The sequence below is a fragment of the Schistocerca serialis genome, chromosome 2 (assembly GCF_023864345.2).
Source record: "Schistocerca serialis cubense isolate TAMUIC-IGC-003099 chromosome 2, iqSchSeri2.2, whole genome shotgun sequence".
NCBI classification, from domain to species: domain Eukaryota; kingdom Metazoa; phylum Arthropoda; class Insecta; order Orthoptera; family Acrididae; genus Schistocerca; species Schistocerca serialis.
In genome coordinates this window covers 909,309,119-909,381,207 of record NC_064639.1, presented here as the reverse complement: position 1 = coordinate 909,381,207, position 72,089 = coordinate 909,309,119, and the positions used below count along the sequence as shown (strand labels likewise).

The following is a 72,089-nucleotide window of genomic DNA, read 5'->3' as shown; positions in this document are numbered from 1 at the left end:
ATTAATTTCTCTTTCATGATTACTGTTGCGTTTAGTAAACTAATGGAAAATACAATTAAAATATTCACTGTGCTAATAAAAATTAAATTCAGCTTGCTACAGAAACATGGACAGTGTCTTGAAAGGAGGATATAAGATGAACATCAACAAAAGCAAAACAAGGATAATGGAATGTAGTCTAATTAAGTCGGGTGATGCTGAGGGAATTAGATTAGGAAATGAGGCACTTAAAGTAGTAAAGGAGTTTTGCTATTTGGGGAGCAAAATAACTGATGATGGTCGAAGTAGAGAGGATATAAAATGTAGGCTGGCAATGGCAAGGAAAGCGTTTCTGAAGAAGAGAAATTTGTTAACATCCAGTATAGATTTAAGTGTTAGGAAGTCATTTCTGAAAGTATTCGTATGGAGTGTAGCCATGTATGGAAGTGAAACATGGACGATAAATAGTTTGGACAAGAAGAGAATAGAAGCTTTCGAAATGTGGTGCTACAGAAGAATGTTGAAGATTAGATGGGTAGATCACGTAACTAATGAGGAAGTATTGAATAGGATTGGGGAGAAGAGAAGTTTGTGGCACAACTTGACCAGAAGAAGGGATCGGTTGATAGGACATGTTCTGAGGCATCAAGGGATCACCAATTTAGTATTGGAGGGCAGCGTGGAGGGTAAAAATCGTAGAGGGAGACCAAGAGATGAATACACTAAGCAGATTCAGAAGGATGTAGGTTGCAGTAGGTACTGGGAGATGAAAAAGCTTGCACAGGATAGAGTACCATGGAGAGCTGCATCAAACCAGTCTCAGGACTGAAGACCACAACAACAACAACAGAAACATCACGACGACAGTCTATCTTAATGAAGCATTAAGTGTCTGTAAGACGATTGAGCCTATTTTAACACGAATTAGTAGGATATTGCCGACTTTTGACTTCGAAAAGATCTGTTTTTACTTCATTTCCTGTATCATTCGCAAGTATTATGAAATTGTGGCATTTCATGGATAAAATTGTGTATTCACAACAACAAAAAATATGTCGGCAGAAAACAAAAGTGTCATTTTGAATTTGGCAGTACCGTAAGGTTTTCGCTCTGACACTAAGGGTTACTGAAAGTAGCAAGACGAATTTTGCTCGAGCGTTGTCTTACGATTCCCTTATTGAGTTTGTATCTGCCTGCTTGTAGCTCTGCTACAAAAGAATTAAAAATCTGGCTTTCAGCGAGTCTCGAAAGGCGAACGAAAGCAGCTTGCACCTGGTAGCCAAGCATGTTTGTTACCTGTGAACTGGTTATTTCCTAAAGTGGGAAGACATCCTTTTGTGGTTGAATTGTTGGCAAATGTCAGTCAGACGTATTCCGTTGGTCTAAGCGTTTGGGTGTGTTGAATTTGTTCCAAAGATTTTTCTACAGGCTTTTTCTGTCCCAAATAGAGAGCTGAAGTCTCCCATTAGTATTTTCATGTCATCTTGGTGAATTTTGCTCACAGTATTTTCGAGTGTGTTCCAGAATTTTTGAACATTTTCGGTGTTTTTCTTATTGACAATGCTGGTGGGAGCATGTGCATTGATGTGTGTATATTTTTTACTGGGGCTCTGGATGAGCATAGTCATAAGTCGATTGTTGATGGGCGTGATTTCTTTAACAGAGATGATGATAGACCTGTGTTCGAGAAATGCAGTGCTGAAGACTGGTACGCCTTTCGCTACCTTATGTAGTATTTTGCTCTTGAAGATGCAATCGTTTCCGTAATGCAAGGTTTCATTGCAATTAGTCATGATTCTTGAAGATCAAGGATGAGAAATTTTTGTCGGTCGATTTCTTTTGTGAGATTATTTAGTTTTCGTGTGTGGATCAATGTATCGATGTTTAGTTTTCAAATGCATGTTTTGTGCTTGTAGGGAAAGTTACCAGAGATCTTCGATATTCTCTGCCGTGCTAACCTGGACTCCCCAGAATCCGAAAATCCAGCTGCCGCCTGTCGACAGGCGGGTTGTGCACCACCTGGGGTAAAGTTGACTTCGCTTTCACAGTTCATGTTTGTTTGTGTTTCATTGGTTTGGCCAGGGTGATTCCAGGACCGGACAGGACCAGAGGGTGGTGAAGCCTTTGGAAGCCAATATTTTCATCCTAGCTCATTGAGCTAACAGACGGCGACCAGAGTAGCGGTGATTTTCACTCAGAAGTGTCTGGATTTTGGGTTCAGAGGATTGAGTAGCCGTTTAGGATTGTGTTAGTATTTGGTTCACCCCACGTATTTGATTTCCTCGGTACCACCCATATGGGGATGGGTTTCCCCTATCGGCCACACGTGATTTTTATTATTATTATTAATATTATTATTGTCATTATGTCACCAGCGAATCTGATATGGTGTATCTTCCCACCACTGAAATAGATGTGTATTGTTCGGTTCAGTATTTACATCACATAAGTACGGGTTATAATTACGTTACATTGCTGCTAGTAGACATATTTCTCACTGTTTCTCAGACAGTTGCTGCCTGTTACTCCATCATAGGAATTTATGTGCGCAGCATTGTTGCAATACTGACGTTCAAATTATCCGATTTCTGTAATTTCATTTCGATACCAGATCGTTATAATCGGATTCAGCCAGTCAGTCTTAATGTGGATATCCGACTACGACTCTCATCATATGATAGACTGGGTAAACCACATTCTTAATCGGACTGTTGAATCTAGGTCACTTATCTATGACAGGGCCTGAATTCTTAAACGCTGTGCAAAATAATAATCCAATGTGCTTATTACAAATACGTTATTTAAATATAAATATATGATCTAACGAGATAACAGTTTATTTACAAGAGCAGAGCCCCATCCACTATAGCAGAGCAGTGCGAGGTTGGTTTCAGGGCCAAGAGAGGATAAAGCTGTTGCCGTTTGTTCCACGATCACCGAACATCAACCAGACAGAGAATATGTGGGCAAAGGTAACAACGTCATTGCCATGTGGACCTACAAATGCAAGCGACCTTTGGACGAATATAGAAAACGTCTGGTGGGAAGTAAACCATCACGCTACACTATCGACGACTTAATAAAATCAGTGCCCCTACGCCTTCGAGAAATCTTACGTAATGATCGTGGGTGGGTTGGTTACTAAAAGTATACTCGTCCACAGAACCCATGTGGACAATTATCTGATATCGGTCAAGCTTTGCTTTTTCGCATCTCTTTAGCATACAAGTCCATTTACTTTCAGTCCCCTCCTTACAACTCTTGCAATGCAAGGTAATTGAAAAATCTCATCCACTCGACGCCAACTGAGGAACTGACTGGTGCATGTGTTGTTCAACACACAGTAATTGTCACAGTTGTCACCTTCACTGGAATCAATGACTGTGTGTGTGTGTTTGTGTGTGTGTGTGTGTGTTTTCGTGTTCACGCACAATCTGAATCAATACTGTTAACATTAGAGAGACAACCAACAATAAATATTGCATCAAATATGACTGTAAAGTATTTTAATGCGATGGGAAGTTACAAACTGACTTTTTACAAAACCCACGACCTGCATATTACGTTAAGTAAGATGCATTAGCTCCATAGTATCGTTAGCAGAGACAGTGCGTTCTTTTTGTCGAGGCTCGCGACAAGTGCAGCGATTAGCAGTGCCCAATGCCGCCGCGATTTGTTTATGTTGGCTGAGCGTGGACACTGCAGCAGACGCTTCGCCATAAACAGAAAGAAATCACCTTGACTCTGACTGCAGTTAGCGGATATCACTGCCTGCGTGTTCTTATAGTAACCAACGTGACACTCTACTCACAGGTGCCATGGAGCAATTGCAACGGGGATCATGTCATTAGTCATCAGAATATTAACCACTGATGAAATGTCCACTCTATTTGAATCCCAAGAAAATAGGAACCTTCTCACAATGGAATGTGAGGTGATATAAAAATTTATCCAACAAACAAAAATTAACTGCAGAGCTTTATGTGTGCAGTAGTAGCACACAAGGAAATATTATGTCTTGGAAGCGTATATTTCATTTCGTCTTCTCATATTAACGCCCTTGTTTTAGTATGAAGTGAGAAAATAAACAAGAAAAACAAAAGTTCCTGAGAAGCATATAAGTCATTTCCTCTTCTCATCTCATAACTTTTGTTTTAATATGAAGAAAAAAAATAAACAGTTTAGGGTTCTGAAGCATAATATGACATCAGATTCTTATCGTAAGCGCTATCGGAAACGCAAAAAGCAGAGAGCTGTCCATTCTTTTGTCCAACAGTCTGTTTCCTTTCATGCATTTAAGGACTTGTGGGCATCAAGTTGTTCAGCAGAACAAGCCTTATGTTATTGTGCTAATTGCGGTATGGAAAAAATTCAACAAAGACGAGTTCCCCCAGAGCAGTGGGGATATTTGCACCTGTCTGTATTCAGCCACCTTCAGAATTTGAAAGAGAGTATTCCAGTTAACGTTGTAAAAAGCTTTCTCTAAGTCTACAAATGCTAGGAACGTAGGTTTGCCTTTTCTTAATCTTTCTTCTGAGATAAGTCGTAAGGTTAGTATTGCCTCACGTGTTCCAACATTTCTACGGAATCCAAACACAGAAACCAGATGGCAGTTATAAGAGTCGAGGGGCATGAAAGGGAAGCAGTGGTTGGGAAAGGAGTGAGACAGGGTTGTAGCCTCTCCCCGATGTTATTCAATCTGTATATTGAGCAAGCAATAAAGGAAACAAATGAAAAATTCGGAGTAGGTATTAAAATTCATGGAGAAGTAGTAAAAACTTTGAGGTTCGCCGATGACATTGTAATTCTGTCAGAGACAGCAAAGGACTTGCAAGAGCAGTTGAACGGAATGGACAGTGTCTTGAAAGGAGGATATAAGATGAACATCAACAAAATCAAAACGAGGATAATGCAATGTAGTCAAATTAATTCAGGTGTTGCTGAGGAGATTAGATTAGGAAATGAGACACTTAAAGTAGTAAAGGAGTTTTGCTATTTAGGGAGTAAAATAACTGATGATGGTCGAAGTAGAGAGGATATAAAATGTAGACTGGCAATGGCAAGGAAATCGTTTCTGAAGAAGAGAAATTTGTTAACATCGAGTATAGATTTAAGTGTCAGGAAGTCGTTTCTGAAAGTATTTGTATGGAGTGTAGCCATGTATGGAAGTGAAACATGGACGATAACCAGTTTGGACAAGAAGAGAATAGAAGCTTTCGAAATGTGGTGCTACAGAAGAATGCTGAAGATAAGGTGGGTAGATCACGTAACTAATGAGGAGGTATTGAATAGGATTGGGGAGAAGAGAAGTTTGTGGCACAACTTGTCTAGAAGAAGGGATCGGTTGGTAGGACATGTTTTGAGGCATCAAGGGATCACAAATTTAGCATTGGAGGGCAGCGTGGAGGGTAAAAATCGTAGAGGGAGACCAAGAGATCAATACACTAAGCAGATTCAGATGGATGTAGGTTGCAGTAGGTACTGGGAGATGAAGAAGCTTGCACAGGATAGAGTATCATGGAGAGCTGCATCAAACCAGTCTCAGGACTGAAGACCACAACAACAACTGTATTCAGCAATGACTGCCAGCTGTCACAACACTTCACAGAATCCTTGCGGCAGGCAACACAACCGTGCGTGCAGTTCAGACTTCATTCAGTAAGACGTCAGGAAATGGATGGAAACGTCAAATTAACGTCGCTTTCCGAGTCGTATTTAATCCAGAATGAGGTGTTATTAAGGTAGTTGACCGTTCTAGCAATTACACTTTTATAATTCCCATATGAGTATTCCGATAGCCAAAAGAACCCGTTAGTGTGAAACCATCGGGAACTGCATTAATAGCAAACTGCAACAACTTGACACAATACGTGGACTCTTCTCTTCGCTGGGTGACCTATTACTGTTATCTAGGATTCTCTCCGTCCTAGTCGTAATGCAAATGGAACTTCAGAGGCGCTTTCCGCTATTCTTGACAAACATCAGCAACTTGCAATCACTGCGAGTCACAACTGGGTGATGATAATGGTTCAGGTTGTCAGTAGTTGTGGTGGCGTTATGCTGTCAAACTGCTTACAGTAACGTTAATGGTGGCGCACATAATTCAGCGCTGACTACCTACTTAAGAGTGTTGCGGCGTCGTCGCTTGTCTTTATTTGGCCTCATCTTGAGTAATCCAATTTAACGAACTTAGTACTCCATTCGCGGGCTGCTAATGCAACTGGAATCACTCAATAGAGGAAAGTCCAGTGGACCTGACGGGATACCAATTCGATTCTACACAGAGTACGCGAAAGAACTTGCCCCCCTTCTAACAGCCGTGTACCGCAAGTCTCTAGAGGAACGGAGGGTTCCAAATGATTGGAAAAGAGCACAGGTAGTCCCAGTCTTCAAGAAGGGTCGTCGAGCAGATGCGCAAAACTATAGACCTATATCTCTGACGTCGATCTGTTGTAGAATTTTAGAACATGTTTTTTGCTCGAGTATCATGTCGTTTTTGGAAACCCAGAATCTACTATGTAGGAATCAACATGGATTCCGGAAACAGCGATCGTGTGAGACCCAACTCGCTTTATTTGTTCATGAGACCCAGAAAATATTAGATACAGGCTCCCAGGTAGATGCCATTTTTCTTGACTTCCGGAAGGCGTTCGATACAGTTCCGCACTGTCGCCTGATAAACAAAGTAAGAGCCTACGGAATATCAGACCAGCTGTGTGGCTGGATTGAAGAATTTTTAGCAAACAGAACACAGCATGTTGTTATCAATGGAGAGACGTCTACAGACGTTAAAGTAACCTCTGGCGTGCCACAGGGGAGTGTTATGGGGCCATTGCTTTTCACAATATATATAAATGATCTAGTAGATAGTGTCGGAAGTTCCATGCGGCTTTTCGCGGATGATGCTGTAGTATACAGAGAAGTTGCAGCATTAGAAAATTGTAGCAAAATGCAGGAAGATCTGCAGCGGATAGGTACTTTGTGCAAGGAGTGGCAACTGACCCTTAACATAGACAAATGTAATGTATTGCGAATACATAGAAAGAAGGATCCTTTATTGTATGATTATATGATAGCGGAACAAACACTGGTAGCAGTTACTTCTGTAAAATATCTGGGAGTATGCGTACGGAACGATTTGAAGTGGAATGATCATATAAAATTAATTGTTGGTAAGGCGGGTACCAGGTTGAGATTCATTGGGAGAGTGCTTAGAAAATGTAGTCCATCAACAAAGGAGGTGGCTTACAAAACACTCGTTCGACCTATACTTGAGTATTGCTCATCAGTGTGGGATCGGTACCAGATCGGTCTGACCTAGGAGATAGAGAAGATCCAAAGAAGAGCGGCGCGTTTTGTCACAGGGTTATTCGGTAACCGTGATAGCGTTACGGAGATGTTTAATAAACTCAAGTGGCAGACTCTGCAAGAGAGGCGCTCTGCATCTCGGTGTAGCTTGCTCGCCAGGTTTCGAGAGGGTGCGTTTCTGGATGAGGTATCGAATGTATTGCTTCCCCCTACTTATACCTCCCGAGAAGATCACGAATGTAGAATTAGAGAGATTAGAACGCGCACGGAGGCTTTCAGACAGTCGTTCTTCCCGCGAACCATACGCGACTGGAACAGGAAAGGGAGGTAATGACAGTGGCACGTAAAGTTCCCTCCGCCACACACCGTTGGGTGGCTTGCGGAGTATAAATGTAGATGTAGATGTAGACTACAGAGATCATCGTGCGGGTATTACACTGAATTTCGACATTCCTCTTCATAGCAGAGGTCTTGAATATAGGCTGGACATTTCTTAACAATTATAACAATGAAGAACGTATATTTTATGAGTTGACGTCCATTGAATGTCAGTATTTCGGTTCTTATATTTCATTATTTCATTATTATAATATAATTATTTCATTATTCAATAATCTGAAATAAAACAAAAAAAAAAACAGAATACAGAACGTTGAAAGACTTTCTTTTATTCCCTATATCACACGAAACCATGATGGATTCGTTAAAAAATGAAAAAAGTGCTTTACTTCTTGCATCTATATTGGTATGCTCCTCGCAAGACAAATTCCACAAACATCTGCAGTCTTCAAATTTCTCCATAAACTCTGTCCTTGTCCTTGAGTTATCCGCCTCGCAGCCTGTTATGTACATTACAACAGCGTGAAATCCCACGCGCAGTGATAAAAGACGAACTCTTGCTTGGAGGGGGGGGGGGGGGGGGTGTTGGCACGACAGCGCTGCACACGGCACGATTTGACGATTTGTTGGGTGAAGTGTTGTGGGGGTCGGCTGTCAGGTGGTCCTACCCGCCCGACGTCACGATGAGGAACGTTCGTCGGTCGGTCGGCCGGTCGGTGTCGGTCGATCGGTCAAAACGCCTACACACCTCCAATTTGTCGGTCGGTCTGTTGGTGAAAACGCCTAACACGCGTATTTTGTCGGTCGGTCGGTTGGTGCGTGTGTTGAGCCCTTAAGGCAGTGCTGCAAGCCGCCAGATGGCGGAAAAGCACCGGTGCTGCTGTTGGACTGGGGTGTGTTGTACCTATTTGCAGTGCGTCGCTGCACCTTGCTTCCTGTTGACGAGTCTGGTGAGTTTAGATCAGCTCAGCTTAGTTTGGTTAAGCTGAGGATCCACTGCTAACGCTGTCTGCCATCACTAAGCCATGTCTTCACTCTGAAGACATTGCTGTTTTTCGTACTAGTTTTCCTGTCAGCCGACAGTACGTGCTGCGATATGTATTACCACACTGTGTCTTCTAAGACGTCTATGTCAAATAAACAATGTCAGGCGAAAGCAGGGATACTTGGACCCCGGAGCTAATGTTTACTGTGCAAAGTCACATGCTCTAAACAAAACCTTCTAAGTGCCACGTTTCAAGCACGTTTTTTGTTCGTTTCTGTTCGCCCACATGCAAGCTCTTTGGCACAAGCGATTTTAGCAATATTTATTTCCAACTATCTTAATATATATTTTCGTTAGAGGATTCAGCGTAACGTACAGGATTTTCTTTTAGAAGCTGAGAAAATTAATTTACCATTCTAAGATTAATAAAGAATTTAATAAATTTCATTAGGTATTAAGTTTTCAATTACACGTGTTAAAGGATTTTCTAAAAAAAAATAAAAAGTGGTGAGCGCGACAGACTGTAAATCCTAAGAGCCCGGGTTCGATTCCAGGCTAGGTCGGAGATTTTTCTCCGCTCAGGGACTGGGTGTTGTGTTGTCCTGATCATCATCATCATCATTTCATCCCCACCGACGCGCAAGTCGCCGAAGTGGCGTCAAATCGAAAGACTTGCACCAGGCGAGACGCCGTCGTCACACGACATAATTATTATGAGCTGGTTTACCGAGCCAGTCACTGGAGGTGCGGAAGAAGTTTTTCTCATATTAACCGTTCCCAAAGATAACAAAATGAATTAAAGTTAAAGTAAATCGGGAGATTCGGTCTAACAAATGTTTGCTGCAAATATACTTCGGTAATAGCCGATGAAACGGACTGATTTTGTGGGGTAAGACAGGGCAAAAGTCGTTCACAGCACTTTAAAAATCGAAGTAACAATTTACGGTAGAAATAGTATGGCTGTTTAGTTACCCTAGTTAATGTCACAGAAGAGAGATCTTAATCTGTTATGAAAGATTTTAAGAAAATATAGTATAGGTCTCACGGAACTATTGTCAAAAGCCACTAAAGTAGGCAGCCAGCAAAGATTATGAACAGATGAAGATTCATATCACAAAAGATAACTTTTATGACCTCAATAACAACCCCTTTACTAAAAAGTATTTGCGGGCGATGTAAGCCAGCACCACCACTGAAAAGACTGGAATCATGAAGAAAAAGTGAAGAGTATGGCTCTTCAGGTATCTAGACATTAACGGCTCAATACATAGTGTCACGCTATAGTTTAAACATTGAATGAATCACCATGTGTTATCGTATCCAATTCCGTATCTCTAATTAAAAAACTAGATTACGGCCACTTTTGACATATTGGCCGCATAACGGAAGTTTAAAGCTTAATTTCATGTGCTTTAGCAGGGTGCACTTCGCATTTAGTTTTTTTTCACATCTAGGAGACTTTGCTATAAATATTTCTCGTTCTTGAATACTCCTTTTCGTAATCTCGTTTTCGTGCTGCTCCATTTTCCCAGAATTACAAACCTTCGTTTTCTCTTTTCGTGCATTTTGACAAATATCTCATTGTCAAGCCTTTAGGCTAGAGTTGTTCAAATGTTATCTACAACGTCTATCGACATTAGTCTTATTTATTTTGCCTCATGTTTCCAATATTTTGACACATTGGTGGCATTGCTTTTTGCCATTTTGTTGTAATCGAATTTGTATGTAGCTGCCGAAAACGCACCCAATGCTTACGCGTTACTGTTAACATTATTTCTGCCAGTTTTGTTGAGCCATTGGTGCTCATAAAGTATACAAAACTCGCAAATACTACTAACGTGAACAGCTACCAACTTAAATTCAATTGCGTAAGTCTTCAAATTTTGGAATCTGGTTTCTCGTGCAAACTGTTTGGCAAATATGGTCACGAGGAATTTTGTGCAACCATGCCTCATCTGTAGGGTAAATTCGCGTGAGCGTTTAAACTGTAGTGGTGGCTACAGACTAAAATATGCGCTTGAGCAGCGTGGACGATCAGCCGTTTTGTGCAAGCACGGACGAATCGCCCTCGGCTCCTCAGACAAGTTTCCTTGTTAAAGTCTCTGTTCATAACTGAAATATTTAGAGTTCGGATGGCGATGATGTTGCACATTTGGCCAACTACGCTGTTCTTCGAAGACCAGGGTACGTGATATTTGTGGTAAAGACTTGTAAATAAAACGTGTTCTCACATTCACTGTCAGTGGCTAAGAATGCATCCGCATAGTGATTTTAAGATCGAACTTTAACATCTGACCACTTGTAACGCATTTGATTAAAAAGCATGATTTAAGAGAAACTGTAATACAACATTGAAAAGTGACAGTAATATAGAGGGGACCCGTGTGCCGAAGGTGCTTGAAGACTTGAAATACACACCTATGCACATTATTCTTCACCTGCCCATTCAGTCTACCCCGGAATAAAAAACATTCTTTTATTTTTCCATTTTGTATTTGAGTGCGGGAGAATTTAGATTTTAGTAAAATTGTTCGTAACACAGCGAAATGTTTTTGTTTAAAGTATAACGTTTAAAGTATAACGTTTAAAGTATAACGTTTAAAGTATAACGTTTAAAGTATAACGTTTAAAGTATAACGTTTAAAGTATAACGTTTAAAGTATAACGTTTAAAGTATAACGTTTAAAGTATAACGTTTAAAGTATAACGTTTAAAGTATAACGCATTCCTAGTTGCCTTAGTCACGGACTTTCTATTTAATGCTGCTGAAACAAGGCTAACTTTAATGCATTCCAATACTTTTCCAGCAATTCGCGACAGATTAGCTTGACGTCGCTCGACATAGTGCCGCTACGAAGGTTGTCTCGCAATTGACTTTTGCTTGTACATCTCTGCATTGTCAGGAACCCTGCTCGAGAACATATACCCTTTGTATCCTTGCACAAGCTTGCAAGATTGAAAACCGATAAAGCTTAAAGCAAAAATTTCGAACACGTGTGTGTGTGTGTGTGTGTGTGTGTGTGTGTGTGTGTGTGTGTGTGTGTGTGTGTGTGTGTGTGTGTGTGTGTACACAAAATATTGAGGGCTGTTCTAGCGAACGTAAGCACTGAGACAGTTTCTGTATCGGGCATCATTCCAAACGATGTGGAGAAAATACTTTAGTTGGGAGCGCTTATTCGATGACTGGAAACTCAGCGTTGCCTCTAGTTTTAAATACGAAACATGTCACGGTAACTCAGAGGAATGCTGCACACCATACTGGTTCAATGAAATATAAAGCAACAGACGCAATCGCAAAACAAAAATGTTGTAGGAAAGGCTAATTCCCCGAAGGCTATGAACACAAAGGAAAAGAAGAAAATGAAATCGCTATAAATACGATGGTGTCACAGATAGTTTCTTTTAGCAAATTCCAGCAACTAAGAAACTTAATGCCTGTAGAGATGAGTGTGTGAAGTACTCCTAAATCCTAAGTTGCGAGATACAGCAGTGTTTCACTGAATCTTTCATATGTTACAGATTCTATTAGTTTTGCAACCTGCTTGTGTTAGTTAAATGACAACGTTCAAGTAAGTTTCTTTGTTTATCTTGAGATAAATGTCACGTAAATGCATAAATTCAGTACGTTAACGCAGAAATGTCAATCATTACAAAAAGTTGCAGGTATGTGTGTAGCCCTATACGCCAAGCGAGACTAAAATATCCATATTGTGGGAAGTTTTCGTTCCTCGAGCCAATTTTTAAACCTCAGCTTTCTCCACATTTTTTCATCAAGAAACTCTGGGAGAGCGGGATCGCGTGATGAAGATAGCATGCAGCAGTTGTCAAAATTAAGTCCATAAACGTTCAATTTGTTCAACAGAGCCGGCGATATTAAATAACGTCGAAAAATTGTTTGCGCAGAAGCAGCATAACAAAACTCTCAAAAACTGAATACTGTCAGATTCGCGGCGTGTAAACCTCCTTAATAAATTAGTGGTCAAATGCACATTTAGCTGTTTAAAGTGGAGAAACGGTATGGCATTGCGTCGCACATATTCTGCGATCTATAGACGTCATTAGTCACAGTTAGACGATATTTATGGCAGCGAGAAAGACTATATACATTTCATAATATGAAAGCAAAATTTCCATGAGAGGATAATCAAAGTATGCGAACCGTGTTAAGTGGCTAGTAATTAAGCAAGGGTTAATTATTCATACAATATGAAATTGCCGCCCAAAAACGGGTATTTTTGCAGTTACGTCCGTTTTCAACGATTTCATTATGCAGAAACGCAAACGTTCTTAGGTTATTTTTTGCTGTTCCCTTTCAGTCGGTTCACATTTTAATGGTACTGCGATCTCCGGAAACTGGTCAGATGGGTGTAAACTTGGCCCCACATTTTTCTGGTGGTAATGCTGAAGCCAAGCAAAGTGCCTATCAGGTTCACTTGGATTGGAGAAGACTAGAAGAAATACTTCAAGATCGCATTACACGCCTCACTTATTCAATTTAGCTGCTTGTTTTAAGAGCCGTCCATAGTGATGTCATTAGACAGCGCACAAGCTCAGATAGGTCAGAAAACGAAATCAATCACGGCAGTTTTCAAGAAACCAACCTGACGTTCAATTAGACGCACAGAACCGAAGGAAAACCATAATTTGGATTACCAGACGGTAGTTGAATCCCGCTTCATCACAGTAAGAATCCATTATCATAACCTCTGCTCCTATTGCTCCGTTTACAACAGCTGAAGGAAGCGTTGACACAGCCAGCGATGTGATACTGGATATTGATGAATTATCATTCTGACTAGAAATAAAGTAACATTCTCTCCCGGTTTCGCCTTAAAATTCGCTTATAGAATGTTAGAGTAAAACTTCGTATATACCTTGTACTAAATCGTGTGCTGATTCAAATTCATATGAACAAATTCATTGTGAGAAAGACGCTTTTGCGCGTAGTTTAAAGCAGGTCAACGTGATAAGAAGCTGCATAAGATACCGAAAGTAGTGAATACGCTACAGTAGGCAAGACAGAATTCTAACACCCACCACAAGTTAGGTTATATGCCTACTAGCGCTGCAAACGATATAAATAAGGTATGAAGAGATAAACGAAATTATTGAAATAGTTAAGGGGGAGACGAAAATCTAATTATGATAGAGGGCTGTTATTACATAGTAAGGAAAGGAAGAGATGGAAAAATAAAACATTTCGGGAAAGAATTTTAAGCAGAGAACAATTAAAATACTAATGGTTTAAAAATCGTGAAAGAAGGTTGTGTACTAAGGGACCTGGAGATACCGGAGGTTTCAGATTGATTATACACTCCTGGAAATTGAAATAAGAACACCGTGAATTCATTGTCCCAGGAAGGGGAAACTTTATTGACACATTCCTGGGGTCAGATACATCACATGATCACACTGACAGAACCACAGGCACATAGACACAGGCAACAGAGCATGCACAATGTCGGCACTAGTACAGTGTATATCCACCTTTCGCAGCAATGCAGGCTGCTATTCTCCCATGGAGACGATCGTAGAGATGCTGGATGTAGTCCTGTGGAACGGCTTGCCATGCCATTTCCACCTGGCGCCTCAGTTGGACCAGCGTTCGTGCTGGACGTGCAGACCGCGTGAGACGACGCTTCATCCAGTCCCAAACATGCTCAATGGGGGACAGATCCGGAGATCTTGCTGGCCAGGGTAGTTGATTTACACCTTCTAGAGCACGTTGGGTGGCACGGGATACATTCGGGCGTGCATTGTCCTGTTGGAACAGCAAGTTCCCTTGCCGGTCTAGGAATGGTAGAACGATGGGTTCGATGACGGTTTGGATGTACCGTGCACTATTCAGTGTCCCCTCGACGATCACCAGTGGTGTACGGCCAGTGTAGGAGATCGCTCCCCACACCATGATGCCGGGTGTTGGCCCTGTGTGCCTCGGTCGTATGCAGTCCTGATTGTGGCGCTCACCTGCACGGCGCCAAACACGCATACGACCATCATTGGCACCAAGGCAGAAGCGACTCTCATCGCTGAAGACGACACGTCTCCATTCGTCCCTCCATTCACGCCTGTCACGACACCACTGGAGGCGGGCTGCACGATGTTGGGGCGTGAGCGGAAGACGGCCTAACGGTGTGCGGGACCGTAGCCCAGCTTCATGGAGACAGTCGCGAATGGTCCTCGCCGATACCCCAGGAGCAACAGTGTCCCTAATTTGCTGGGAAGTGGCGGTGCGGTCCCCTACGGCACTGCGTAGGATCCTACGGTCTTGGCGTGCATCCGTGCGTCGCTGCGGTCTGGTCCCAGGTCGACGGGCACGTGCACCTTCCGCCGACCACTGGCGACAACATCGATGTACTGTGGAGACCTCACGCCCCACGTGTTGAGCAATTCGGCGGTACGTCCACCCGGCCTCCCGCATGCCCACTATACGCCCTCGCTCAAAGTCCGTCAACTGCACATACGGTTCGCGTCCACGCTGTCGCGGCATGCTACCAGTGTTAAAGACTGCGATGGAGCTCCGTATGCCACGGCAAACTGGCTGACACTGACGGCGGCGGCGCACAAATGCTGCGCAGCTAGCGCCATTCGACGGCCAACACCGCGGTTCCTGGTGTGTCCGCTGTGCCGTGCGTGTGATCATTGCTTGTACAGCCCTCTCGCAGTGTCCGGAGCAAGTATGGTGGGTCTGACACACCGGTGTCAATGTGTTCTTTTTTCCATTCCAGGAGTGTATAATGGTAAGATTATGATACAGATTTTAAACTGCAAAACATTGCCATGGACAGATGTGGATTCTACGGTTTACTATTAAACTGTAGATTAAAACGGAAGAAACTGCAGAAAGATAACTGTAGAAAATTGACAATATGGGGGTTTCGATTAGATGAAACATCCAAAGGTTGTTGAGAGTTACAAAGGATGCACTAGGCAACGATTGACTGAAACAGCGGTAAGGAATGGGAAGAAGAATCCCGCTTTATGCAAGATACCTTTTTTCTGTTCTGTGTCACCCAGACATGTTTCAGGACATTTTGTGCTATCTTCAGTAGATTATTTTCTATTTACTAACTATAAAATTCTTGTTACATATTAACATTCAGCGAAACTTTTGGTACACAACATTTACAATTGTGAATAATTGTTGTCAAATATTGTACATCATTTGTTCAAAGTTCACAGTTGAAATATTTATTAACGACTCGATGCACTGTGTGTTTATAACATTGTCAAAGGAACACTACAGACGACGAATGGGTAGCCTTTAGAGATTGCGGCGGCGCGGTTCCTTCAGTCCCTTTACGACGAACCTGCACCTACCTGCGAACATTCTCAGCATATCACAGTAGGGAAGATGAGCGAAACCTACTGTACTTTGACGTGAACCAAGCTGCAATTAGTCACTAATCTAAGTTTCGGAAGAAAGTTGTCCCACGAAATGAAAGGTTGGAAATTTTGTCCTAAATTAATATATTCTGTAACTTAGGTGAACAAGTATCACTGCCAAGCCCGTGCTAGTCTTAACACAGTCACTCGCAATCCCTTTCACTCACGTTAGCAAGTTTATGGTGCTGCATTTAACGAAAACGTAATAGCTACAAAAATACTGATTGTTTTTGATTGAGAATGCTCGTCAAATATTAAGTCTGTCGGTACCAAATGCAGTCACAGTTTTTAGCCACCGACTTGCTCAATGCGCCACGCGGAATACATGTCTTTTCTAGTCTCAAAATTCACTTATAAATTCCGAAATTTCTACACGTCCATCGGAATAATTATGCCGTCACTTTACCACACTTTTGATGTATGAAACACTGCTAGTTACGGCAACTTATCGTTTCCATCGGAACTACTACTACACACGTCCGAACTGTTTCATGGCTAGGCTCCAACTCTTCTCTAGAATACGCTAAGTCTTTTCTACCAGCAGAGAAAGGCGCGCGAAAAATGTTGCTGTACCATTGATCAGTTTACTCAACAGCCAATAGCAAAACATTCTCCCGCGTCAATCCGCCCTTTCCATCAACAACCAATCGCAAAATAGTAAACCTAACGGTTGCACTTTTTACCGACGTAATTATCTAATACGCTGAAGTTTTGCTTATGCATAAAGTTATTTGCTATTGTTATTTGCACCTGAATTAACTTTCCCTTTACCATAAACTTACTTTACAAATCTATTCTAGAAAAATTCCCCGTGTCCACATCCATACTTCTTCGAAATGTTTCCACACTACATCCTACTACATAACTCGTTAAACAATTATCTTCATATTAACGTTAAACCACACTCACGCATCACTCATACTGCTAAAACACATTTATAACATTTTTCATACACAAAAAGACAAAACACTTTATGAAAATACTAGAACAGTTTATGAAAAATATTCTATTACTTTAGTGCACTTTAGTGCACAATCGAAACTAAAATCAGTCCCCCTATCCAACATTGTCCTCTATCGGCTGATACATAAACTACGTGTGCGTCCAGTCTCACATCACCATCTTCACTTTCCAGCTCTGAGACACATCTCCCACTTAACCGCCTCCAACGCAGGATCGTTATACGGCGCTACGCCTCAAGATGAAATGAGAAAACATAAAAATGCAGCAAATAAAGCAGGCCAAAGGCAAAACAGTCATCTTGGAGATCTAAAGAAATTGCAGACTAGCAAAGCAGGAATGGCTGGACGCGAGAATTGCAAGCGCACAGACGCTTGCGCTACTATGCTCTCCCCGACGTCGACCAATCTGCACACTGAGTAAGCAGCAAGGCAAACCAGGCAGAAATGTGAAACACAGGGAGGAGAAAAACAAAAATTTTGAGGTTGTCAGCCGATAAACGACCTGGAAGAGCAGTTGAGCGAAATCGGTGTCTTGAAAAGGTTATAAGGCGAAAATTAACAATGGCGAAACAAGATTAATGGAATGTAATCTACTAAAATCATGCTCTGGTGAGGGAGTTACATTAGGAAATGACACTAATAGTAGTACATTAGTTTTGCTATTAAGGCAGCAAAATAGCTGAAGACCTCCGAAGTAGAGACGGCATAAAATACTGACCGGAAACAGGCTTTTTAAATGTGACTCTACAGAAGAATGCATTGTACTGATAGTTCACCAGAGCTACTTTTCTACTATGTACTACCGACAGCACTAAAAAAAGATATAAAAAGCAGTCCCGGTAGACTAGCATTGCAATGTGTTTTACACAATTTGTAGCTACGGATCAGCATACAAAACTGCAGAAGAATGCTGAAAATTCGGTAGAGTAATCGAATAACTACTGAGGTACTCAGCCTCAGGAAAAGAGACATTTGTGACACAACCTGACTAAAAGAAATCCGCTGATACGACATATCCCGAAGCTTCAAGGATCGTAAATTTGGTAACAGAAGTAACAGTGGAGAGTATAAATCGTAGGAAGCAGAGATTTGAATACGGTGAGGAGCATGTAGGTTAGATCAGTAAAGAATAGATGAGTAGGTTTACACAGGTAGAATTACTGTCAGGAACTGCTTGAAAGCAGTCTTACTACTACTACTACTACTACTACTACTACATCATCTGGGTTAGTATAACAAATTCTTTACAGTTGTTAATATGGTGATACAATCTGACGTCGTTTGTAAGATACACTTTGCCAGAGCTTCCAGAGTACTGGAAGCCGTACTGCATCTCACGATACGGCACAGTGGTACGCTTCATAGGCGTTCAGACATACGTCCGGAAACCGAAAATGACGTACTCTATAGTTTAACTATATCACTTTTAATTGCATCCTAATGTGTTTCATAACAAACCACGGCATATTCCCAACTGTATTGTTGTTAACTCCGCTTACCTAATAACGCAGACTTCAGATTTTTAAATTATAACCTTCCCTGTGGTATTCGGTTCAGTAAGGTTTAAACTGCCTGCAGCTGCACAGTTTTTAGTAAGGAATTTTTGGAGAAAAGCTTAATACTCCTTCGCAGGCTCTTAGTAACTAACGTATAAACGACTTTTTTCTGGAAAATACCCTACCATGGAAATAAGTTTTCATCTTTCAAGTAGTGGTTCGTAATTGTCAAACAAGTTCTGTAAACTGTATGAAAAGGCGTGTGAATATTCGAAATATACTCTGATTCTGTCACTCTGACTACTGCATTGTTTTTATTACGTCATTTTCTCGGAAAAGGTACCTTCGGTTTGTTAAAACTAGAGATAAAGTAAAGATCGCGTTACGATGTGTGTAGTTTGTAACGCAATAAACACACTGACTTGTAATCAGCCAGGCGACAGTCGTGTATCTCATTTTTCATTAGCTGAGTTTCGTACATCGGAATAATTGAATAAAAACTACTAGACAGCTAACAGTATTTTTCGTAAACGGAAGAAACAGAGGATCGTAAAATACTGCAGGTAGAGCATCATACAGCATACATACTAACTAGAAGAAACATTGTTGTAAAATAATCGATACTATTATGAAAAATTAACTCGATCTATATAGCTCAACTCTAGTGCGCGATACACTGGTAAGATTATATGCATCAGGAGACACTTGAAGTAGTTAGTGCAAACAAAAATATAACTACATTTATCGTAATTAGACTGAAGAGCCAAAGCAACTGGTACACCTACCTAATAACATGTAGGGCCACCGCGAGCACGCAGAAGTACCGCAACACGATGTGGCATGGACTCGAATAATGTCTGAAGTAGTGCTGGAGGGAATTGACACCATGAACCCTGCAGGCTTGTCTATAAATCCGTAAGAGTACGAGGGGATAGACATGTCTTCTTAACAGCACGTTGCAAAGCATCCCAGATATGCTTAATAATGTTCGTGTCTGGGGAGCTTTGTGACCAGCGGAAGTGTTTACTCAGAGGACTGTTCCTGGAGCCACTCTTCAGCAATTCTGGACGTGTGGGCTGAAGCATTATCCTGCTGGAATTTCCCAAGTCCGTCGGAATGCACAGTGGACATTAATAGATGGAGGTGATCAGACAGGATGCTTTCGAACGTGTCACCTGTCAGTCGTATCTATACGTGTCAGGCGTCCCATATCACTCCTACCGCACACGCCCCACACCATTGCAGAGCCTCCACCAGCTTAAACAGTTCCCTGCTGACATGCAGGATGCATGGATTCATGAGGTTGTCTCCATACCCGTACACGTCCATCGACTCGATAAAATTTGAAACGAGACTCGTCCGACCAGGCAACACGTTTCCGGTCAACAGTCCAATGACTGTCGACGGGCCCAGGCGAGGCGTAAAACTTTGAGTCGTGCAATCATCAACGGTACACGAGTGGACCTTATCCTCCGAATGCCCATATCGATGTTTCGTTGAATGGTTCGCACGCTGACACTTGTTGATGTCTCAGCATTGAAATCTGCAGCAATTTGCAGACGGGTTGCACTTGTCACGCTGAACGATTATCGTCAATCGTCGTCTGTCCCGTTCTTGCAGAATCTTTTTGCGCCCACAGCGATATCGGAGATTTGTTTTACCGGAGTCCTGATATTCAAGGTGCACTCGTTAAATGGTCGTAGTTTCCCCACTCCATTGCTACCACGGAGATGCTGTGTCTCATCGCTCGTGCGCCGACTATAACACGTTTAAACTCACTTAAATCTTGATAACCTGCCATTGTAGCAGCACTAATCGATCTAACAACTGCGCCAGACACTTGTCTTACATAGACGTTGCCGACTACAGCGCCATATTCTGCCTATTTACATCAATCTGTATCTGAATACGCATGCTTATACCATTTATTCGGCCCTTCAGTGTATCGAATATCGCAGAAAAGTTCAAATGGAGTGAAGACTAAGATTAAGAGGGGTAAAGTCTAATAAGAGAAGCTAGTTTAGAAAAATAAGATTTAGCAGTATAGCTCAACTGGTGTTTCTATACCCACTTACGAATATACTTGTATGTTTCATGAGGAAATCGACTGTTACTGCAAAATGACACTTCACATTCCAAAAAAAAGCAAGAAACGTTGCACGTAGAAGTCGCCGACTCACTGACGAGGGGAGGCCGCCAATTGTGAAATTCAGATTCGATTCATACTGCGCATAATAAAAACTCATGGCCAGAGGTGTAATGTGGCAAAGCACCAAGATGCACTTCTCAGCCGTTGTCGAGAAAATCGACAGTTAAAAGAAACCGTTGCCGTGAAATACTCTCTACGATTAATGGTTTTCTACAGCGTCATAGCGCAGCGGTTCGTAATCCGAAGGTCGCCGGATCGAATCTCGCGCCATGCAATATTTTTATTAGTTTTTTGCAATTCAAATATATATATATATATATATAAATTATTAATGAATTGCTTATGCATGTTGGTGAAGGCGGATCGCTCTCCAATTGTACCGCCTCCATTTTTCCGTTTGTTTAACAGGGTGTACCAAAGCTGTCCCGTCCGCACTGATTTTCGACGATGTTATAAGTTGCGCTAGGGACCGCATCTACCTTCTTTCGACCCCCCTGCGGGTCCGGGGTAAGAATAGGCCCGAGGTATTCCTGCCTGTCGTAATAGGCGACTAAAAGGACTTTCAACCGTTTCGGCCTTCTATGTGATGGTCCCCCTTGGGGTTTGACCTCCATTTTTCAAAATTCTACAGAAGTACGAGCCTTTTGGGGAAGGACACCTTACATGGTGTACCACTGGTCCTAAGTGCACTAAGACCTTGGCACTCAGCATTGCACCGGCGTTGTAACCATACCCACTATTCCTCAAATTGGGCCTAAACGCCTGATGGGTTGTCCAAGTTACGCCCATAGTGCATCTCCATCTGCACCAGCGATCATGATGGACTTTCCATGGCACCAGAAATCCAGCACGGTAGCCAGCCCGTTGTGGTGGGGTCGTCATGTACCCTCTAGGTTGTAGCCCCCTGACAACACAGGGATCGTACTGCCGATACCTGAGCTGCACCCTCCCCACGTTGGCCAAGGAGTAGATGCCCGTCTCCTTGGGGCATCAGGACTCCCGGCAATGGTAATCCTGCCAGGTGGCCCTTGCTGCGGCTGGGTGGCGCCCGTGGGGAGAGCCCCTGGTCGGAGTGGGTGGTATCGGGGCGGATGTTTCGCAGATGAAACGTCAACACGTATCAGGTCGCTCTGCAGCCGAGTCTTTCAAAAGAAAAGGTACCGTTTCTAGTTCTGGTTCTCCTGCCCTTTCCCCCTTGGCCACTCCCTGGGAGGAGGGACAGGCCCACCGGCTTAGGGCGAAGTACTTCCCCCGCTATTTGGTCTGTTCTCGAACCGATGGGGGGGCGTTCGCCACCTCCAAGCCCATGTTCTTTGTTCAGCACATTGAGGACTTCTTCGGGGAAATCGAGGCTCTCAGCAAGATGCGATCAGGGTCCGTTCTTATCAAGACCACCTCTGCCACACAGTCGGCGGCACTCCAGGCGTGCGACCGCCTAGGGGACATCCCAGTATCCATTGTGCCACATCTGGCACTAAATAGGACGCAGGGGGTTATTTTTCATCGTGACCTCCTGCTACAATCTGATGAGGAGCTCAGGGCCAACCTGGAGCGCCGCAGCGTGCATTTCGTCCGGCGAGTCCAGCGCGGCCCCAAAGACCGTCGCATCGACACCGGGGCCTTTATCCTCGCCTTCCAGGGGGACGTTCTCCCGGAGAAGGTAAAGGTGATGTGCTACCGGTGCGACGTGCGCCCTTACGTCCCGCCTCCTATGCGCTGTTTTAGGTGTTTGCGCTTTGGGCACATGTCGTCCCGGTGTGAGGCTGAGCCCCTTTGTGGCGATTGTGGACGTCCTCTTCGTGAGGAACATACATGCACCCCACCACCTCGGTGCGTTAATTGTCCTGGTGTCCACTCGCCTAGATCCTCAGACTGCCCCGCCTATCAGAAGAAGATGATACAAGAAATCAAAACTTTGGATCGGCTCTCTTATTCTGAGGCCCGGAAGAAGTAAGACCGCCTCCATCCCGCGTCATTGACCACTTCGTTCGCCTCAGTTGTGTCCACTCCTTCCGCGGTATCCTCACCCCTCTCCTGTCCCCCCTCCGCCTCCTCCGCCCATCAGGGGGCTCTGCCTCTGCCTCCCAAATCCCTCCCTTCCAAATCCTCCTCCCCCATGGCCCCCATCCCCTCTGCCCCAGGGGCCACCCTTCCTCCTCCTCCTCCTCCCCCCACGCCACCTGAGAAGCGATCCTCTTCTCAGGCGTCCATCGGGGCAACGTTCCGGACCCCAGCTTCCGAGGTCCGGCGTTCCAAAACGGACCCCGCGCGTGAGGACCTTCTTCGGGTCCAGCCCACCATCCCTGTGCCTCCTCGGCCTTCAAAGAAGGCCTCCAAGAAGAAGTCTCTATCCCCCTCTCCACCCCGGCGCGTTTCGTCTGACGCTCCATCCGTGAGTCGCTGCTCCCGGCCGTCCTCAGTTTCGCCGGGACGCTCTGCTGCCAGGCGCTCCGCCGGCCTTTCGTCGGCAAATGATGCGGCCCCTCCTACACAACCAGGGATAGCGGCCGCGGCTGGCGACGAGTCGATGGAACCGGATCCGCCTCCCGTCGGTTGTAGCGTTGTTCCCTCGCAACCTGGCCCTCCGCGGCCGTCGAGATGACCAGCTCTTCCCTCGTCTCGTTCCCCCAACCTTTTGACTAGCGATGGCGTTGTTTCATTGGAACATAAGAGGTATTCGATCTAATCGAGAGGAATTACAACTGCTCCGCCGCCTGTACTGTCCGCTCGTCCTTGGTCTCCAGGAAACCAAGTTGCGCCCGACTGACCGTATTGCCTTTACCCACTATACCTCGGAGCGGTATGACCTCACCCCTGTGGACGGTATCCCAGCTCATGGTGGGGTCATGTTGCTCGTTCGGGACGATGTTTATTACCATCCCATTGACCACCCCACTCCAAGCAATAGCTGTCCGCATTACTCTTTCTGCTTTTACTTTTTCAGTTTGTACCATCTACACTCCACCGTCATCTGCTGTTAGTCGGGCTGACATGATGCACCTGATCGTTCAGCTTTCCCCGCCGTTCTTATTGTTTGGCGACTTCAATGCCCATCATCCCCTTTGGGGCTCTCCTGCATCCTGTCCAAGAGGCTCACTCTTGGCGGATGTCTTCAACCATCTCAATCTTGTCTGCCTCAATACCGGCGCCCCGACTTTCCTCTCGGACTCTACTCATACCTACTCCCACTTGGACCTCTCGATCTGTTCTACCACTCTTGCCCGTCGGTTCGAGTGGTATGTCCTTTCGGACACCTATTCGAGCGACCACTTCCCCTGTGTCGTTCGTCTCCTGCACCACACCCCATCCCCACGTCCTTCGAGCTGGAACATACTGAAAGCTGACTGGGGACTTTACTCCTCCCTGGCGACCTTTCCGGACCACGATTTTCCCAGTTGTGACAGTCAGGTCGAATACCTCACGGCTGTTATAATCAATGCTGCCGAACGTTCCATTCCTCGTACTACTTCTTCTTCACGTCGCGTTTCCGTCCCCTGGTGGAACGAGGCTTGTAGGGACGCTATCCGTGCTCGACGACGTGCTTTACGCACCTTTCGCCGCCATCCTACGTTGGCGAATTGTATTGAATACAAACGACTCCGAGCGCAATGCCGTAGAGTCATCAAAGACAGCAAAAAAGCTTGTCGGGCCTCTTTCACCAGCTCCTTTAACAGTTTTACTCCCTCTTCTGTCGTATGGGGTAGCCTGCGCCGGCTGTCTGGCATTAAGGTCCACTCCTCAGTACCTGGCCTGACCTCAGGTAATGAGGTCCTTGTTGATCCTGTGGCTGTCTCCAACGCCTTTGGCCGCTTTTTCGCGGAGGTTTCAAGCTCCGCCCATTACCATCCTGCCTTCCTTCCCAGGAAAGAGGCAGAAGAGGCTCGGCGACCTTCCTTCCACTCGCTGAATCTGGAAACTTATAATGCCCCCTTTACTATGCGGGAACTCGAACGTGCTCTTGCACTGTCCCGGTCCTCTGCTCCGGGGCCAGATGCCATTCACGTTCAGATGCTGGCACACCTTTCTCTGGCGGGCAAAAGCTTCCTTCTTCGTACCTACAACCGCGTCTGTACCGAAGGTCGCGTCCCCATGCGTTGGCGTGATGCCGTTGTTGTTCCTATACCCAAACCCGGGAAGGATAGACACCTTCCTTCTAGTTACCGCCCCATTTCTCTTACAAGCTGTGTCTGCAAGGTGATGGAGCGTATGGTTAATGCTCGGTTAGTCTGGATTCTTGAATCTCGACGACTACTTACTAATGTCCAATGCGGCTTTCGTCGCCGCCGCTCCGCTGTTGACCACCTTGTGACCTTGTCGACATTCATCATGAACAACTTTTTGCGAAGGCGCCAAACGGTAGCCGTGTTCTTCGACTTGGAGAAGGCTTATGATACCTGTTGGAGAGGAGGTATCCTCCGCACTATGCACAGGTGGGGCCTACGCGGTCGCCTGCCCCTTTTTATTGATTCCTTTTTAACGGATCGGAAGTTTAGGGTACGTGTGGGTTCCGTATTGTCCGACGTCTTCCTCCAGGAGAACGGAGTGCCTCAGGGCTCCGTCTTGAGCGTAGCCCTTTTTGCCATCGCGATCAATCCAATTATGGATTGCATTCCACCTAATGTCTCAGGCTCTCTCTTTGTCGATGACTTCGTGATCTACTGCAGTGCCCAGAGAACATGCCTCCTGGAGCGCTGCCTTCAGCGTTGTCTAGACAGCCTCTACTCATGGAGCGTGGCAAATGGCTTCCGGTTCTCTGAAGAGAAGACGGTTTGTATCAACTTTTGGTGATATAAAGCATTCCTTCTGCCATCCTTACATCTCGGTCCTGTTGTTCTCCCATTCGTGGACACAACTAAGTTTCTAGGGCTCACGTTGGACAGGAAACTGTGTTGGTCTCCACATGTCTCTTATTTGGCGGCCCGTTGTACACGTTCCCTTAATGTCCTCAGAGTTCTTAGCGGTTCATCTTGGGGAGCGGATCGCACTGTCCTGCTTCGCTTGTATCGGTCCATAGTCCGATCGAAGCTGGATTATGGGAGCTTCGTCTACTCGTCCGCTCGGCCATCTCTCTTACGCCGGCTCAACTCCATCCACCATCGGGGGATACGTCTTGCGACCGGAGCCTTCTACACTAGTCCTGTCGAGAGTCTTTATGCTGAAGCTGCCGAGTTAACATTGACCTACCGGCGCGACGTACTGCTGTGTCGGTATGCCTGCCGGCTGTTGTCTATGCCCGACCACCCCTCTTAAGAGTCCTTCTTCGCCGATTCTCTCGACCGTCAGTACGGGTTGTATGTGTCTGCCCTGCTGCCCCCCGGAGTCCGCTTCCGTCGCCTGCTTCGACAATTGGATTTTGCCCTCCCTACCACCTTCAGAGAGGATGAGAGCCCGACACCACCTTGGCTCCAGGCTCCGGTCCCTATTTATCTCGACCTCAGCTCACTCCTGAAGGAGGGTACTCCGGCTGCAATGTATTGCTCACGGTTTGTCGAACTTTGTGCTCGACTTGCCGGTCACACCTTTATTTACACCGATGGCTCCAAAACTGACGACGGTGTCGGCTGTGCCTTTGTCGTCGGGGCCGCCACCTTTAAATACCGGCTCCTCGACCAATGTTCCAGCTTTACGGCCGAGCTTTTTGCTCTCCATCAGGCCGTTCAGTATGCCCGCCGCCACCGCCATTCATTGTATGTAATTTGCTCTGACTCACTCAGTGCTCTTCAGAGCCTTGTAGTTCCCTATCCGGTCCATCCCTTGATTCAACGGATACAGCAGTCCCTCCATTCTTTCGCTGATAATTGTGGTTCTGTCAGCTTTCTGTGGGTTCCCGGACATGTAGGAGTGCCTGGGAATGAGGCTGCGGATGCTGCAGCCAAGGCTGCAGTCCTCCTGCCTCGGTCAGCCTCCCATTGTGTCCCGTCATCTGACGTTCGTGGGGATGTATGTAAGAGGCTTGTGTCGTTGTGGTGGGATGCTTGGTCATCCCTCCAAGGAAACAAGCTCCGGGCAGTTAAACCGCTCCCAACTGCTTGGACAACATCCTCCCGATCATCTCGGCGCGAGGAGGTCCTTCTGACCAGGTTGCGGATTGGGCATTGCCGGTTTAGCCACCGCTACCTGCTCTCCGGTGACCCAGCCCCGCAGTGCCCTTGTGGTCAGAAATTAACAGTGCGCCATGTTTTATTGTCGTGTCCACGTTTTAGTCAATTTCGTGTTATCCTGTCCCTGCCATCTACTTTACCGGATGCTTTAGCTGATGACGCTCGAGCAGCTGCTCGTATTCTGCGTTTTATAACTTTAACTGGCTTGTCCAAAGACATTTAACCTTTTTACTTATTTTATCCGCATCTTTGTCAGGTCCTTCTGATGTCCCCCCCATCCCCTTGAATTTTAGCAGTTTCCATGTGCTCTAACACCAGTGACTGGGCGCTAATGACCTCAGGAGTTGAGCGCCCTTAAACCCTACCAAAAAAAAAACCTTCTTTCGAAGTTAGCAGGCAACTACGCTGTTATGGGGCGGCTCGTTTCGGCCCATTCAACATCTGTCAAAGTGTAACGAGCGAGTAACGGAGTTTATATTTCATACCTGCCACTGCAAGTTTGTGTTCGTGGGGTCTCTATTCTAATTCGAACGTTTGACTTAAGCTATAAGTATTCGTTTCTACGTCTTCCGCTAACTATACGTGGTTAACATTATGAAGACAATTAATAACATTTGTGAAATACAACTTTGTTTGCGGAAAACATAATGATGTTCGAAGTCGCCAGTTTTTCCACGACAAACGACTTTCAACAACTTATTATATGCATAATTGTTGCGACTGATTGCCGGGAATTATATATATATATATACTTATATATATATATATATATATATAAATTACAAAAAACAAATACTAAAAAAAAGTTGCATGTAGCGAGATTCGATCCGGCGACCTTCGGATTACGAACCCGAGCGCTTACCGCTGCACCACCACGCTGTAGAAAATTACTAATCGTAGAGAGTATTTCACCGCAACGGTTTCTTTTAACTGTCGATTTTCTCGACAACGGCTGAGAAGTGCATCTTGGTGCTTTGCCACATTACACCTCTGGCCATGAGCTTTTATTATGCGCAGTATGAATCGAATCTGAATTTCACAATTGGCGGCCTCCCCTTGTGAGTGTCTTATCTCGAACGATCGGCTGCAGAGATGTTGACAAGAGAGACGAGAAGAGACGAACGTATTGAAAAGTCATTAAAAAGAGTAACCACGGGAATGTATTAACAAAATAAGGTATTTCGACGTTGTGCACAATACCATGTGCGGTGTGGGCCGTGGGCACCATCCCCTTTCCTCCCTTCTTAGGATACACTTGACAGGTCTTTCTGGAATTGTAGACAATTTTTCAGTATCACTCGAACTGGGAGTCAACTGCTTCCACATTAGAGAATTCGACGTGCGCGTTGCACTGGATTCACTCATAAGTTTTAACTATTATCATGCGACATTCTGTTGTCAAAGTAGAAAAAAATCCATATTTGCCGCTTAGTGTGTCGAGCATTCGATATACATCACTCTCAGAGAGGCCGTAACTTCGATATGCACCGTTGCTAGGTAATTACCCAAAAAGTCAGATTTCTAATCACTTCACCCAATTCCAGAATGATGAAATGCATTTCTGGGACGTCACGATAAAAAGTCCCTCTATCTTCAAAAATATCAACACAATCATCATATTTCCCGTTAAAAAGGGCCTAATAACTCTACGAAAACTCAGAACTGCTGCCGAAACAGAAAAGTTGTTTTTCTGACATAAAGCAGAGATTAAAAAATGTTCCGAAACCAGCGGGAATGTGAAAACGAACAAGATCCAAAATTTGCAAGTTGTTGATTCATCACGACCCACGTATGGCACGTAACCAAGGAGATCAACTGAAATAAACTAGTAACTCCACTGTATTGTTTTTTGCATAATAGTATAGGTGTCATAGCTATACGAATTGTTTCAGATTTGTGAAATAGCTACAGTTCCATAACTATATTAAGCAAGGCAACAAAATCAGTAATATAAGGAAACGAGCCACTGTTGGTGTTTACGCGGCGGCCGCAGGTGAAGTAGTCTTTCTGCTACTAACGTCAGATGTTTTCATGTTATGATCCGCAGCGGGTAGGTGTTCAGATGTTGCAAATCACAGGACAACACAGAAAATGATCAACGGCACATAACGCGAAAAGGTAAGACTGAATGTGTGTTCAGAATACTTATCGCTGTTGATAGGGGGCAGCGGCACTTACGCCGACCACGTTGTTATGCAGGGGCGCTTCGGTCGGCTCGTGTTTACACGCGCGCTTGAAACCTACGAAAATGTGCTCTGCTGTTTTAACGACCATACAACTAGATCCTGAAAGTGTTAGGGCTTCCACAGTGCGTCCTACAGTAAAAAAAAATTTATTGTAATTTCAACGCCCGTTTCCGATCAGGGTCACAAGGGCAAAGTGCTGTAGTATCACGGTTGGGCAGTTAGTTATAACCGCACTTTCTACGTATAGTTTACAAAGTCAGTTTCACATATGGTCGCTAATGTAGTTATCTCAAGAAAGTCATTTTATAGTCTTCCTTCCACACATCAGATAAGTATCGTTTATGTAGACTGTCTCCGTGGCAATATTTTGCCACGCAACGGAGGTATTTGATATTTCTGTTGCTGTGGCGTGTTGTCATTGTGAGAATAGTTTTCGTGGCTTTATTTATTGTAACAGAAGGTAGGAAAAGGAAGATGTTTCCGTCCATTTTTCTTCTCATACATCAGAAAGAAAGGTTTGTCACTATCCTTCGCGTCTTCTGTAACAAACATCTACCTCCCTCACCCCCCCCCCCCCCCCCCCCGGAAGAGTCTCTTCCGCAATACTTAATCTCTTCTAGAACACTTAGGTAGTGTTCTCTTCGGTGAAGCAGCAGTTGCTGCCCGAGATCCGGTTATATAAAATATTGATATTCGTCATAGTGTGGTCTTAGATCCCTTCTCTAATGTCGGTATTAAATATGTGTAATACGTCATACTTTTCATACTTTTTTAAAATTAATGGTGCGAAAGTGAACGGTGACATGTGTTGCTGGCACTGTGGGCAGATAAATTTTTCACGTATTCCTCCTGATTTACTGTCTTCAGGGGATTTAGGTTTCACCTGCCATTACATATAAGTGAGAAAGAAAACTGGCGTTCTACGGATCGGAGCGTGGAATGTCAGATCCCTTAATCGGGCAGGTAGGTTAGAAAATTTAAAAAGGGAAATGGATAGGTTAAAGTTATAGTGGGAATTAGTGAAGTTCGGTGGCGGGAGGAACAAGACTTTTGGTCTGGTGATGACAGGGTTATAAATACAAAATCAAATAGGGGTAATGCAGGACTAGGTTTAATAATGAATAAAAAAATAGGAGTGCGGGTTAGCTACTACAAACAGCATAGTGAACGCATTATTGTGGCCAAGATAGACACAAAGCCCATGCCTACTACAGTAGTACAAGTTTATATGCCAACTAGCTCTGCAGATGATGAAGAAATTCATGAAATGTATGACGAGATAAAAGAAATTATGCAGGTAGTGAAGGGAGACGAAAATTCAATAGTCATGGGTGACTGGAATTCGTCAGTAGGAAAAGGGTGAGAAGGAAACATTGTAGGTGAATGTGGATTGGGGGGGAAGAAATGAAAGAGGAAGCCGCCTTGTAGAATTTTGCACAGAGCATAACTTAATCATAGCTAACACTTGGTTCAAGAATCATAAAAGAAGATTGTATACCTGGAAGAATCGTGGAGATACTAAAAGGTATCAGATTATATAATGGTAAGACAGAGATTTAGGAACCAGGTTTTAAATTGTAAGACATTTCCAGGGGCAGATGCGGACTCTGACCACAATCTATTGGTTATGACCTGTAGATTAAAACTGAAGAAACTGCAAAAAGGTGGGAATTTAAGGATATGGGACCTGGATAAACTGAAAGAACCAGAGGTTGTAGAGTTTCAGGGAGAGCGTTAGGGGACAATTGACAGGAATGGGGGAAAGAAATACAGTAGAAGAAGAATGGGTAGCTCTGAAGGATGAAGTAGTGAAGGCAGCAGACGATCAAGTAGCTAAAAAGACGAGGGCTAATAGAAATGCTTGGGCAACAGAAGAAATATTGAATTTAATTGATGAAAGGAGAAAATATAAAAATGCAGTAAATGAAGCAGGCAAAAAGGAATACAAACGTCTCAAAATGAGATCGACAGGAAGTGCAAAATGGCTAAGCAGCGATGGCTAGAGGACAAATGTAAGGATGTAGAGGCTTGTCTTACTAGGGGTAAGATAGATACTGCCTACAGGAAAATTAGACACACCTTTGGAGAGAAGAGAACCACTTGTATGAATATCAAGAGCTCAGATGGCAACCCAGTTATAAGTAAAGAAGGGAAGGCAGAAAGGTGGAAGGATTATATAGAAGGTTTATACAAGGGCGATGTACTTGAGGACAATATTATGGAAATGGAAGAGGATGTAGATGAAGACGAAATGGGAGATAAGATACTGCGTGAAGAGTTTGACAGAGCACGGAAAGGCCTGAGTCGAAACAAGGCCCCAGGAGTAGACACCATTCCATTGGAACTACTAACGGCCTTGGGAGAGCCAGTCATGACAAAACTCTACCATCTAATGAGCGAGATGTATGAGACAGGCGAAATACCCTCAGACTTCAAGAAGAATATAATAATTCCAATCCCAAAGAAAGCAGGTGTTGACAGATGTGAAAATTACCGAACTATCACATTAATAAGTCACAGCTGCAAAATACTAACGCGAATTATTTACAGACGAATGGAAAAACTGGTAGAAACGGACCTCGGGGAAGATCAGTTTGGATTCCGTAGAAATGTTGGAACACGTGAGGCAATACTAACCTTACGACGTATCTTAGAAGAAAGATTAAGAAAAGGCAAACCTACGTTTCTAGCATTTGTAGACTTAGAGAAAGCTTTTGGCAATGTTAACTGGAATACTCTCTTTCAAATTCTGAAGGTGGCAGGAGTAAAACACAGGGAGCGAAAGGCTATTTACAATTTGTACAGGAACCAGATGGCAGTTATAAGAGTCGAGGGGCATGAAAGGGAAGCAGTGGTTGGGAAGGGAGTGACATAGGGTTGTAGCCTCTCCCCAATGTTATTCAATCTGTATATTGAGCAAGCAGTGAAGGAAACAAAAGAAAAATTCGGAGTAGGTATTAAAATTCATGGAGAAGTAAAAACTTTGAGGTTCGCCGATGACATTGTAATTCTGTCAGACAGCAAAGGACTTAGAAGAGCAGTTGAACGGAATGGACAGTGTCTTGAAGGGAGCGTATAAGATGAACATCAACAAAAGCAAAACGAGGATAATGGAATGTAGTCAAATTAAATCGGGTGATGCTGAGGGAATTAGATTGGGAAATGAGACACTTAAAGTAGTAAAGGAGTTTTGCTATTTAGGGAGTAAAATAACTGATGATGGTTGAAGTAGAGAGGATATAAAATGTAGACAGGCAATGGCAAGGAAATCGTTTCTGAAGAGAAATTTGTTAACATCGAGTATAGATTTAAGTGTCAGGAAGTCGTTTCTGAAAGTATTTGTATGGAGTGTAGCCATGTATGGAAGTGAAACATGGACGATAACCAGTTTGGACAAGAAGAGAATAGAAGCTTTCGAAATGTGGTGCTACAGAAGAATGCTGAAGATAAGGTGGGTAGATCACGTAACTAATGAGGAGGTATTGAATAGGATTGGGGAGAAGAGAAATCTTGCACAGGATAGAGTAGCATGGAGAGCTGCATCAAACCAGTCTCAGGACTGAAGACCACAACATCATATATATAAGTTGATAGAGCTGTTATATTTTCCCAGGGCACCATTTGGCAATATCGTCTCATTTCTCAGAGTAGCGAATTAAAATTGTTTATAACGTTACTCTTTCATGTAGCGGCAGTTTATGTTGTTAGTTAATTTTCCCGAAGTAAATGCATGCTACAGTTTCAACCTAAACTCTCTTGAAGTAGTGCGCTGTATGATGTGTAATTACATGTTTGGGTTCCAGCTTTGCACCTAACTATGTGCTTCATCAACGGAAATTTTTCCTTAGATTGTCCGGTTAATTTTAACGTGACTGTCGTACCTGCAACGTGGCTAAAGCATGACAAATTTTTCACTGTTTCCTCAACAGCTCATCAATCTTCCCGTACAATTCTCCCATGATTCATCATACTTCAAATTCATTATTTAATAAATGTCAGTGCTTCAGAGGACGTTATAGTGCACTCATGTAGTTATATTTCATAAGCCACATAAAGAAAGGAAAAAAGGGTTAAACGTGCGCCGGTGACGTCATTAGTAGATGAGCTAAGGTTCGAATTCTGTAAGGTCAGGGAAGGAAATCTGCCAAGACATCTCAAAGGGACCATCCTGAGGTTAAGGATTTAGGGAAATCGCGGATAAGGTAAACCTACAGTGAACCTACGTGGCTGACTGACTTTTGACCTGTTGTAACCACTGCTCCATCTCACTGCGTGAGCCACAGAGTATGCAGTTTGTTACAGTCATTCATCTGCCTGCATCTTGCCCTTTAATATTTAAAGGAGAATTTCCGTTGTATACAGTTTTGTTTATACTACATTCTTTATTACGGCAAAAACGTTTTACGAGTTTCTCACCGTACACTCATGATTCATCGAGCATTAATAAAACATTAAAGTGCGTAATTCTAATTATAAAATCTTCATGTTGGAGATATATTTATCTGGAAACTTTTTTTCTTCAAGTGAATACACATTCTAAATATTGAAACTGTGTTTACGCTTAGGATTTAACGAGATTGGGTCACAAAATACCCCTTACAGGATTTAGACATTTTTTGTGTATTTTATGTTAACGATTCCGCTCTTGGCGATGCTGTTGCATTCAAATTGCTATACTGGAAGCGGAGGACATTGTTGATTATATTCAGTTTCAGTATTTTCTCCTTAAAAAAATGGCTGTTAGATGCGGTGGAGATTAATCCGCAGGACTGGCCGCGGCTTACCAAGCTGCACGCATGTGCTACGTTTGGGTCTCGAGCAGGGCTACGCTTGCCTTTGCTCGGTCCTTCGCGGAAGTATTCGGTACGGAACGACATTTCATGTAGTGCAGCAATACGGCACTGTTTCTTCTGGCATATGGTGCGGTATTCTTCGAAGTGCCAACGCTGTGTATTCCTCACTGCTTGTGGTTTAAAGGAAGCGCAAGAGGACAGAGGTGGTTGCAATAGCACGCACACTCAAAAAGAGGCAGCTAGCGACACATTGTCACGACCATGTAAATATGAATGGGGGCTACAGTACTACTTAAAAGAGAATGATGAAACTTCTCAGTGTCCGTTATGCAATCACGTAATTGCCAGACACTAAAAATATGCTATAGAACGGCATTACATCACAGCGCACAAGGAATTTAAAGATTTAGTTAGCGATGAAAGACAAGAAAAGATGGCGGACGTAAAACGATAGTGCTGCACAGCGAGCCGATCTCAACGTGAAAATTACTGTTTTTGTGCTGCTTATATTTTTTACTTATTTCCTTGTGTTTATAGTCCCTTCTATTGTTTATTTATTTTTACCTGGTGACAAGCTGTACGAGCCCCGTCATTAAAAGCAAGCAACAAAATAAAGCTAAAAATTGCCAGATCTAATAGACCGTTCATTAAGGAGTACAGAGGAACTCGTGACGCCATAGGAGGTACAGGAAGTAGTTTTCCGAAAATAGTCCCTCTCAACGAGCAATAACTAGCCTCATGCGTGTCAAGGTGGTATGTCTACATGCAGTTCATTGGCAATCCCAACAAGTTCATTGCATTCTCGATGGCTTTGGTCTTGTGGATCGACATTCCGGACACAGCACAACTTGGTATTCATGTTTCTGGAGAAGACAGCAAAAATGAAATGATCGTATGGCATTTACTGGCCTGGAGGCCGCATTCGAGGAAGTTCTGCCACGGAGTCTTTTCAGTCGACGCCACAGTGAGCGACTCGAGTGCCGGAGATGAGGATGAAATGATGACAACACAAGACCCAGCGGAGAAAATCTCCAATCCGGCCGGGGATCGACTCCGGGTCCGCTGTATGAGGGGCAAGCACATAACCACTCAGCTAAGCAGGTGGACAGCAGACAGCAATTGGCACATGGCAGAAGAACAGTTAGATTTGGTGCCAATGAAAGCCACGACGACAGGGATCTACTTGCTGAAAACTGTTGAAGAGGAAACTCAAGCCGCTGGTCTGTTGCCGCCGATGGAGCTGGAGCGCTTTCACGTATTCCATTATCACGAAATAAGGGAGAGAGTGTAACTGAAATGATATAGGATTTGGGATGGACATCATTAAAACAAATGCGTTTTTCGTTGCGGCGGATTCTCACGAAATTCCAATCACCAATTTTCTTTTGTTGACACCGACACACACAGGGAGAAACAATCACCGTAATAAAATACGCGGAATCAGCGCTCGTACTGATAGATAACGCGTTCGTTCTTTCCGCGCACTATAAGAGATTGGAACAATAGAGAATTGTGAAGGTGGTTCGATGAACCCTCTGCAAGGCACTTAAATGTGATTTGCAGAGTATCGATGTAGATATAGGGGGCACAAAATGAGCTCGTGGCATTGTTGCGTAAAAATCTAAAACGATCAACATAGCAACAGACGATCTGTACGGAATCCACTGTTTGGCACATCAAGAAGCTCTTCGTTCTAAATATTCTGGAACGGAGCACGTCATGAAACTGATAGTCCGAGTGGTACAGTATCTAAAGTCACAATGGGTTATTACATTGTCAATTTAAACCGTTTTGGTGGAACCTCAAGAAGAGTAAGGAGACGTGATTTACTACTGCAACCTATCTTGGTTAAGTGGAGGGCTTAGAGTTAAGACCATCTATTGTTCAATTTATGAAGGAAAAAGAAAAGCAGGAACCAACGTTAGAAGATAAGGAATGGATTGCACACAGAATTTTTTAGTTGACTTCATTGCACATTTGATCACACTCCAGAGGACGTCGCAAGATGAGAAGTGTTAACGTCTGGTCTAATGAGCAAGGTTAATGCATTTAAAATGAAAATCACATTATGGAAGAAACAGATTCTGGAAAAGAATGTCGCCCATTCCAGTAAGTGTTCTGATGTAAAATAAAAGGCGAATTTTGAACAATTCATTTCGGAGGAGAATAAATACAGGAAGTGTTTCCGTATCGTTTTCTAAGGCACTGCCAACTTCGCACCTATTTCTGACACGCTTTGAAGACCATTTACCGTATCAGTTGAAAGTACCCCTGTTCATTTGCAGATTTAACTGGTGAAACGATCGATCCGCAGCTTAATTCCCGATTAAAAGCCAAAGTCTTATGTTAAAACTATCCAGGAGCTGCATGAAGGTTTTTCTCGGGAAGTGTTTCCACGTCATAGTGACGCTGCAAAAGTGATATCCACGGTTGTATTAACTTACGTGTGTGAAAGACTTTCTTTTTCGATAGTGAAATAAAGTCCCTATTACGAGGCAGCCTGGGTGACAGGAATCTGATAACTTGCGCCTGTCAGTATACCAACAATTTGTACCGGATATCAATTACACTATGTCTTTGGCGAACCAAAAACAATAATGATGCAATTTTTCTGATACACACTATGTGATCAAAAGCATCCGGACGCCCCCAAAAACATACGTTTTTCATATTAGGTGCATTGTAAAACCACCTAGTGCCAGGTACTCCATATCAGCGACCTCAGTAGTCATTAGACATCGTGGGAGAGCAGAATGGGGCGCTCTGCGGCACTCACGGACTTCGAACGTGGTTAGGTGATTGGGTGTCATTTGTCATACGTCTGTACGTGAGATTTCCATGCTACTAAAAATCCCTAGGTCCACTGTTTCCGAAGTGATAGTGAAGTGGAAACGTGAAGGGACACGTACAGCACAAAAGCGTACAGGCTGACCTCGTCGATTGACTGACGTAGACCGTCTATAGTTTAGTAATGTGTAACAGGCAGACATCTATCCATACCATTACACAGGAATTTCAAACTGCATCTGGATCCACTGCAAGTACTGTGACAGTTAGGCGGGAGGTGAGAAAACTTGGATTTCATGGTCGATCGGCAGCTCATAAGCCACACATCACGCTGGTAAATGCCAAAGCACGCCTCACTCGCGCTGGTAAATGCCAAACGATGCCTTGCTTGGTGTATGGAGCGTAAACATTGGACTATTGAATAGTGGAAAAACATTTTGTGGACTGACGAATCACGGTACACAATCTGGCGATCCGATGGCAGGGTGTGGGTATGGCGAATTCCCGGTGAACGTCATCTGCCAGCATGTGTAGTGGCAACAGTAAAATTCGGAGGCGGTGGTGTTACGGTGTGGTTGTGTTTTTCATGGAGGGGCTTGCACCCCTTGTTTTGCCTGGTACTATCTCAGCGCAGTCCTACATTGATATTTTAAGCACATTCTTGCTTCCCGTGCTTGAAGAGCAATTCGGGAATGGCGACTGCATCGTACAACACGGCGAGCTCCTGTTTATACCCCCCTACGGGTCCAGGGGTTATAATAGGCCCAGGGTGTTTCTGCCTGTCGTAAGAGGCGACTTAAAGGAGTCTAACGCGTTTCGATTTTTATGTGATGGTCCACTGTAGGATCTGACCTCCATTTTCGACAGTATCCCGAAGAATGAGCCAATTGGGGAAGGACGGATTACATGGTGCACCATGTCCATCACGCACTGAGACCTATCTCACCCTTCGTCGACGTGGACCTGCACTTCTGCTCATTCTTCAACTGTTGGGCGAAGTCATCCTCCTGGGTTAGTATTTTTTCAACAACTGTGCAATATAGTTTTCTACGCTGACAAAGATAATGGACTTCTTTGCTTGGTGGCACCTGATATACAGCACGGTAGCCAGCCCATTGTGGTGGCGCCTCCACGTACCCCGTTGCTTGTAGCCCCCGACCACACAGAGATCGCTCTGCTGATGCCTGCGCTGTTAACTCCTCACGTATGCCAAGGAATAGATGCCTGTCGCCCTGGGGTTTTGGGACTGCCAGAATGGCCCTCCCGCCATGTAGCTTTCACTGCGGCTGGGTGGCGCCGGTGGGGAGGGCCCCTGGTCGGAGTGGGTGACATCATATCTTGCTGGTAGTTAAACTCCAGCAGTCTCTAAGCATTCACGGGCTCAATTCAACACACAGAATGACGACCTCACATCGTTCCCCTCCCTGGCCATACCATGGGAGAAATGAGAAATGTCAGGCTGAGGATGGCAGCGATCTCCCCCCCCCCCCCCCAGCATCTTGCATGTTAGCGAGCAGATGGGGAATCTTTCACGACGATGAAGCCTCAGTTTTTTGTTGAGTATTTAGAGGACAAGTTTAGGAAGATGAAGGGCTTCCCCAAAATGAGATCTGGGTCAGCCTTGATCAAAATAGCATCCTTTGTCTAGTCCCAGGCGATACACGCTTGTGGCAAGCTGGGATGTTTCTGTAACCATCACACCCCATAAGAGCTTAAATATGGACCAGGGTATCACTTCACAGGGACCTTTGTTTTGCAGTCTGACGATGAGCTGCACGCCAATTGAAAGCGGCGAGGTGTACATTTAGTTCGGCGCTTCCCCTGGGGATCTGAGGGATAATCAGGTTGCCACTGGTGCCTTCATCTTCGCCTTTGAGGATGATAAAAGACCCGAGGTGGTCAAAGTGATGGTATACCACTGTGATGTAAAGCCCTATATCCCTCCCCCAATGAGGTGCTTTAAATGCTGGAAGTGGTGGTGATTTGGCTGTCACCTAATAACATTACCTATTCCCTTAGGATTTCTATAAAAAACTACTACTACTACTACTACCACCACTATATTATTATTATTTCTTTACTTTCTCAGACGTTAAGTCTGGTTAAAAATTGGAAGTGACGCGGACCTTGATCAAGCGTCACTTCCTTTTCACTGTACGGTATATGTTATATTGCATTTAGGAACTTTCAGGTAATTGAACATGTATCAATAATTACGGATTTCTGTAATTGTATATACAAGTTTGGACGTAGCTGTATTGCATTGATGTACTGGTGGATATTGTGTGGTATGACTCCTGTAGTTGATAGTATAATTGGTATAATGTCAACTTTATCCTGATGCCACATGTCCTTGACTACCTCAGCCAGTTGGATGTATTTTTCAATTTTTTCTCCTGTTTTCTTTTGTATATTTGTTGTATTGGGTATGGATATTTCGATTAGTTGTGTTAATTTCTTCTTTTTATTGGTGAGTATGATGTCAGGTTTGTTATGTGGTGGTGTTGTATCTGTTATAATGGTTGTGTTCCAGTATAATTTGTATTCATCATTCTCCAGTACATTTTGTGGTGCATACTTGTATGTGGAAACGTGTTGTTTCATAAGTTTATGTTGTAAGGCAAGCTGTTGATGTATTATTTTTGCTACATTGTCATGTCTTCTGGGGTATTCTGTATTTGCTAGTGTTGTACATCAGCTTTTGATGTGATCTACTGTTTCTATTTGTTGTTTACAAAGTCTGCATTTATCTGTTGTGGTATTGGGATCTTTAATAATGTGCTTACTGTAATATCTGGTGTTTATTGTTCGATCCTGTATTGCAATCATGAATCCTTCCGTCTCACTGTATATATTGCCTTTTCTTAGCCATGTGTTGAATGCGTCTTGATCGATGTGTGGCTGTGTTAGATGATACGGGTGCTTGCCATGTAGTATTTTCTTTTTCCAATTTACTTTCTTCGTATCTGTTGATGTTACGTGATCTAAAGGGTTGTAGAAGTGGTTATGATATTGCAGTGGTGTAGCCGATGTATTTATATGAGTGATTGCTTTGTGTATTTTGCTAGTTTCTGCTCGTTCTAGAAAGAATTTTCTTAAATTGTCTACCTGTCCATAATGTAGGTTTTTTATATCGATAAATCCCCTTCCTCCTTCCTTTCTGCTTAATATGAATCTTTCTGTTGCTGAATTTATGTGATGTATTCTATATTTGTGGCATTGTGAACGTGTAAGTGTATTGAGTGCTTCCAGGTCTGTGTTACTGCATTTCACTACTCCAAATGAGTAGGTCAGTATTGGTATAGCATAAGTATGTATAGCTTTTGTCTTGTTTCTTGCTGTCAATTCTGTTTTCAGTATTTTTGTTAGCCTTTGTCTATATTTTTCTTTTAGTTATTCTTTAATATTTGTATTATCTATTGCTATTTTTTGTCTGTATCCTAGGTATCCATAGGCATCTGTTTTTTCCATCGCTTTTATGGAGTCACTGTGGTTATTCAATATGTAATCTTCTTGTTTAGTGTGTTTTCCCTTGACTATGCTATTTTTCTTTCATTTGTCTGTTCCAAAAGCCATATTTATATCATTGCTGAATACTTCTGTTATCTTTAGTAATTGGTTGAGTTGTTGATTGGTTGCTGCCAGTAGTTTTAGATCATCCATGTATAGCAAATGTGTGATTTTGTGTGGGTATGTTCCAGTAATATTATATCCATAATTTGTATTATTTAGCATGTTGGATAGTGGGTTCAGAGCAAGACAGAACCAGAAAGGACTTAATGAGTCTCCTTGGTATATTCCACGCTTAATCTGTATTGGCTGTGATGTGATGTTATCTGAATTTGTTTGGATATTAAGTGTGGTTTTCCAGTTTTTCATTACTATGTTTAGAAACTGTATCAATTTAGGATCTACTTTGTATATTTCCAATATCTGTAGTAACCATGAGTGGGGTACACTATCAAAAGCTTTTTGGTAATCAATGTATGTGTAGTCTAGCGACCTTTGTTTGGTTTTAGCTTGATATGTCACCTCTGTATCTATTATCAGTTGCTCTTTACATCCTCGTGCTCCTTTGCAGCAGCCTTTTTGTTCTTCATTTATAATTTTGTTCTGTGTTTTATGTGTCATTAATTTCTGTGTAATGACTGAAGTTAATATTTTGTATATATTGTTGGTAGGCATGTTATGGGGCGATATTTAGCTGGGTTTGCTGTGTCTGCTTGATCTTTAGGTTTCAGATAGGTTATTCCATGTGCAAGTGTATCAGGGAATGTGTATGGGTCTGCAATGTAACTGTTAAATAATTTAGTTAGATGTGAATGTGTTGAGGTGAACTTCTTTAGCCAGTAATTTGCTATTTTATCATTTCCAGGGGCTTTCCAATGGTGTGTAGAATTAATTGCTCGGGTGACTTCACATTGCAAAATTATCACTTCAGGCATTTGTGGTATCATCTGTTTCTGCTTGTATTATTATTATTATTATTATTATTATTATTATTATTATTACTATATTCCTTTCTCAGACGTTATGTCTGGTTAAAAATGGAAAGTGACGCGGACCTTGATCAAGCGTAACTTCCATTTAACTGTACAGTATATGTTATCTTGCATTTAGGAACTTTCGGGTAATTGAACAAGTATCAATAATTACAGATTTCTGTAGTTGTATATACAAGTTTGGATGTAGCTGTATTGCTTTGATGCACTGGTGGACATTGTGTGGTGTCACTCCTGTAGTTGATAGTATAATAGGTATAATGTCAACTTTATCCTGATGCCACATGTCCTTGACTTCCTCAGCCAGTTGGATGTATTTTTCAATTTTTTCTCCTGTTTTCTTCTGTATATTTGTTGTATTGGGTACGGATATTTCGATTAGTTGTGTTAATTTCTTCTTTTTATTGGTGAGTATGATGTGAGGTTTGTTATGTGGTGTTGTTTTATCTGTTATAATGGTTGTGTTCCAGTATAATTTGTATTCATCACTCTCCAGTACATTTTGTGGTGCATAGTTGTATGTGGGAACGTGTTGTTTTATTAGTTTGTTGTATGGCAAGTTGTTGATGAATTATTATTATTATTATTATTATTATTTATTATTATTATTATTATTTATTATTATTATTGCTACATCATTTGACCCATCAGTAGCAAGTTAAAAGTGGAGATGATTGCAAGTTATCTTTGAGGGACTGGAGGGGCGGAGGATACCCAGCTGATATCCTCCCTCGACCCCAAAAGCCGAACCCTGTATCCGCCTTGTCACGCATTCTGTAATTCTGTACGTTGATGACGACTGAGTGCCGCATCCTGTTGCTGGTCAGGGTGCGGGGCGGCGCGATGCTGGACGCGGAGCTGTACGCGGCGCACTGCGCGCCACAGCGGCTGGCGGCCTTGGAGGCGGTGGACGCCGTCTGGCCGCTGCTGCGTTGGCCGCAGGCGGAGGCAGTCCTGAGGGCGGGGCCCCTCCGCCGCAGGCTCACCGTGCTCGACCTGGGCTGCGGCCCGGGGGACACCACTGCCTGGGTGAGTGCTCACACCCTGCTGTTGATCCTACTCCTCCAGCCTCACCCTGCACCTGTGAATCTGTTGGCGGTTGATAGGGGAGGGTGTGGCTGACGGAGCAGGGGGGCGGGGTAGCAGTGGCTAAGGGTGATCGGGATATCCTGTGATAGAGGCCTATCTGTAAAGAAACAAGAAAGAACAAACTAAGCCTTTTTAAGCAGCAGGACTCTGGGTTGCTCTGCCTCACTGTATTAGAGAATTCATGTCTAAAACTTGAAGACAGGTAATGATACATTTACTAAAACAGTGTCTGGTTTTGTTATGTATACACCTGTCAACACATTGAAACTAAACACACTTCTTTACCAAAAGTATCTCATTTCCAAAGCTCCTGGATGGGGCAGTCTGTCTAAATTTCTCTCTTTCAGAACTTACTATCTCATAAAATCCCTCTCCTACAGCTGTAGATAATTTTGTACCTCGTAATGCAACTATATTTCTTACTGCGAATAGGTCATCTGAGGACCACATTCCAACATCAGTTCTTCGTTCTTTTATTTCCTTCCAGTATGGTTTCATCTGTTATGTTTCTTCTTCCTGTCTTCAGAACATTTCGAACCCGTCTTTTTAGATATCCTGCCTTGGAATCCTTCCATTTTAGATACTTTACCCGAAAGTCTTCTGTTTACATCTTCTGTTTTTATATTGTTTCTTCCTAAATCGTTTAAATCCTTTTTTACTTCGTTGAAACAGCTTATTGTGGGCTACTTATCCCAAAAATATTATAAAATCTTGTTAATCTACTGTCTCGCAATCGAAATAAATGTGAAAGAAACATCTATTATTTGGAAACTTCCTGGCAGATTAAAACTGTGTGCCCGACCGAGACTCTAACTTGGGACCTTTGCCTTTCGTGGGCAAGTGCTCTACCATCTGAGCTACTGAAGCACGACTCACGCCCGGTCCTCACAGCTTTGCTTCTGCCAGTATCTCGTCTCCTACCTTGCAAACTTTACTGAAGCTTTCCTGCGAACCTTGCAGAACTAGCACTCCTGAAAGAAAGGAGGACCGGGCGTGAGTCGTGCTTCGGTAGCTCAGATGGTAGAGCACTTGCCCGCGATAGGCAAAGGTCCCGAATTCGAGTCTCGGTCGGGCACACAGTTTTAATCTGCCAGGAAGTTTCATATGAGCGCACACTCCGCTGCAGAGTGAAAATCTCTTTCTAGGTGTATTATTTTTCTCATTAAACTTCAAATATTTTTTTATATTTTGGTATATTTCAGCAGTACTTCGTAGTTTCCAACCTTCTGCTGTGTTTTGTGGTCCTAATATTTCCCTTATAATTCGCCTTTCTAGTACTTCAAATTTATCCACAAAATTATAGTTTAATGCCAGGCATCCGCTTACATGCTGGCATTCTGGCTACACTACTATGCTGTAATGCCTTATTTTTGCATTTTTGGATAGGCACTTTTTATAGTAGAGGTCTTTGCTTATACCATATGCTCCCCCCACTTCATGCAACCGTTCCTCTACAGATGATTTTTCCGAAGCATTTTCTTCGATTATTTCCTATAGATATACGAAATTTTTTTAAAACCGATCTATCTGGCTAAATCGGTTTCCTTAACGTTTCTTACAATTTTTTCTGTAGAAATTCGTACGCCAGGTCTGCTGGCTATTTCTTCCAGGATATTTATTTGTGTAACAGCAGATGCCACATTTTCCGAAAGTATAGCAAAATCATCTGCAAATGCAGTACAATTGATTTCGATATTTTTGCTTCCTTTTCCTAACCTTATGGGCGAGATGTTGAGTTCAGTAACTTTTTCGTTCCAAATTCTCACTGTTTTCTCTAACACTATTAAAAATAATTTAGGCTAGGCCGCCATTTTTCCGTACCCCTGTTTCGATTTGGAACGGCTGTGAAATTTCTCCCATAAATTTTACTGTACAGACTGTTTTTCTTTTTGAGAGGGTTGCCAGTTTAGATATTAAGCCGAATTCTGGAATTACTTTCTCTATAGTTTGTCTATCGACAGAATCAAAAGCCTTATTGAAATCCACAAACCTATCTACAATTCCTCTGAATTAAGTAATCTGTGGATAATTACTGACTTGAGATGAAATATTTGTGTGATGTCCTTAGGTTAGTTAGGTTTGAGCAGTTCTAAGTTCTAGGGGACTGATGACCATAGATGTTAAGTCCCATAGTGCTCAGAGCCATTTGAACCTTTTTTTTTTTCTTGAAATATTTGTTCCGAGCGTGACCTTTCCTTCCTGAAAACGCCTTGATATTCATGTAAATGACTGTCTAGTGTTTCTATTCCCATTAATAAAATCTTGCAAAAATACCTAATACGCTAGTGGCAGTGCTATTATTCGCTAGTCACTATTATTTTCATTGTCATTACATACATCCAAACAATTTTTATTCTGTTAATATCATTTCATTAGTATAAATCGTTAAAATTATTATTCCCGAAGAAAAAGTAAACTAAAAAAGGATTATAGTTAATTTGTCTGAAGTTTGCCAGAAGGTCCATTGATCGGTTTAAATGAATAGATATCAAACTACACAACCGCTATAAAAGAAGTGGCGTCTCTTGTTGGATCGGTAACACACAATGACAAAATGTGGTAGCACGTGTTGAGGTTACTAATGGTCTTGAGCCCTGAAGAAATGCATTCTTTATCTGTGACGTTTTGCACATCGGTAAGGAACTCGCATCCAAACGGTCACACACATGCTATTCTAGGTGTCGTGAAAGAAATTAAATCAAAAGTACATAATAACTTGCTCTTGACTCACTACGAACACAAACTATATCTAACAGTGTTGAAGACAGAAGCCATAAAATATTCATGTGCTGCACAAAAGTGCGCAATGATTTATCACCACACAGCGTTTGATACCAGTCTACCGCAGCTCGTCTTATTGGGATGTATAGTACCCATGACCTAATAGACTGACATGGTTCAGCTGTTAATTCATTCAAGAATGACTTCATGTAGAGTTCAAAATATTACAAATGCACCGCTTATAGCTCCATATGTCCTATTTATTACAAGAGACAAAGTATATCGATAACTATTGGTGTTACAGTTGTTAATATCTTCTGATGGAATGACATCGTATTCGTCGTCGTCTTCGTCGTCCGTTATTCTTCAGCTAGTCAGGCCGCATACAATAGAAATACTGAAAAAAGACAGTTTTAGGTTATATGCAGATTATGTCCAAAGCCATCTGCGAATGACGATGAGCTCTGTCTGCGAGTCTGGGGGTTAGAATAGGCCTGAGGTATTCTTGCCTGTCGTAAGAGGAGACTAAAAGGAGTCCCACACGTTTCAGCCTTTATGTGATGGTCCCCTGTAGGGTTTGACCTCAGTTTCACAAAATTTTCGCCGCTAAGAGCGAGCCAGTTAGGGAAGGGCGTCTTACGCTGTGCATCGTGTCCATCATTCTGAGACCTATAGCATCCTTCGTCGACGTGGATCTGCACTTCCGCTCATTCTCCAACTGTAGGGCGAGGACACCCCCCTGGGTGCGTTTTCCTCCATCCTCTGTGCAGTATCGCTTTCTGTACTGTCGACGGTAATGGAGTATTTAGCTCGTTGGTGCCTGATATCCAGCACGGTAGCCAGTCCGTCGTGGTGGCGCCGCCATGTACCCTGTTTGTTGGAGCCCCCTGACCACTCTGCTGAGACCTGCGCCGTAAATTCCCCATGTATGCCAAGGAGTAGATGCCCATCACCCTGGGGCATCGGAACTCCTGGCAATGGTCAACCTGCTGCGGCTGGGTGGCACCTGTGGGAAGGACCCCTGGTTGGAGTGGGTGGCATCAGGGCAGATGACATACCATGAAGCGTAGTACGTCACCTCTTGCTAGGGGTCCGCCGCCAGCAGTCTCTCAGCGAGCAAAGTCTAACTTCAATGGCAATAAACATGATCCCAAATCGTTCCCCTCCCTGGCCACACCATGGGAGGAACACCAGGCTAAGGATGGCAGTGAAGCTTATTCGCCCTAGTGCCTCATATGTACAAGAGTTTATGGAAATCTTTCGTGTTCATGAAGCCTCAGTTTTCTGTGGAGCATTTGGAGGACAAGTTTGGGGAGGTGGAGGGCATCTCAAAAATGCATTCAGGGTTGGCCTTGATCAAAATAGCATCCTCTGCCCAGTTACGGCCACTGCTCGCCTGTGACGAGATAGTGATGTTTTGGTAAATATTGTCCAGGGAATCGTATTTCACAGGGGCCTTCTTTTGCAGTCTAACGATGAACTGCATGCGAATTTAAAGCGGCGAGGTGTCCATTTCGTCCAGCGGGTCCACCGGGCTCCGAGGGATAACCAGGTTGCCACTAGTGGCTTCATCTTGGCGTTTGAGGGAGACACATTACCCGAGAAGGTCAAGATGATGGTCTACCGCTGCGATGTAAAGCCATATATCCCTCCCCCAATTCTGTGCCTTAAGTGCTGGAAGTTCGACCATAAGTCTTCCCACTGTACATCTAGAATCAATTTTCTGGATTGTGGACGTCATTGACATCACAATACGCCCTGTGCCCCGCCTCCCATCTGTATCACTGTGGAGAGCACCACTCGCCTTGCTCGCCAAACTACAGGAGTCTCCAGAAAGAAAGGAAAATAATGGAATAAAAGATCCTGCACCGACTGACCTACACTCAGGCTAAGAGAAAACGTGAGAGGTTACATCCTGCATATATCACATCAACCTACGCCGCTGCTACAACGGTTCTACTATCTTTCGTTCCACCGCACACAGTTGGCTCTCAGAGCTGTCAGACTCCAGCTGGCCCTTTGATGGTGGGGGGTGGGGGGCACTTGCCTCCCTGTTGGTCCTGCACAACCTACTTCAGCATCAAGAACCCGCCCCCAACCATTGGGGACATCAATTCCCACTCCTCAGCCAGGGAAGTATGTCTTCTTTGGCTCCTCTCGCCAGGAAGGGATCCCTTGGATCACACTCCCTTTCCAGGTTCCTACCAGTGGCAAAGCCGATACCTGCCAGTGGCTGAAGCAACCACAGGTAGCTGGTCTTAGGGCTTCACTGTCATCCTCAGTCCCTGAGACTGAATCAGTGAAGCCCTCCCAGCTAAACAAACCAAAGGAGCAGTGAGAGAAAACTAAAAAGTAAAAGACCCCCTAGAACCAAGGCACTGGAGTGGCGGCACCACCGCCACCGCCACAACCTACAAGCTCTTCCTCTGAGGAGGTGGAGATTCTGGCGTCCGCTGAGGACCTAGATCTCGCCAGATCCTCAGACACAATGGATACAGCCTGCTCAGCCAATAAGCGGTGGCAGCAGGTGACTGAGGCGTAACCCGTCTCATTGAATGTTCCATGCCTCCCCAGTCTCACGATGACATCATCTTCCAGTGGAACTGCGGCGGTTTTTCCCCACCACCTGGCTGAGCCATGGCAACTGTTAAACTTTACACCTGCTTTCTGCATTTCCATCCAGGAAACTTGGTTTCTGCCAATGCATATCCCTGCCCTCTGCAGCTATAAGGGATATTACAGGAACTGTAGTGCCTATAATAGTGTCAGGTGGAGTTTGCGTTTATGTCCTAAACTCAGTCTGTAGTGAACATGTGCCCCTTCTAACACCTCTTAAAGCTGTGGCTGTCGGAATAAGGACAATGCAGGAAATAACTGTCTGCAATGTATATCTTCCTCCAGATGGTGCAGTACCCCTGAATGTATTAGCTGCACTGATTGATCAACTCCCTAAACCTTTCCTACTCCTGGGAGATTTTAATACCCATAACCCCTTGTGGGGTGGTACCATGCGTACTGGCTGAGGCAGAGATGCCGAAACTTTACTGACGCAATTTGACCGCTCCCTCTTAGATACTGGGGCCGCCACACATTACAGTGTGGCTCATGGTAGTTTCTAGGCCATTGATTTATCAATTTGCAGCCCAGGATTTCTCCCATCTATCCACTGGAGAGCACATGATGACCTGTGTGGTAGTGACCACTTCCCCATCTTCCTGTCACTGCCCTGGCGTCAGGCACACGGACGCCTGCCCAGATGGCTTTAAACAATGCGGACTGAGAAAACCTCTGCTGTCACTGTTGAATCTCCTCACTTGGGAGCATCGATGTGATTGTTGAGCAGGTGACAACAATCTTTTGTGGCAGAAAACGCGATCCCCTGCTCTTTAGGATGCCCCAGCGAAAGGCAGTCCCTTGGTGGTCGCTGGAAGTCGCTGAAGCAATTAAGGAGCGTCGGCGAGCTCTACAGCAGCATAACCGGCACCCTTCCGTGGAGCACCCCTTAGCCTTTAAATGGCTCCCTGCTCGCGTTCGCCAACTTATCAAACGACGGAAGCAGGAGTGTTGGGAGAGATATCTTGTCCATTGGGTGCCATACATCAACCTTCCCAAGTCTGGGCAAGGATATAACTTGCTGTCGGGTACCAGACCCCAACAGGTGTTTCTGGTGTTAACATAAATGGCGTGTTATCTACCGACACAATCGCGATTGCCGAGCACCTTGCTGGACACACTGCTCTAGCCTCTGTGTCGGAGAATTACCACCCAGCCTTTCACACTCTCAAATGGTGGCTGAAAGGGAAAAATCCTCTCGTTCACTAAACGCCACAGTGAATCCTATAACGCCCCATTTACAGAGTGGGAGCTCCTCAGTGCCGTTGCACCTTGCCCCGACACTGCTCCTGGCCCAGATCGGATCCACAGTTAGATGATTAAACATCTCTCATCTGACTACAACCGACATCTCCTCGTTATCTTCAACTGGACTGGTGTGATGGTGTCTTTCCATCGCAATGGCGGGAGAGCACCATCATTCCAGTGCTCAAACCCGGAAAGAACCCACATGATGCGGATAGCTATCGGCCCATCAGCCTCACCACCGTTCTTTGTAAGCTGCTGGAACGTGTGGTGTGTCGGTGGTGGGGTTGGGCCTTGGAGTAGCGTGGACTACTGGCTCCATGTCAGCGCAGCTTCCGCCAGGGTCGCTCTACCACTGACAATCTTGTGACCCTCGAGTCTGCCATCCGAAGAGTCTTTTCCAGACTCAAACATCTGGTTGCAGTCTTTTTGATTCAGGAAAAGCGTATGACAGGACCTGGTGACATCATATCCTTGCCACATTGGATGAGTGAGGTCTCCGAGCCTGCTCCCGATTTTTACCCAAATTTACTGTCTCTTCGTACTTTCCATTTCCAAATTGGAGCTTCCCATAGTTCACTTCATATCGAGGAGAATGGGGTCCTGTAGGGCTCTGTATTGTATTTATATTTGTTGTAGCCATTAATGATCAGCAGCTGTAGGGCCGTCCGTCTCACCTTCTGTGTATGTAGAAGACTTCTGCATTTCGTACTGCTCCACCAGTACTGGTGTTGCTGAGCGGCGCCTACAAGGAGCCATCCACAAGGTGCAGTCATGGGCTATAGATCACGGTTTCCAGGTTTCGGCAGCAAATTCGCGTGTTATGCACTTCTGTCGGCCTCGTACCGTTCATCCAGAACAAGAACTTTACCTTAATGACGATCCATTCACTGTTGTGGAGTCATATCGATTCTTGGGGCTGGTTTTCGACGTCAGATTGGCCAGATTGACTTGGCTTCCTCACCTTTGTCAGCTGAAGCGGAAGTGCTGGCAGCACCTCAATGCCCTCCGCTGCCTGAGCAACACCAACTGGGGTGCTCAACGCTATACGCTGCTGCAGCTCTACAGAGCCCTTGTTCAATCCTGCTTTGACTACGGGAGTCTGGTTTACGGTTCGGTGGCGCCCTCAGCGTTGCGTTTGCTCGACGCAGTGCACCATAGTGGCGTTCGCCTAGCGACAGGAGCTTTTAGGACTAGTACGCTGACCAGCGTCCTGTTGGAGGCCGGAGTCCTTCCATTGAAGGTTAGACTTGCTCATCTGCTCACCATTTATGTTGCACACGTCCGTAGTTCTCCTGCGCATCCGAATTACGGTCTCCTTTTCCCACCCACGGTGGTTCATCTCCCACATCAGCGGCCCAGTTCAGGGCTTCCAATAGCAGTTTATGTCCGACCCCTTCTTTCTGAACTGGAGTCCTTGCCTCTACCACCTATACTTGAGGTCCAATCACGTACACCTCCATGGGGTACACTTAGGCCGCGGCTTTGCCTGGACCTTTCACATGGCCCTTAGGACTCAGTTAACCCCGTGGCTCTGCTGTCACTGCCTCTCGATTCTTGACATGTTCTGAGGCCATGAAGTGTTTTACACCGACTGCTCAAAGGCTGACGATCACGTCGGCTTAGAGTATGTCCATGGAGCACATATTGAACAGCAATCGTTGCCCAATGGCTGCAAGTTTCCACTGACGAGCTGGTGGCTATATCTCGTGCTCTTGAGCACATCCGATCATGCTCGGGGGAGTCACTTCTCTGTACTGACTCCTTGAGCAGCCTACAAGCTATCTATCAGCGCTACCCTCGCCATCCTTTGATAGCATCCATGAAGAAGGCCTGGTGGTTGTGTGGACCCCAGGCCACGTCGCAATCCCAGGAAATGAACTTGACAGGCTGGACAAACAGGCTACACAGAAACCGCTTCTGGAGATAGGCGTCGCTGTAACTGACCTGCGATCATTATTACACCGCAAGGTTTTCCAGCTTTAGGAGACGGAATGGCATAATCTCAGTATGCACAACTGCGTACCCTTAAGGAGACTATGAATGTGTGGAAGACATCTATGTGGGCCTCTCTGTGACTCTGTGGTTCCCTCCCGGTTCCACATTGGCCATACATGGCTAACACATGGCTGCCTCCTCCGTCGCGAGGACCCACCTCGGTGTCAGTGTTGCTTACATATGACTGTCGTCCACATCTTGCTAGACTGAGCACATTTAGCCGCTCTGTGGCTACCTTCGCTGTAGGGCGACAACGCCTCAACAGCAGATTTGGTCAGGAGGGGGTTTTTATCGGACCATCTAAGGGCGGGCATTTAGCCTTCTCTCAGAGGCTACCACCCTCCCTCCATTGTAATTGTATCGCAATCTCTTTGCATTTGTTTGTCTTGGTGCTCGTCTTTTCGCTACATGTGTTCATCTGGCCTTATGTTTTTGGGGTGGACACTTAAATGTGTTGGAGAGTGGCTGGCTCATCCTCTTTTATTATTGTGATCAGCCAGCCCAGACCATATGCTCCATGTTTTAATACCTTTTTCCACTTTTCCACTATTCCTTGTGATGTGTGTGTTCCCCGTTCCTTGTTCGTTCCATTCGTTTTCTTTTTAGGTGGGGTGTTTGGTGTTTTTGTACTTTGAGCCTTGCTTGCGTCAGAAAGAGACTTATGACCACGTAGTTTGGTCCCTTTGTACCCCAAACAAACCAACCAACCAACCAATACCACAATCGGAAAATCTGACGGACGTAACCTAAGCTAGAACACAGCGAACGATACAACCCTAGCGAATACTGCTAGCCCATAATACTTCTGCGGTACCCCAATTTGGAATGTTTCCATGTAAAACTATGATATGGACCATTACTGAAAATAAACAACATTCCTGCCCCCCAGGTTCATATGCAGTCAACATTAGACCACTGTCATATCCGAACGCCCCACAAATCTGAATACTGCGCGATTTACCAGGCGCCCCACATGGAGATACTCAACGAAGCCACTTTTAAACTGGCAGTTGCGTATAATGCTGTCTCTGACGAGTACGTCACATGTCCGTATCCTTCATTGATCACTGGACACACTCTTTATCATGCTTGATAGCAACACTAAACACGAAGAACACAAACGCAATCTGTCGGCCGTTCTGTATCCAACAGAATTCCATACCCGCCTATGGAGTGTACGCGTAGAAAGTACCACTGACATTGGACTTATCTTTTGGGTGTTTCACTTTGTCACACAATGTAGAGGAAATATGTATGCTACCATGAGACCAACCCTCTTAAATTGCTTTGAAATGAAGTTTTCTAGTAAAGGCATCCGAAAAAGGAAACAAATCAGAAAATTGAGATTTCTGTATTGTGTTGAGTGAGAGTTGAGCCTGTCATGCAACTAAAGCTACCGGTCGTGATAAAAGCCTTCGGTAGTTTCGCGGTTTCAGTGCATCTATCTTTACAATGAATAGCCAGAAGCTTAAGTTCAAGATGGTGAGTTCACCTATCTTTAATCACGTCCTTCAAATCCTACCGATAATGAACAGGTCTTTCACTATATAATAATGTTCGCTCAAAGATATTTAGTACGGACATAGGCGGAGCTTAGCAGTTTTCACTACTGAAAGTACACTCCGTAAAGACGAAGTATCATTTCCTCACACGTAGTAGTTACGTAAAAAAAGTCACAGAACAGTTACTGTGCACTGAGGTGACAACTCAAGGGCCAGCGATATATACGTACACAGATGGCGATATTATCACGTACACAAGGTATAAAAGGGCAGTGCGTTGGCGGAACTGTCATTTGTAATCAGGTGCTTCATGTGAAAAGATTTCCGGCGTCATTATGCCCGCACGACGGGAATAAAGACTCTGAAAGCGGAATGGTAGTTTGAGCTTGATGCGTGGGATATTCCATTTCGGAAATCGTTAGGGATTTCAGTATTCCGAGAGTCATATTATCAAGAGTGTGCCCAGTAGAAGAAACTTCAGGTATTACCTCTCACCACGGATAACGCAGTGGTCGACGACCTTCATTACACGACCAACAGCAGCGGCGTTTCTGTAGAGTTGTCAAGGCTAACAGAGAACCAGCACTGCGTGAAATAACCACAGAAATCAATGTGGCACGTACGACGAACGTATCCGTTAGGACAGCGCGACGAAATTTGGTGTTAATGGATTATGGCAGCAGACGACCGAGGCAAGTGCCTTTGCTAGGAGCACATCACCACCTGCAGCGCTTCTCCTAGGCTCATGACCACATCGGTTGGGCCCTACACGACTGGAAACCATGGCCTGGTCCAATGAGTCGCGATTTCAGTTGGTAAGAACTGATGGTAATGCCAGTTTGTGGCGCAGACCCGACTGAGCCATAGACCCAAGTTGTGAACAAGGCTCCGTGCAAACTGGTGTTGGCCCCATAATGGTGTGGGTGTGTTTACATTAAGTGGACTGGGTGCTCTGTTCTAGCTGAAGTGATCGTAGACTGGAATTTATTATGCTCGGCTGTTTGCAGTCCATCTGCAGCTCCTAAAAGACGATGTCATGTCTACAGGCCACAGTTGTTCCCGACTGGTTTAAAGAACATTCGGGACAATTCGAAAAAATACGGCCAAGCATCGAACACTTATGTGACACAATCGGGAGGTCAGTTCGTGCAAAAAAAATCCTGCACCAGCAACACCTTCAAAATTATGGAGGCTGTAGAAACAGGGAACTTCAAACGACTTGAGTCCATGCCACATCGATATTTTGCACTACACCTGGCAGAAAAAGGCCAGACACCATATTAGGAATGTCCCATGACGTTTGTCACCTTATTGTAATTAGAAGTATTATTCGAACGAAAATACGAATTTTTATGTCTTACTCATAATTATAAAATGTTCTCAACCTAAATTAAACCGAGTGTTCTCGAGCCTGGGTTAAAGTACAGACCAGATAGCCTGAAGCTATAGCACAAGAAGACTAGGAGCAGAATGAACAGACTGCGAGCAGAATGAATGAATATTAAGGGTAGACCGAGCAGAATGAAGACTGAAACGGTGCGACTGTTGGCCTTATAAAGACGTCGTTCCAGCATGTTGTTAAGCGTTTTTATATAGGGAAGAATGTTTGCCTTTCACTGGCTGACGACTGATTTTACTGTGTTTATATACTATTCCTTACGAACAACCTCTATTAATCATCAGCAATTTTTGCTTACGCATTTTGGAATCATGGTTTTGTGACTATGGGAATAATCTTGTACATTAAAAGTTATTAAAATTTAGTAATTTTTAATGAGCTTTTGTTGCTCGTCAATACTGGCTTCAGGAAAATCGTGCGATCAAAAGTGTATCACCAGATTCCGGATATATACAGTAATTTTCCTATAAATTGTACCGAAAATCTCGACCAGGTGAAGTCTTTTACAGTATCATTTAAATCTTTGGGAATGGAAGAGAATGTAGATGAAGATGAAATGGGACGTATGATACTGCGTGAAGAGCTTGACAGAGCACTGAAAGACCCGAGTCGAAACAGGGCCCCGGGAGTAGACAACATTCCATTAGAACTACTGACGGCCTTGGGAGGGCCAGTCATGAAAAAACTCTACCATCTGGTGAGCAAGATGTACGAGACAGGCGAAATTCCCTCAGACTTCAAGAAGAATATAATAATTCCAATCCCAAAGAATGCAGGTGTTGACAGATGTGAAAATTACCGAACTATCAGTTTAATAAGTCACAGCTGCAAAATACTAACGCGAATTCTTTACAGACGAATGGAAAAACTGGTAGAAGCCGACCTCGGGGAAGATCAGTTTGGATTCCGTAGAAATGTTGGAACACGTGGGGCAATACTGATCCTACGACTCATCTTAGAAGAAAGATTAAGGAAAGGCAAACCCACGTTTCTAGCATTTGTAGACTTAGAGAAAGCTTTTGACAATGTTAACTGGAATACTCTCTTTCAAATTCTGAAGGTGGCAGGGGTAAAATACAGGGAGCGAAAGGCTATTTACAATTTGTACAGAAACCAGATGGCAGTTATAATAGTCGAGGGACATGAAAGGGAAGCAGTGATTGGGAAGGGGTGAGACAGGGTTGTAGCCTCTCCCCGATGTTATCTATATATTGAGCAATCAGTAAAGGAAACAAAAGAAAAGTTAGGAGTAGGTATTAAAGTCCATGGAGAAGAAATAAAAACTTTGAGGTTCGCCGATGACGTTGTAATTCTGTCAGACAGCAAAGGACATGGAAGAGCAGCTGAACGGAACGAACAGTGTCTTGAAGGGAGGGTATAAGATGAACATCAACAAAAGCAAAACGAGGATAATGGAATGTAGTCGAATTAAGTCCGGTGATGCTGAGGGAATTAGATTAGGAAATGACACTTAAAGTAGTAAAGGAGTTTTGCTATTTGGGGAGCAAAATAACTGATGATGGTCGAAGTAGAGAAGATATAAAATGTAGACTGGCAATGGCAAGGAAAGCGTTTCTGAAGAAGAGAAATTTAACATAGGGTATAGATTTGTCAGGAAGTCATTTCTGGAAGTATTTGTATGGAGTGTAGCAATGTATGGAAGTGAGACGTGGACGATAAATAGTTTGGACAGGAAGAGAATAGAAGCTTTCGAAATGTCGTGTTACAGAAGAATGCTGAAGATTAGATGGGTAGATCACATAACTAATGAGGAGGTATTGAATAGAATTGGGGAGAAGAGGAGTTTATGGCACAACATTGAGTATAACTAGACTTTTAATTTGAAAGTGATCTTTCCTTCTGCATATATCTGTTAATTTCTGAGTTATCCCCTAAGCCTAGAGGTAAGAATTTTTCTAGTTGCAATAACTTTTAATGCCATTTTTGATGAAAGTAATTCTCATTGCAATCAGGACAACAAACTGAACGCTCTAAGTTACGTAGGGGACGTTTTCTACAATTTTGATAATTTGCATAACATACTGAATGTAGAAACTTTAACATCGGAATTTTGTAAAGGTCAGCGAAAATTTTGTATAGACCTTAATACCTGAAATAGGAGGCATACAAAATACCGTGGCGGGATTCAACCAGTTTTGTCACAGTCATAAACAGTGAAAATTGTAAGGTTCTGCACATGAGTACTAAAACCATTCATTGAATTTCCGTTATAGATATATAAGAATTTTAAAAGCAGACACTTCAACTAAGTACTTTGGGATAGAGCTGCACTCTACCAAAAGTACGGCTTCGTAGTTTTGGTACACAAAATAAATGTAGTAAATGGTAGTCTCTCGGTAGTACTGGTAGAATTCGTAGGGAAAGAAACAAATGGATGTGCAAGAGAAAAAAGCCGACTACTTCTTTCACTTTTGTTTGGTTGTTTTGCATATAATTGGAACCGCACGTGATTCAACGTTAGTCCGTTGCGTATTTTATATCCTTAGAGAATATAAATTACATTTTATAAGTAAGAATAGTTATTTGATTGGGTAACTTTCGCACTTTTATGTGACAAAACGAAATACTTTTGAGTATCAATTGTACTTCATACGTCTGTAAGTATAATTTTCACACACAAACAAAAAATATATACAATTTTTATTTTGTACTCAGTTAAATCTTGTTCATCATAATCAAGAGCTTTGTTATTGATACATGCAAAGTTGTTCATAAAAACAGGACCATGTTTTGTGTAAGTTCGAAGTACTGAAGCGCTGTTTGATCCGTCTTTTATTTTGCCTTTTTGTGGAGGAAATTGCATTGTTTTCTTTTTTACAACAGCATCCCTCTGTTCCACGTCAAGAATCAATAATTTTCGAATAAAACATGAATTAAATGTAGACTGTTTGTATTGCTATAAACATTGTTTAAGTAAAAGACAGTAGGATGAGTATGTAGAACAAAAATGTGTTGCAGGTTACCCAGACCTTTATATATCCTGCGTTTCTAGACGGGTTACTGCTTTCTGTTTTAGGGGACTGTAGTGAAACACTGATCGAATTTGTAAAGAAAGCGATCGTTGTGAGTTAGCACCAGACTGGTATGCAACACATCCAAGATACAGGTAACGTGGGTACTGTCGTAACCGTCCAAAGCTACAGGACAAACTACGGTAGTCTTTGCTTATGTACGGTAGTTGCGCGACATTACGTACGGATTGCAATTACGAAAGCTGAAATCGGAAACATAGCTTAGAAAGTGTTATGGGAAGGCTAACTGAAGACTGTTTCATTGGCGGTGCTACAGATCTACTAGACTGCCTACACTGGGCTTCTCCATCCTCTTCTTGGGTATTGCTGCATAGTGTGGGACCTTACAAGATAGGTTTGATGCAGGACATCGAGAAAGTTCAATGGACATCTCATTCTGTATTACCACGAAATAGTGTCAGATATGAGAGTTGAAGTGGCGACCACTAAACCAAAACCGGTTTTTCATTGCATTTCTTTCCACCTAGTTTGTCACTATCTCCTCCGATCACGAAAATCTTTTATTGACTACAACCCGCCCAGGGGGAAATGACCGTTGCAATAAAATAAGAAAAACTCGAGAAGGCTTAGGTGTTGGTTCTTCCCACGTGCTATTGCAGAATGGAATTGTCGACAGTGCGTGTGCGTGTGCGTGTGCGTGTGCACCCTCTGCCTCCTCCTTGCGGCAGGTGCTGGCGCCGCGCCTGCCGGAGCGCGTGCTGCTGGTGGGGGCGGACGCGCACCCTGGCTTCGTGCAGCACGCCCGCCTCCGCAACTCGCGCGCCGGCGTCTGCTACGAGCTGTTCGACGCCGACTCCTTCGAGGTGGAGCTGAGCCTGCTCTGGCGGTGCGCGCCCTTCGCCATCGTCTTCTCCTTCCTGCTGCTGCACCGCGTCTGCAACATCAGGCAAGCAGGCGGCTACCAGCTTAGTGGACATACGAACAATCATAAAGTTTCCAGTCGTATGCAATGTAATTGTTTGCATTCTCTCTCTCTCTCTCTCTCTCTCTCTCTCTCTCTCTCTCTCTCTCTCTAATATATATATATATATCGACTGAACAACCAGAGCACTGTGCTTACGTAAACGCTATCTGATGGAGTCATCAAATCCGTCTAAATAGTGTAACTGTATTCCAATTAACTTTCAGCAAAAGACTTAGATAAACTGAAACACTAAGGAAGCTATCAAGTGAAACTCTGTATTCTGCATTTCAGTGAACAGTGCTACAACGAATGTCACAGTACGTCTCTTGCAGTTCCAGCATACAAAATTACAAACTAAGCTTTGAAAGAATAAATGCTCGTAACACTTCTGTTAAAATGCCCTGCACATTTCCCAATCCAAGCTGACTAAGGAGGCTTACACGGCATGTGCCACAATCTGTTTTCCAGAGACTTCGTTCAGGGGAAGAGAGCTCAAAATAAGCTAACTCGTGTCTCAGCTTATCTGTAGATACCAGACAGTTCCTGAAAAAAAAAAAAAAGATGAAGTTTCCGAGGTATGTTACAAGTACTTGGTGCCTCTTACCGCCTGAAATCCTCACACGAGATAATGGCACAGTACTTACCGTCGCGGATTCTTAATTTTGCGCCGGCCGCGGTGGCCGAGCGCTTCTAGGCGCTCCAGTCCGGAACCGCGCGACTGCTACGGTCGCAGGTTCGAATTCTGCCTCGGGCATGGATGTATGTGATGTCCTTAGGTTAGGTTAGGTTTAAGTAGTTCTAAGTTCTAGGGGACTGGTGACCTAAGATGTTAAGTCCCATAGTGCTCAGAGCCATTTGAACCATTTTTTCTTAATTTTGCAACCTGCGTTCGAAACCCGCTTATTACTTTTTTCAGTTATGTACCCATCTCTGTAGAAGAATACTACACGAATCTTACCCAGTGTGCGTAGATATAACGTTGTGCTTATTTACCTACTAATTGCATGTCGCATAAATGAATTTTTAAAAATGAGAATTATTAGAAACTGTTTTTGATGAAATTCCTGCAGTGTATCTTTATTCATAGAAAATTGTAAGCACCAGTTTCCGGAAGAATGATTCATTATGCGAGGTTTGCGCGAAATATTCATCAGCGCTAAAGACGTTTCTTTCCTCAGTGATAATCATATGAAGAAATGTCATTGCGGCAAACCTGCCTTCACGCGATGCTCTTGGTGCGCGAAATATGTTTTTCGAATGTTTCTACGATCGATATCATCCAAATCAATGCACCAAACCTTCCTCAAACATAAACATATCAATAAACTATGAGAATTAATATAAGAATTGATATGAGAATGAAATATCAGAATATGAAAATTTACAAAAAATTGTACTCAACACGCCATACACACATGCATGTTAATGTGACACTCACTTTGAAATCCAGTTCTATTTTAACAATTAATATTACTCACTTGTATCCCCAGAATTTAATAAGACACAGTTTCATAAAGTAAGCTTCTAAGCACACGGGTAGACAAATGAAAAAAAAAAATAAAAACAATGGAGTTTGGAACTCAGGGCGCAAAATTAAGATGTTGCGACGCTAATCACTGTTCCACCATATCGTCTGAGGATATCACGTGGTAAAAAGCACATACAGTACCTCTAAAATACCCCCAAAACTTTTTCCAGAAACGGTAGAGTATCAATGGATAAGCCGAGACACGTTTTCGCTTATTTTGACTCCTCTTCCATTATAAGTTTGTGGGAAATCAGATGAAGGCTCTTGCTGTGTTCTCCTCGTAAGTAAAATTCCGAACATTAAAAAATACACTCGCGAGATTGTAACAATGCACTATAAGAGTAAGAATGCCTGACAAAAGAAATGAGACATGAACTAAACTGACCAATGAAAATTGGGAACACAAAGACTGTAAATGGTCTTAATGTGTCGTGACAGTGATGTTAAACTGGCCCTGACAAACGTTCACGACTTGACCGTGTGCAGCGCAAACTCGATACTGCTCGAAAGTTGTAAACGTTAGAACGCAGCGCAGCAGCAAACCGGCTTAAGAAAACTTGGCCCGAAAGGGAAGCTAGGAAAAGTAGCACATCACACTTAAAGCCTTGAGTAACTGTGTTCCGCTAAGTACAATGCGGCAACACACAATTGATAAAGAAAAGTTTATTAAGAAGACGGGGGATGAAACTGCACCACTGAATGATACATAAGAGAATATAATTCGAAAGCTATATTATAAAACTTACTTTCATCAGTTAAAACAATTCTTTATAAAATTCACTTCTTATATAATCAAGTTCATGAAATGCTGCAGTAGTAGTCAATCTATAGCTCTTAATCCAAGGCATGTGAGCAGATAATTTTGGTTAATCTAGTCTCAACAATCTAATTAACCAATTCAAATCACTAAAGAAAAATCACACAGAAAATTTATCGTTCTCAAACACACAAAAAATTAAGCACGAGCAAGTAATGCAGCGACGACGTTATCTCATTATACTCATGTATCTAAACACAATCTTCACCAAAATATATTTCTAAAAATAAACTTCATCTGCCTTTGCATCTGTATGTTGTGCTAGTTATTGCCAGACCGCTCAGCGGTATGACGAACACCAGACTCACTTAATATTCTCTGATGCTGTATTGCAACGGTAGCATTCATCTTACGCTAGGTGAGGAGACCCCTATGTCATAAGAGACGTAATGCTAAGTCATCGCCACGTAAATAACCTAAATCGACTGCATGTGTACGTACATCAATCTTTGCAGTTGTACCGATAATGTCAAAGCTAAATGTAAATACATGTGTACAAACGAAGTGACAGGAGTTGTGTGGTATGCTTATCCCAGTTACATTGATTATTAAGCTGTAATTCCAACAATTTGGGATGTTATCCTGTATTTCATGAACATAATTAATGTCTGAATGAACGAAGGAACCATAATAAAAGTAAAAAAAGCTTGTCATTTTTTAAATCTGATGAATCTAGCATAAATCGTGTGGAGAGAAACCTGCAATAATTAATAAGCTGCAGTCCAAAGAATGTGGGCTGTTGTGTGTTTCATGAACATAAAGAATATCTGAATGACGGAATCATAACCTTAACGAAAGTTAAGAGTGTGTACTCATTTTTTAATCCGATTAATTGTGCAAAAATTATGTGGATGAAAACGTGAAATAGGGAGAAATTAGTTTCGTATTTTTATAAAGGCCAATGAATTGTACACAACTCATGTGGGCAGAAACGTTAAACTAAGAAATTGAAGTGGTTCCGAAGATAATTCAGTGTTGCTGCAAATGCACACAAAGAAATAACCATGTAGATTCAAGACGCACACAACAGTCGATATATATACAGAATGCACACAAGTCGACAGGACAACTCGTGAAACCCATGATGAAACGACAATACGACTGACAACCAAAGATCACATTCCTACTACTCAGAACGTCTGTGACGTAACATATCGACTATTAAGATTTGTATGAAGACCATCCCGTGTACAAATAACTGCGGCTCATCACACATGAAGAGAACTGACTACTCTCATGAAATCCCAAAACACTGGTATGTGCATGCCTTGGCAGTCCTAGTCTACGCATACCTACGTCGGTGGTCATAGCATTCTTTCCTTATTTGCTTTTTTGTTTATAAGTACGTGTATTTTAAGTTTCTCTTAATTAAATGTATCTGTGCCTACCATTATCTATAATTGAGGAAACGCTTATGTCCTGGTGACGTGATTTTGGTATTCAGAGCGTCCACTGGTCTTAAAAACTGAAAGTTATGCAGTAGCCTTTTAGATGTCCGATGTACTATCCCATTGACTTTAGTCCACAACGTTTGTTTGCAGTCTCTCTCTGCGTGAAAAAGGGGCATCTGGTAACGGCACGATCAACGGAATCTTCCTCTCCACATTCAGATGTATTGCTACATCCCACTCGATGTAGATGTTTGGGATACAGACTATTACCTGTTAACTGGTGCACCATACCTCGACTAGGGCAATGTCGCGCAGTTCCTCATGCTAGGGAATATGCTGTAAAAAAGCCTTACAGTGCTCCTAGTGTCCCTTTCAGATTGCCATTCACCTAACTTCATGCTCCCTGTGTGTCTGATCAGTAATATGCGTTCCTGTGATCTCTAACAAACGTTCATATTCCTCAAGCCTCAACCAATACAGTGCTACCATGTAACGTATCACGATCTACATTGGACATAACCGAAGGATCATCAGGTAGCCGTTTACAGGTGTAGTGACAAAGACACGGGTGAGCCGCAAAACTACACTCCGCCGAATTCGTCGCAGTCTTGTTTTTTAGCTGCCCAGTCTAAGGCGATGCCCAGACGCTGGCACTTAGGTGCCACAATGACGTAGAAGATCGCTTCGCGATTTTACGCATAACTTTGGCCACTTTCTGAGTAACTGATTTGGTGTGTTCTAGAAAGTTTTTCTCATCTAGAAGAGTGCCTAAATATCTGCAAACAGTGCAACATTTTACAGGTATTCCGTCGAGCCTCTGGGAAGGATTTCTGGCAAGGTAAAGTCTTCCCTTCATAAGTATTTATGTTGTTGTGAACAGCTATAGTCAGTTTGTCGCTCTTACACCAATGCTGCAGCTAAGCAAGCACATCATTCGTTTTTCCCTCAAGTCTCGCCCTAGAGTCTGCAGATGCAACTATTAGGATGTCATCTACGTATGCAACAACTTCCTCAGTAGCATATGCTCCGTCTAACAGATGTAATAGGAGTTCCATACAAAGATCACAGAACAGTGGACCACTTACGGAGCCTTGAGGACAGCCCTTGGTAGCCTTTCAGATTATTTTGCTCTATCACGCAAGCCACTCGGCGCTACGTCTACTACAATAATGTACAAAAGCCATATCCGCAGGAAAATGGAACTTATTATTTCTACTGTATGGTTCTTGCAAACGGACTATACCAATACTCAGCTCGTCAATTAGTTTCTGTATTTGCCATTGCCAGTTTACTTCGAGCAGCATTTGTCTCTAGTATCTTCTCCTTCCACGTGTTTAGATTGTGAACAAAGCTTTTGAGAGGGAAGAGCAGAGTTAGCGAAAGCTCGTCCCTACGTTTGTACAAAATCACGTACAAATACTCAATATCGAATGGCTCTTTTCTTCTCGTGAACGCCTGCCGAAAGATTTCACGTAATGGTTTAATCTCTGTTGGCAGATTATTTACTCTCAAAAGAATCCTGTTTGTGCCACTGGTGTAGGATACACAACAGATTTTCATATACGATGCCCAGCTCTGATTGTGTCTAAGAGCAACCTGCAGTACACTGAGGTCCTCCAGACGACGTAACTGGACAGCAGCTTCTAAATTATAATAAATTTTGTGTGTGCGACTGAAAATCACTTTTAGTAGGACTCGAAACGCTAATTTTTTTGTATTTGATAGGACAACCTTACTTTCACTGCACTTCACTATTTTGCCGTTCTTATACTCATCAGTATTATCGCGATCACCACACTCAACGCGGAAATAGGTGAGGCTCTGCAACTGAGGTTGAAGCTGCGTGGTTGTCTACTGCTACTACAGATGCAGTGTCGATGTTACCACGATCATCACCGTCTTTATCATACCCTTCGGCAGGAGTTCCACGTGGATGCATTGTCGGGGTTGGACAGAAGACAAGTCGGGAAGCCTCCCGCTTTAAGCATTGCTGCACCATGAACATCCCGTCCTTCAGCAGCCCCTGCAGCTTGGTTTGCTGCAAATGTTCCCAATATGGTCTCTCCGTGAACGAAGTTCACAATCTTCACTTAGTGTGATTTCGCACGTGATGAGGAACTGCCTTCTTGGCTCGAGGACAGGTCGTTATGGGTTGTACTGTCTGTGTTAAAGCTTCTTGAATGTTAAACTTCACATGTACAAAATTGCTGTAGCTAAAGTTCATTAATCATGCAACAAATCTTTGTCTGCGTTATTACCCATTTAAGAGTCTAAGTTCAGTTGCAACTGCTGTCTCTAGTCTTTTCTGCAGTACCATGTCGTCTCTGGCAATACACCCCCAAGCTGCTGACACCACGCTATGGCACGACCCAAATTCCTGGTTACTGTCGATGATGACTTGTTCTTTTGTTTCCTGTGCAACGTACCTTCTGTTCCTTGATTTACATAGTTTTGATATAGAACTGACCACTCTGTTTGCTTGTATTCCAGATGGATCCATAGTCTGTCCTAGCTATTTCACGTTCTAAAAGCATTGCATAAGCTGCACAGTCTTTTCCATGGGGGGGTCTCATTTTCTATCCTTGTTGCGACAAGGGATGCAGGCAGGTTTCTCGTTGATTTTTGTGCGCACACGTTACTGATGGCGGCCTGCTCCACAGATGGAGCACACTCTTCCTTAAACTTAAAGCTTCTTGGTGTGACCTAAGTCACATCATTTATAGCTTTTTGGTACGTCCGCATGATTATTCATTCCTAAAGCACGGAAACATACACCTTTTGTTTTTGCGTCAGAAACTTACGAACGCGAGGAGTGACTTCCATTACGTGACTGACATAGGTTTTCTCTCGGGGTCCGGTGCAGAATATCTTACATCTTCTAAACTGCTTCTTTTACATGTGCCCAGACAAGTTACTCAAAAATATCTTCGAGAAGTTCATTGTCGTCCACTTCCTTGCGCCAGTTGTACACAGTTAGTAGATGCCTCTTCTTTTTCGATAGTTCACATTTAATGCTTTCTCTTGAAGCTTTCTGACTTAAACATTTTCCTTTTCCACTACGACAGCGCTATTGGTTGTCCGGATTGATTTGATCCTAATCTTGTCTCTTGGGATTTGTTGCTTCGGTAAGTTTCTTCCTTACATCTTTGGCATCCTTGTTCTCGGTGGACCTAAGAAAGTGTGCGCTAGTTTTCTTGTTCGCTGATTTCTGTGTCTTAGCTGTTGTACTTAGCTTTGGGTTTTGCGAAGCTGCGACGGCATCATAGGAATGAACAGATGTAGTCGCTTTTTCTATCTGGATAGGAGGTCTTAAACTTCGCAAGCGATTTAAATATTGAACACCATCCTTTGTTAGAATTAATGTTTTTTTATGCAGTACAGTACAAAAATTACCACAGTAGCCAAACAGTTTCTAATCTCTGCAATCACCGCTTCATGTTTAGATTCTTGACTTCCTTTTGAGAATTTTAAGTTCTTTATTGAACTCCGCCTTATAATGACATTTCCTGCGACAATAGTAGCACTCAGCATTATTTCTGTTCATGGAAGCTTTGCCTGAAGTACTTTGTGAACACTGCCTTCTAGCCTTTGTTATTAACCTCAATAGCAGCGAATGCAGTTGCCATTCCTTCAGTCTGTGACAAGCGTTGCCATTCTTTCAGTAACTTTGCTATTAAATTGTCGAAAGACTGCCATATTTGACACAGGAGTCCCAACCAGTTACAAATAACCATATTTCGTCTGAAGTCCATCTACATCTTCAGCTGTCTTGTCTGGATTTCCCACTAGTTCACCAACATCAGAATGTGACTATGCTTGTATTTAAACTTAATATGTTGCCCAAAAATATCACAATGCGATATTCTTTAGTAAAAACTATATTGTCTCTATTATTATTATCTTTTTCTTTTCTAAGTCGTTATGTCTGGTCAAAAATGGAAAGTGACGCGGACCTTGATAAAGCGTGACTTCCTTTTAACTGTACGGTATATGTTACATTGCATTTAGGAACTTTCGGGTAATTGAACGTGTATCAATAATTAGATTTCTGTAGTTGTATATATGTTTGGATTTAGCTTTATTGCGTTGATGTACTGGTGGATATTGTGTGGTATGACTTCTGTAGTTGACAGTATAATTGGTATGTCAACTTTATCCTGATGCCACATTTCTAATTCTACATTTATACTCCGCAAGCCACCCAACGGTGTGTGGCGGAGGGCACTTTACGTGCCACTGTCATTACCTCCCTTTTCTGTTCCAGTCGCGTGTGGTTCGCGGGAAGAACGACTGTCTGAAAGCCTCCGTGCGCGCTCGAATCTCTCCAATTTTACATTCGTGATCTCCTCGAGAGGTATAAGTAGGGGAAGCAATATATTAGATACCTCATCCAGAAACGCACTGGACTCGCATTCGGGAGGACGACGGTTCAATCCCGCGTCCGGCCATCCTGATTTAGGTTTTCCGTGATTTCCCTAAATCACTCCAGGCAAATGCCGGGATGGGTCCTCTGAAAGGGCACGGCCGACATCCTTCCCTAATCCGATGAGATCGATGACCACGCTGTCTGGTCTCCTTCCCCAAACAACCAACCAACCAGAAACGCACCCTCTCGAAACCTGGCGAGCAAGCTACACCGCGATGCAGAGCGCCTCTCTTGCAGAGTCTCCCACTTGAGTTTGCTAAACATCTCCGTAACGCTATCACGCTTACCAAATAACCCTGTGACGAAACGCGCCGCTCTTCTTTGGATCTTCTCTCTCCTCCGTCAACCCGATCTGGTACGGATCCCACACTGATGAGCAATACTAAAGTATAGGTCGAACGAGTGTTTTGTAAACCACCTCCTTTGTTGATGGACTAAATTTTCTAAGGAGTCTCCCAATGAATCTCAACCTGGCACCCGCTTTACTAACAATTAATTGTATATTATCATTCCACTTCAAATCGTTCCGCACTCATACTCCCAGATATTTTACAGAAGTAACTGCTACCAGTGTTTGTTCCGCTATCATATAATCATACAATAAAGGATCCTTCCTTGGGTCAGTTGCCACTCCCTGCACCAAGTGCCTATCCGCTGCAGATCTTCCTGCATTTCGCTACAATTTTCTAATGCTGCAACTTCTCTGTATACTACAGCATCATCCGCGAAAAGCTTGACATCCTCAGCCAGTTGGATGTATTTTTCATTATTATTATTATTATTATTATTTCTTTCTTTCTTGTCTCAGACGTTATGTCTGGTTAAAAATGGAAGGTGACGTGGACCTTGATCAAGCGTGACTTTCTTTTAACTGTACAGTATATGTTATCTTGCATTTAGGAACTTTCGGGTAATTGAACATGTATCAATAATTACAGATTTCTGTAGTTGCATATATAAGTTTGGATGTAGCTGTATTGCATTGATGTACTGGTGGATATTGTGTGGTAGGACTCCTGTAGTTGATAGTATAATTGGTATAATGTCAACTTTATCCTGATGCCACATGTCCTTGACTTCCTCAGCCAGTTGGATGTATTTTTCAATTTTTTCTCCTGTTTTCTTCTGTATATTTGTTGTATTGGGTGTGGATATTTCGATTAGTTGTGTTAATTTCTTCTTTTTATTGGTGAGTGTGATGTAAGGTTTGTTATGTGGTGGTGTTTTATGTTATAATGGTTCTGTTCCAGTATAATTTGAATTCATCATTCTCCAGTACACTTTGTGGCGCATACAGGTACTTGTATGAGGGAACGTGTTGTTTTATAAGTTTATGTTGTAAGGCAAGCTGTTGATGTATTATTTTTGCTACATTGTCATGTCTTCTGGGGTATTCTGTATTTGCTAGTGTTGTACATCAGCTTTTGATGTGATCTACTGTTTCTATTCGTTGTTTACAAAGTCTGCATTTATCTGTTGTGGTATTGGGATCTTTAATAATATGCTTGCTGTAATATCTGGTGTTTATTGTTTGATCCTGTATTGCAATCATGAATCCTTCCGTCTCACTGTATATATTGCCTTTTCTTAGCCATGTGTTGGATGCGTCTTGATCGATGTGTGGCTGTGTTAGATGATACGGGTGCTTGCCATGTAGTGTTTTCTTTTTCCAATTTACTTTCTTCGTATCTGTTGATGTTATGTGATCTAAAGGGTTGTAGAAGTGGTTATGAAATTGCAGTGGTGTAGCCGATGTATTTATATGAGTGATTGCTTTGTGTATTTTGCTAGTTTCTGCTCGTTCTAGAAAGAATTTTCTTAAATTGTCTACCTGTCCATAATGTAGGTTTTTTATATCGATAAATCCCATTCCTCCTTCCTTTCTGCTTAATGTGAATCTTTCTGTTGCTGAATGTATGTGATGTATTCTATATTTGTGGCATTGTGATCGTGTAAGTGTATTGAGTGCTTCTAGGTCTGTCTTACTCCATTTCACTACTCCAAATGAGTAGGTCAATATTGGTATAGCGTAAGTATTTATAGCTTTTGTCTTGTTTCTTGCTGTCAATTCTGTTTTCAGTATTTTTGTTAGTATTTGTCTATATTTTTCTTTTAGTTATTCTTTAATATTTGTATTATCTATTCCTATTTTTTTGTCTGTATCCAAGATATTTATAGGAATGTTTTTTCCATCGCTTCTATGCAGTTGCTGTAGTTATCCAATATGTAATCTTCTTGTTTAGTGTGTTTTCCCTTGACTATGCTATTTTTCTTACATTTGTCTGTTCCAAAAGCCATATTTATATCATTGCTGAATATTTCTGTTATCTTTAGTAACGGGTTGAGTTGTTGATTTGTTGCTGCCAGTAGTTTTAGATCATCCATGTATAGCAAATGTGTGATTTTGTGTGGGTATGTTCCAGTAATATTGTATCCATAATTTGTATTATTTAGCACGTTGGATAGTGGGTTCAGAGCAAGGCAGAACCAGAAAGGACGTAATGAGTCTCCTTGGTATATTCCACGCTTAATCTGTATTGGCTGTGATATGATATTATTTGGATTTGTTTGGATATTAATTGTGGTTTTCCAATTTTTCATTACTATGTTTAGGAACTGTATCAATTTAGGATCTACTTTGTATATTTCCAATATTTGTAGTAACCATAAGTGGGGTACACTATCAAAAGCTTTTTGGTAATCAATGTATAGTGCAGCGACCTTTGGTTAGTTATAGCTCGATATGTCACCTCTGCATCTATTATCAGTTGCTCTTTACATCCTCGTGCTCCTTTGCAACAGCGTTTTTGTTCTTCATTTATAATTTTGTTCTGTGTTGTATGTGTCATTAATTTCTGTGTAATGACTGAAGTTAATATTTTGTATATTGTTGGTAGGCATGTTATGGGGCGATATTTAGCTGGGTTTGCTGTGTCTGCTTGATCTTTAGGTTTCAGATAAGTTATTCCATGCGTAAGTGTATCAGGGAATGTGTATGGGTTTGCAATGTAACTGTTAAATAATTTGCTTGGATGTGAATGTGTTGCAGTGAACTTCTTTAGCCAGAAATTTGCTATTTTATCTTTTCCAGGGGCTTTCCAATTGTAAGTAGAATTAATTGCTTGGGTGACTTCATGTTGCAAAATTATCACTTCAGGCATTTGTGGTATCATCTTGTATGTGTCTGTACATGCCTGTTATGTTGTACCGAGTTTGACCATTTGTTGCTCCAGAAGTGTTCCATGTCTGTTATGTTTGGTGGATTGTCTATTTTAATGTGTGTGTTATTTATTGTCTGGTAAAATTTCTTATGGTTTGTGTTGAATGTTTGATTTTGTTTCCTTCTATTTTCACTTTTTTGTATCTTCTAAGTCGTTTGGCCAACGCTTGTAATTTCTGCATCTTTTCATCTAATTGCTCTATCGCTTCTTGTTGTGAGATTTTACCTAACCATGTTCCAGTATTTGTTGTACGTCTTGTTTGATGTTTTCTAATTCTGACTGGGGTATCCTGTTATTTTTTATTATTACACGGATCTGATCAGCTAGTCGTTGTTCTGTTAAAAATTTTAATTCTGGGTATCTGGTAATAAATGTTGTGTATACTTGTGATCTGTATCCAGTTGTGTTGGTTCCTAGGTTTGTTGCTTGGTAATAACAGAACATGAGGTGTCGATTAACTTCATCTGACCATCTCGTCTTCTGTCTTTGTTTTCCTTCTAGGGTGGTTGCAGGAAGCATATCCTGCAAAACACCTCTATTTGGATTTAAATCATTTTCCAGTTGGCTAGCAGTGTCGTTACCATTGTGGGCGGGCATAGGGTTCAAGCGTCGTCCCCGACCATGACGGCGCTTGTCCGAGGCTTCTTTAGTTCTGTCCTGAACTTTATTATTATTATTATTATTATTATTATTATTATTATTATTATTATTATTCGCGTATGGATCCAATAGGACCACGCGAGGTACAATCCGTCAATGTCGCTTTTGATGGTTTGCCTTCCTTTGTGTCAAATTTGTTTCATCCTTCCAGAAAGAAGTCTCTTTCTTTCATCAGACCACAATGCTCCAGCCAGTTTTCTAATTTCCCTCTGACCAACTTCCCAATCAAATATCTTTTGTCTGAATGTTTTTCTATCTGTAACGTCATGTTACTTTATTTATTACAGGTGGCTGTTCGTGAATAATTATCTCAAGTCGACTCCACATAACATTTTCTGTAGCACACGACGTGAGCTTGTAGGTGGTCGGATTCCATAGCAGACGAAATAAGCATGGCTCAAGTTCCGTGCGTTTCTGCCTTCAACTAGCCGTACTTTACTTGATTAAACAATGTCCAGCAATTTCTCAGCGCAGAAGATAATTTCCCTTTAATAGTTCCATAATTGACAATTACCTCCATCTAATTTCTGGATTCTGAAAAAGTTAGTTACATCTTTTAGATTTTCACTTTCCAAGTGAAAAGGTTAGATGTAATTTAACTCACTTCAAAAGATTAGATTGACGTGGAGAAAAATAAGACCTTACCTCAGTACATAATAAAGGCAAAACAGTTTGTGATCAAATTTTATTTCTTGTATAAAAGAAGGCACTCTGCAATTAACAAAAACAGAAAAAGTATGCAATGGAATAAGACCATGTAGTGCTAAGGATATAAATGCATCAGACTTAGTAAAGAAAACGTTCACCTACATTCATAGTAAGGTAATCAGCTGAAGAAGATATACTATACAATAATTTCGTTTGCTTCGTACAAAAGTTTCACCAAGAACCCATAGCTGAACCAGTTAACTTTGTTTCAGATGTAAAGATTGTCTCAGTATTAAAGAATTCTCGTCCACGTAGTGACTACTTCAGTCATATTTAGCACTCTGCAAATCGATGAAATATAGGATGTAAAATTGCCGAAAAAATATTCACATGTGATTTTGTGGCGTCTATAGCAGTATTATCTAACCAATTACTGAAGTGCTGTTGCTAACGTCGAATGAGCTAGGACATCTAATCAGGACAATCATAATGTAATGCCTCTCTGTTTCACAGGCGTTCCCTTGGAAACATTTATAAGCTAATGGCGCCCAGTGGAGATGCTCTGTTCACGCTCATTGCGCACACTCACCTCTACACGGTTTACTACCAGATGGCGCAGGAATCTGACTGGAAAGACTCGATGCTGGTAATAGAAAAATTTGTTTAAACTGCTCTTGAAGTTATAAAAACATATTACACGAAGATGAAACATTACAACAATACGATAATGATCGAAGCAGAAGAAATGAATTAAAGTTTGGGCACTGACCGGGACTCGAACCCGGATCTTATTGCTTGCTAGGCAGAAATGCTAAGCATTACACCGCCACTGAACGATGGTCAACATTGCTGCACGAACTATACCCAAGTTCAGTGCCCTCCCCAACACAAACTTCAATTCATATCTTCTGCTTGTTTTCCCTTACATTGTCACTACTGCCAGGGCACTCCGATATTGGAATAGCACCCCAGCGTTGGACGTAGTGGTAAAGTCCTGTACCATAGAAGATCTTATAGATATTATAATTGTTTCCCTGAGACATTAAAGCCTCTTCGTTACCTTTCCCATTACATCCAACGCTGGGGTGCTATTCCAATATCAGAGTGCCCTAGCAGTAATGACAATGTGAGGGAAAATAAACAGAAAATATGGATTGCAGTTTGTGTTGGGGAGGGCACTCAACTTGGATAGTTCGTGCAGCAATGTTGACCATCGTGCTGTGGTGGTGTAATGGTTAGAATTTTTGCCTAGCTAGCAAGAAGACCCGGACAACAGCTATTTCGGTTCTGCGGTGTTGCATTGTATCCAGATATACTTCATTATTTGTAGTATATTGTTTAGGATACTAGCATTACTTAGTGAAAAGAACCAACTACTCATAGAAAGAAATGGTTTCCTTTTCTATGTACTTTACAAAATTTATACTCTCCTCTCTGCTTCTATAATATGACATTATTTTTGCTTTATTCTTCAGTTTACCTTCAGTTTGTAGTATACGTAAAAATTTCTCCCACTTCTGCTCCATCTGCCATGTTGATGTTTCCTCTCATACTGTCCCAACAGTGCTGACTCGAGGTAGATATCAAACATGCAGGCACATAGAGCCTGTAGCACCACAAAGTGCATCACATACCTAAATCTGAGCTCATAATAATTTTTTTTACGACAGATATAAAGTATTTTGCCTGTTCTGCAATGGTTTATCCAGAAAAAGACAATTGGCCATGGAACAAGACGAGAAAAGTGCAAAAGAAAATATACGAACGAAAACCTATAAAAAACGACAGAAATGTTGACCAACTGTAGGAATATAATACCTTAATAGAAAAATGTTTTGAAAATGTATCGTTGTTAAAAATTTAAATATATATGGTTACAAAAAAGTTATTCCCGGCCGCGG

The 72,089-nt window shown here is 42.9% G+C and overlaps 1 protein-coding gene across 1 annotated transcript; it reads left to right on the top strand.

The window, feature by feature from the left end:
• The first annotated feature begins 41,765 nt into the window (after positions 1-41,765).
• Positions 41,766-70,855, top strand: LOC126456509 (trans-aconitate 2-methyltransferase-like). Its single transcript, XM_050092259.1, has 3 exons — positions 41,766-42,002; positions 57,262-57,479; positions 70,702-70,855. Exons 1-3 carry the CDS (start codon positions 41,766-41,768, stop codon positions 70,853-70,855), a joined length of 609 nt encoding a protein of 202 aa, XP_049948216.1.
• The last annotated feature ends 1,234 nt before the right edge of the window (positions 70,856-72,089 follow it).

Bases quoted from the DNA above. Each gene is read 5' to 3' on its own strand.
- LOC126456509 (XM_050092259.1), top strand. From the start codon at position 41,766: ATGACGACTGAGTGCCGCATCCTGTTGCTGGTCAGGGTGCGGGGCGGC. The intron at 42,003-57,261 runs GTGAGTGCTCAC...TCCTTGCGGCAG, and splicing joins CGGGGGACACCACTGCCTGG to GTGCTGGCGCCGCGCCTGCC. The intron at 57,480-70,701 runs GCAAGCAGGCGG...TCTGTTTCACAG, and splicing joins CACCGCGTCTGCAACATCAG to GCGTTCCCTTGGAAACATTT.